General features: G+C 35.4%; 3 protein-coding genes across 3 annotated transcripts; all 3 read right to left on the bottom strand.

Annotated features, from left to right (window-relative positions):
* Positions 1 to 2,947: 2,947 nt before the first annotated feature.
* Positions 2,948 to 19,941, bottom strand: LOC132704299 (uncharacterized). The gene is made up of 11 exons (XM_060674199.1): positions 19,773 to 19,941; positions 19,597 to 19,715; positions 19,465 to 19,543; positions 17,533 to 17,690; positions 15,565 to 15,668; positions 12,342 to 12,376; positions 10,505 to 10,623; positions 10,376 to 10,454; positions 10,157 to 10,326; positions 6,160 to 6,263; positions 2,948 to 6,107 (listed from the first exon to the last, which is right to left on the bottom strand). The coding sequence occupies exons 1-11, from the start codon at positions 19,849 to 19,851 to the stop codon at positions 6,044 to 6,046; spliced, it is 1,110 nt and encodes a 369-aa protein (XP_060530182.1). The 5' UTR covers positions 19,852 to 19,941; the 3' UTR covers positions 2,948 to 6,043.
* A 5,778-nt stretch (positions 19,942 to 25,719) lies between these two features.
* Positions 25,720 to 30,220, bottom strand: LOC132704300 (scoloptoxin SSD552-like). Its single transcript, XM_060674200.1, has 5 exons — positions 30,061 to 30,220; positions 28,335 to 28,453; positions 28,040 to 28,276; positions 26,014 to 26,117; positions 25,720 to 25,923 (listed from the first exon to the last, which is right to left on the bottom strand). Exons 1-5 carry the CDS (start codon positions 30,128 to 30,130, stop codon positions 25,860 to 25,862), a joined length of 594 nt encoding a protein of 197 aa, XP_060530183.1. The 5' UTR covers positions 30,131 to 30,220; the 3' UTR covers positions 25,720 to 25,859.
* Positions 30,221 to 42,403: 12,183 nt separating this feature from the next.
* LOC132704343 (prostaglandin-E(2) 9-reductase-like) lies at positions 42,404 to 45,944 on the bottom strand. The gene is made up of 5 exons (XM_060674285.1): positions 45,879 to 45,944; positions 43,071 to 43,136; positions 42,873 to 43,007; positions 42,569 to 42,817; positions 42,404 to 42,517 (listed from the first exon to the last, which is right to left on the bottom strand). Exons 1-5 carry the CDS (start codon positions 45,942 to 45,944, stop codon positions 42,422 to 42,424), a joined length of 612 nt encoding a protein of 203 aa, XP_060530268.1. The 3' UTR covers positions 42,404 to 42,421.
* Positions 45,945 to 64,941: the final 18,997 nt, after the last annotated feature.

The following is a 64,941-nucleotide window of genomic DNA, read 5'->3' on the forward strand; positions in this document are numbered from 1 at the left end:
GTCTCGTCCTGCACTCTCTGCTGCGGCTGTTGTTTACTGATTGCCTTGCTGATGGTGCGCCTTTGGTATCCGTTTTGTTGAAGACAGGTACTAATTTTCTTCAGTTCTTTATCTCTGTTCCTCTCGTTTGTGAGCCTGAAGGACCGAGCAATTAATGTATTTGCCACTGCCTGTGTCTGTGATGGGTGGTGATGAGATTTAGCGTTCAGATATCTATTAGTGTGTGTTGGTTTTCTATAGACAGTGTGTTCCAAGTGTCCATCTTCGGTCCTTGTGATGTGCACATCTAAAAAGGGCAGACTGTTATCCTCTTCAAGTTCTAATGTAAATTGAATCCTTGGGTGAATGGAATTCAGATGATCTAGGAATTTCAAAAGCTCCTCCTTGCCAAAAGGCCATACAACAAATACGTCATCAACGTATCTTGTCCATAGTTTTGGCTTCAGATTTGCCTTCTCTATTGCTTTCTTTTCGAAGTAAATCATGAAGAGGTTGGCAATCACAGGTGAGAGAGATGATCCCATTGCTGCTCCATCTATTTGTCTGTAAATTTTCCCGTTGTGCATAAAGTAAGCGTTTTTCAGGCAATGTCTTGACAGATCCATTATGTATGGCGGAAGATCTTCGTTTTCTTCTATAAGCAAGAGTGCCTCTTCTACTGGAATACTCGGGTAGAGGGATTTGACATCGAAACTTGCCATAATGTCGTCCTTGTCCATCCTGAGAGAACGTAAAATCTGAGTGAAATGTTCTGAGTTTTTAACATAGGAATCTGCCTTTTCCACTATAAGCTGAAGTGCACTGGCCAGATGTTTTTCCAGCTTGCATAATGGTGAGTTAAAGGCGCTTACGATTGGACGCAGGGGAACCCCGTCCTTATGGATCTTTGGGAGCCCGTAGAATTTTGGGCAACGACTCGATTTTTCCCTCGGAATAAGTTTCTTCTTTGTATCCTCGTTTATTGATGAATCGAGAATTTTGGACTTAGTTGTTTTTTCCAAATATGTCGTGGGATCTCTGGTGACTAGTTTGTATATTGGGTCGTTCAAAATATCCTCCAATTTTGTGGCATTTCCTTTGTCTGCTGGCATTATTAGAATGTTTTCGTTTTTGTTTAGATTCCTTAAGGCTTGCATTTCTTCTCTGCTTAAGTTTGGCTGCGGTGGTTTTGAAGTGTTTTCGAACACTGTTCGAAGTGTTTTCGAACACTGTTCGAAGTGTTTTCGAACACTGTTCGAAGTGTTTTCGGAGCGCGACCATTGAAGATGCCAAGTGAGATTTTGGCGAAACGTCTGCAGGATTCCAGTCGGATGCAGGATTTGCAGGATTCCAGTCGGAGTTCAACGAGCGAACGGATGATATCCCGGAGTATAGTGTCATCACATTTTTCCATCCGTGAATCAATACGTGAGAATATATATATATATATATATATATATATATATATATATATATATATATATATATATATATATATATATATATATATATATATATATATATATATATATATATATATATATATATATATATATATATATATATATATATATATATAATTTGAAGTACTTGAAGGTATAATTTAACTGGAAAAATAAAAAAAAATTACTTTCGAAAAAAATATGTGAGTTTCACTTGAAACCAGATGCCCCGTGTATAAATTTGTAACATTTAATGGGGGTGTCATTTTTTTAATTCGCTTCTTTGCTTTGCAATATTTCGTGGATACAGATGGAGAAATTAGTTTCATTTTTGCAAAGAGGGTGTGTATTTGACATCAATCTCATAAAAACCAGAACAAAAAAAATTAGAATCGTATTTAAACAAATTGTCAAATATTTGATATAAATATTGTTCGGACTAAAAAAACATTGAAAAAATTGTGTATATATTGCTATTGAGTGGTAGCTGTGACATCTGCGAATCATCCCAAGAATCCAGTAAAATTTGTTAAACTTAGTTTCGTGAAATATGTAGGAAATTAATTTATCACTGAACAAATCCATCGTGAAAAATATATTTACAAAAACCGGGGATAGGTGGCCCCACTATACATTAAACATCAAAAATGATAAACAACGTAGTAGCAAACTATTTTTTATTAAATTTTTTCGAGTAAAGGGACGAAAAAGTGAATTTCAAATGGGGTAACTGCGAATCACATTAATTTTTCCAATAATGACTAAAGACAGATTTGATTATAGCGTCATCTCTCGAGCGGTGCTGTAATTGCAAAATATGTTTGAGATGAATAATCGATAGCAATAGTTCCAGCACATATAACTTGCTGAATTTGTGAACTGTGAAACTCTAAAAGTATTACACTTTGATAATTAAGCGAGGATAATATCTTACAAAATACAGCAAGGTTTTGATTGCTAGGTATTTAGTTATTTAATCTAGTTTATCTAATTAAACAATCTATACGGTGAAATATAGTCAAAAAAATTAACGGAAAATAGAAAATTTGAGCAGTAAACCGTTAAGGAAAGTGGAAAAACCTGGAAATTTTTGTTGATAAGATATTCATTCAATTCATTTATGATATTTTAGCAGGTGTTTTGACAGAACTAAAATGCAAGATACCCTTAGCAGGTTTATTTTACTGCCTGATAACTCCAACAAGAACATAAATTCCAAATTTCAGCTTCAGTTATACTCCGTACAAAAATAACTATCTCAACTTCTAATGTACCGATAAAAAATTGTGAACATATTTCTTCTGGTGTTAATGCACACTTAATTATACCAGCACAACACAAAAACTTTTCTACTGTAAGTAAGTGTAGGTTAGGTTGTTACAGGCTAGATTTACCTCAAATCAGAAAGTTTCTTTTAGTTAAATATCTAAGTTTAATCCAGCAGTATTAATTAACATAATTTTAACAGGTACAAATAATAGGCATATATACAAATATGATAGGGATAGTAATTAGTTTCATCTCCTCTATATTCCAGCTCACGCCTCATCTTCTCGTCCTTCTAAGCACAAATGGTGCATCCGCCAGTAAAATACTAAAAAAATAAAAGAATAGAAAGCATGTTTATAAATCAGTTTTGGGCATACTATCGGTACTCAACTAGTGTACAATTTTTGCACCTTGCACTTACTTCAAATTCAATCATTTGTTCATAATAATTGGTTGTGTTAAATTTCACCGGCGACATCGAGGTTTCCAATCGAAATTGCTGACATATTTAACATTAACTACGCTTGGAAGCAAATTTAAATTACCACTTGCGTTACCTTGTCTCGGTATCACTGGTCCTACTTTCAAAATGGGGTAACGATCGGAATCCCAATTTAATTATTACTTATCTTAGCTACAATGTAAACAAACGCAATTAAGGTTAGAACTTTCAAAGTCTCTCGCGTAAGGTAATGGAAAGGAACTTATTTTTGGCATTTTTCCCCAATAAAAAATCATCTTTGATTCACGAAAATGTTTTAATCGATCGCAAGTCAAATGCCAGTCAATAACGTTCAATTCGCCCGAAATTGAAAAGTTGCAACCGTCTGTCACCGCCAGGGATATCGAATCGGTTGGATGCTTTTTCTCGACCAATGAAATCTTTTTGTGTGTTTTTTATTATTTTCAATATTTTTGATTTAGAACGCTAACGCGGATATAACCCATCGGAGTTTCGCACCCATATTTTAAGGTTGATTTGCATGATATCACGTTTTGTGGATTTGAATATATTGGGTAAAGCGAATTTAAACAACTCCGATAACTAGCGAGGAAGGTCACTAACAACCTGGTAAGCTCGTTATACCAGTTAATATCTTGAAATTTCACTTTTTGTTCCCTATCACATGGTCTCTTCTGGCGCGGCATGATGTAACTGGGTACTTAGGGTGGTTTTGCTTTCTTTTAGGCCTTTTATTTCCAGGCATTAAATAACAAGCACAAGTTTGTTCGGACAACCAGCGACAGGCATTTTCTTTTATCAATACTTCCAAGAAGGTCGTTCAAGGGAAAAGGTGAAGTTCGTGTCTCGACGACCTTTGAAACTGAGGTCCGTCCATTCCAGAATGTTCTAGACAGTCATGCTGATTAACATCCACTAGAGGAAAATAGAGCAACAGCATTAAAAATTGGTATTTGTGTGTAATTTATACCGTTCTAAAGTGGATTGATTCATTGATTTTGAGCTTTTGTGTATTACATGACTGTTATGCGGCCGGCTTATGTAAGGATTGAGCGCTCAAGAACGTAAAGCTGAACCGATTATTTATAACTTTGGAAGCTTATGCTTTATATAACACCACACTCGTAATTTTGCTTTTTCCCTTTTTTTTTTTGGAGACTTGGTTTAATAACAATAGACATTTGCTATTAACTTAAGGCCTAGACTTTTTTTTTGTAGCCAACACTCCTCCTTTCCCGTTTTGTGATAATCAGTTTTTCACTATTCGACGAGCTACGTCCGGTGAAAAACGGGTGGAGCCAAAATCTCTCTAATTTTGCTTACGTTTTGCCCACCCCCTCACCAACTGGGTGGCCAGGACAGAAGTAGGATGTAATGCTCAATTTTAAACAACTTTCGAGTAGTGAATCACCGAGTACAATTATAGTCTGACCACCCTTAATTTAATACTTCAATAAGAGTCTACCTCCCTGTTATCTTTTACCTTTTTTTTTTTTCAAGTTTTTTTGTTAGCCAGTGGAAGTGCTAATAAGGTTAAGTTAGGTTAGGTGAGATCGGAGGTTAAGGTGTATGCGGCGGAAATTAATGGAGCCCCTGGTCAGAAGCTCTTAGTTGGTAGCTGTTTTCGTGAGTGAAGGACCGGACGAATAGCAGCGAGACAGCCGCCAGGTTAACTACGACTGACTCTCTCGGGGGTTGTATATTACTCGCTAAAGTGTACGGGCGTTCTAAGTGCCCCACTTGGGTTGGGGGCGCATGGAGCTCTACGTCACGCTGCCCTTTCCTCCTGCTATGACTGGCTGCTCGGAGGAACGCGCTAGTCTCGCGGCGGGCGGGTAGACCTTTGACAAGGTTTAAGGCTCTTCCAGGTGATTGTCCGTTGCTAGAGAACTAGGACCACTGAGGCCGGACACTGCAGGACCATGTGCGGTAGACCGTTTATCACCAAGTCCGGACTGTCGTGTGCACCGATGACGGGCACATTACGAGGATACAAACGAGAAGCTGAAAGTGCCCAGTCGCAAAATTTCAATGGCAGCGCGAGGAACTCCAGATCATGGTGGTCATGAAGGCTGAGGCAACTTCGTTCTTAAGCGCAGCCGTTTCTATCGTTGCCATAATTGAGATGATATCAGTTTCGGGTTTCCCGAGTTTCTCTTCGTCCGCCTTTTTGTATTCGGCGGGGTTGTCTTTCTTTCGTGTAAGCGGACTGTCGTGAAGGTCTTGAAAATCAGCCCGCAATACAGGCAGGCGGTTCGGTGACCAACATTACACCCTCTCTTATTTTTGTTATGTTTGTTTCAACCACTTCAACTTCCTGTCGCACTTAGAGCTAGAGTAGGGTCCCGTGGCGGCGGGGAGGAGTAATCAGAAGACCTATAGAACTACACCTCTCTTCAATAGTTAGGCTGGAGGCCCCTCCCTGGCCTGTCTTCGGGCTAGAGGGGAATACCTGCAATACAACCTGCTCAGAAGTAACTCACTCTCGTCCCATATGCGGGTCAGTAGGGGGGGACCAGAGAGCACGCCAGGAGGTCCAATGCTAAGCTGGATGCGTGGTACCGGAAACTGCTGCCCATGTCATTCAGCAAGGCTATCGAACGCACGGAGGCCAGATCCTTCGTCGCGATGTGGTTTGCCGTGCCTTCGCGTATGAACTCCGGAACAAAGACTGGCATGTGGAACGGGAGCGGATCTCATCGCGGGAATGGAGACATCATCACTAGCAAGGCTGGCCTAGGTGAGTCGAGAATGGTAGGAAGCTAGAGAGAGAAAGAGAGAGAGGACATTGTATACCACCAATATAAGAACTTTATTGGAATAGGTAGATACATTCTATTTCAATATGTAATCTCTTTGTTTGTGCTCCTCGAAAATTCTCACATATCGATTAACATAAATTTTCGCATCCCGATTCTCCAGTCTCGTACGGTAACTCGTCCAAGATATTGCCTCTAAAAGTAAACCGTGTATAAATAGATAAATCACTTAAACTACGTTCGTCACCCTGGTCCATAATGACAGGTAATGTATTTATAGTCCGCCATCATTTCTTCGTCAGAGTAAGATGTATATCCGCACCCCAGATATTCGGTGTTGGCCCACACGAGCTGAAAAAGCATGTGTAGACATAAACAGTTTTCGAATGAACACGTTTAGTTGGTCAGATTTTTAGCATGTTTTAAATTACTTAAAAATAATATCGCTACAGTTTTATCATTGATGAACAATGGGGGGAAATAAATTCTATGTTCATTCCATCCTTGGACTGTAAATGTAATATTCTTATTTAGTGTATGGTTAGGTTCGCTATGTTTCCTGTGTTGAGAAAATGAAAGTGCCTCATACTGCGCGCATAATTGGCTCAACATAACTCGGTAATCCTACATGACGGAAAGAATCGATTCGGATACCGCGAAGAGAATGATAAAATGGGAAACAATGGGGGAGGAGTCCCTCAGCGACCATAATATTATCCTCGCTCAAATTAGCTCAGCTAACAGAGCAAAAGTAAGAAGCGAGAAAAGTGGACGCATGCTATATTGGTGCACATCGGAAATCTCGTCGAAAAGCAAAATAACTTTAGCAGCAAAGAGCAAACTAACTAGGATCAGAGGAAAAATAGGTATGGACCAAGAAATTTCAGAGAAACTACAAAGTGCGGACGGAAGGGCTCACCAAGGAAATTAAAAAAATTTAAAGCAAGTGCTAGGAGAAACTGGTGCTTGAGTTGAACAACAATACATGGGGAAACGGGCACCAAATGTAACACCACCGAAAGTAGAATGAGACCTAACCAGGGAGAAACAGATCATGCAAGAACTTTTCTGAAAATAGCTAAACGACCGACAATAGTGTAGAGAGGAAATAATAATATTATCTAACAACTCAGTATAGTTACAGACAATATAATATCACAACAAAAAAACAAGATATCAAACAAATCTTTCATATAAAAAAAATACATAACATTACCACTGAGAATGTGATAAGAAATGTTGAGAGGAAGACATAAAAAGTAAAATAAGCAAGGAAAATTACTAGTGATATAAAAGGAATGGACATCAACAGAGTATGATTTAATGCTATAGGGAACAGAGTTGAAACATGGCCGTTCTGTGACTAGGAACAGTCAGAAAATCGCAATACAACAAATAAAGTTTTAAAAGGCGACTTTCGGTCTTCTGTTACAGACAAAATGGAATGAGACTGAATTCGTTTGATTTTACCGGGGATTAAAAAATGACATAAAAAATATTGCAGCTAAGAAGTAAAAAATATTTTTAAAAAAGGCGGCTCAAAATTGCAAACGTTATTGACGCAATCAAGGATATGGCTCTTTTTGGCATTATTGATTTCTAATTTCTCCAGAAGATCAAGTTTTTTACTTTTTGTAGCGAAAGCATATTTGGCCTTTGTCACCTCAGTTTCCTCGTATTATTTTCACCAAACTGAGATGCCCATGAACCCTGACGGAGATCTTCCTGAAAGACTGTCCAACATAAAGTGCATTACAATCCTCACAGTTCAAAGAATCTAGGAAAATAATATCGTGGACCCTTAACTTTCATTATAAATTGTTTTAATGTATTGTTTATTTTAAACACTATAGATAAATTCCTGCCCTCGAACAATTTACGAAATATTACCGAAATATGTTAGGCATTTTGCAACTTACGTTCTGGATGTTTTGACTTCATTACATGATACGAAAACTGGTGTATTATTTGTATAATCATCGTCAATTCCTTATTAATTTCTTCCTTTGAAAGTGTAATGTTAAAAATCCTGTAGAATAAAGAATTAAAAGAGGTAAATTTATGAGTATATTGAGAATTGGACCAAAATTGTATCACATTGTTAGTACATGTGGTTTTTCTAAAAATCTCGAATTCAATTCATTTACGTTTTTACTTTACTTTTCTTTTTCCAGATCCAGATACGGTAGGGAACCCTCTAACCAAAATGTAAAATAAATTTTCTCCTATAAGGAATTGTTAGCCGTTAGGAACTCCGTAAACTATCAAATATGTTAAAATTGTTCGTCAAAATTTCACTTAAAAAAGGTGACAAGCAAAAACCCATTAATAGTCCTGGAATTGTCTAAAAATTTATTATCGAACTTAAAGATATTTTGTTCTAAGGCAGTGGCCAAAAGAAGAACTAGGCCAGCGATGATGACTTTTGGTGTCATTCAATAAAGAGCGCACTCAGATGGGGGAACGCTTGGGAATAAGGTTTTGACATCAACCACTGTCTTGAAGTAACTGGTCAACTCCACTGAATTTTTAGTAGAATAAATGGTGTGAAAGCCAGTTGTATTTTTGTGAACTATATTAAGACATGAAGCTAGGTTGTAATCTGGTGAAAATCATCCATTGCCGAAAAGTCCATAGCCATACTGACGTATGTCTTCCTCTCCATTATAATCAGACAAGAGCTCCTGTCAGATTTGGTGATCACAGGGTCTTCATTTTTAATTTTACTCAATAACGATTTCAAGTCGAACCTTTTGAAGCAACTGATGCTAAAATTAAGATATAAACATATTTTTGGTGGACTGTATGATATTCTCAGTCAGCATGGCTAGTTTCTTTCTTTCTTTTGCTATGATTATTGTTTAAAAAATTGTATTTAAGATTTAAGTTTTTTGTCAACCAAAGTAATTTTTGTTAAATTGCGAGATCGTTTATGGAAATTTGCGTCAAAACTATTTGATGGCGAATCTCTTTGGAGAAAATACTCAGAATTAGACGAATTACCCAATTTAAGATCGTAAATTATCTTACGTAACCGTCGGTATGTAGTCACTCGAAAAGATTCGACCTCATCAGTTAAACTGCGGTTTAAAACTGTAGCTTTTCTCGATGAATTTGGCTGAGATCTGCATTTCAAATTCACGAATTTGGGTGTTAACTTGAAATATAAACATTGCTGGATGAATCAAAATTTCAGCCGTAGATTCTTTCATACAATTAAATTGTTTTTACACAAACAATACATTAAGCAATGTAGAATAAAAGTTAGATAAGGATCCAATAGATTATTTTTCTAGATCAGGAGCATTGCAATGCAATTTATATCAGACATCCTGGCTCCGCTAGCGTCTACGAACATCTCAGTTTGCTGAAAAAGTACAAGCACACTGAGGTGTCAGAGACCAATTCTGCCTCACTGCTCATCCTTGGACCACAGGGCATAACTTTTGTCCAAATAAAAAACTCATTGTTTTGCATGACTACCTAAAAAGTAAAAAACTTCATCTTCTGGAAAAATTAGAAATCACCAAACAGGTGATTTTTGAGTCACGTATGCGTAAGGTGGCGTAAGATAACGTCAAGGATAGTGGGAGCATTCGAATTTAATAGAAAAATACGTGCACAAACAGTGGGCCTTATATTGTTGTCCGGAGCACCGTGTTGGGCAAGCGACTAGCGAGACAATAGAGGAAACTTGCCATCGCAGGGTATGTAGTGCTTACCGACCCGTTTTTTCTTGGGCAGCCCTAATTATACCAATGACATTACCAATACACTTTGTTGTAGCGGAGAGATCGCAACTTCACTATCGGAAATCGAAAATGAATTTAAGGTGGAAGGGCAGCGGAGAACAAAAAAACATTGAATAGCTGGCAGGGAGAATGAGGGAATAGCAAAAAAGTAGACTGGACCATTAAGCTAATACTTGATGCGAAAGAGTGAATGGAAAAAACGATGGAACCACCAAACTACTCGATGACACAATTTTCAATGAGGCATGACTCCCCAAACACAACCTTTAACTGCAAAAGATGGGCAGACCAAAGAGCAAAACTCGAGCTAGATCTGAGTGAGACAATTGCAGTTTCATGACGGGGTCGAAAGGAACAGTGCCAGGAAGAGTTCCAACGGCAGGGCAGATTGCTCAATACACACTGCAGTCCCCGGACCACGAAGCGATACGTTAGCTATAACTGTAGTGTATAGTTTTCGTGAGAAAACGGAAAAGTGCGTACGGTAAATACCTGTGTGTAGTGTCCAATTTTTTTAAAATATGGTACGTCTCGTATCGTCGAATAATTATAAAATTTATGTTCTTCAAACCACGCCTGTACAGCCCGACCCAGGTTTTTTCGACTACTTTTCTCGGAACACCGCTCCAGATAAAGGTTTTGTCCTACACCAGGAAACCTATCTGTAAGTTACAACTTACAAACGATATATCGAAAATATTGCTTATTTACTGTCTTTTACTTCCATATGACTGAACACGCAAGTATCCGTAATCCGCTGGGCTTCCTTAGCAATACTGGCGTCGTATTTCTGTAAAATTATATAGAATTTTATGGAATTACGTAAAATGTTTTCATTACCAATCTTTTTAAATTAATTCCTCTTGGTTGTCCGGGAACTTTGCCATTGGCAATCAATTTTCTTACTTTGTTGTGCTTAGCTAATATATACTTTTCCTGTTCTTTATTTAGTCCTTGATCTGAAACGCAATAGACCAGTTGAAGAATTCACTCGCAGCAGTGACAAAAAATTACCTAAAATATTCGTACAGACAGATTCTGTGCAGGAACATGACGCAAATAAGAGAACAAAAATGCTAATGAGATTCATTCCGGAAGAAGTAATCAAGTGACTCACTAAAATCGCAATTCTCAATTGTGCGTCCAACAACTTAAAAATACAAAGGACAATAAAAAATCTGTATTTATTATTTTTTAAATTTAACGACATCGTCAAAAATTGTATTATATTACATAACGATTATTGCCGCAACTTATTTGCGTATAATTTATAATGTTTTTCTACTTCCTCCGGTAAAATGCCAAATTATACACCGACCTAGCACGCGGGCAGTGTCATTTTACCGCGTCAGATTCATTTCCCAAGACCCCCGATCCATTTCGGACATTTCCGGGATATTTTGATGGTCACGTTGTTTCGCAAAAATGTACAGAAAAACTAAGTCATAGAAAACGCATAGTAAGCTATAAATTATGTGATACAATATGCTGATGATTACAAGAAATGCTAACTTCAACATGCTTAGTATCTTCGACGCGAGGTTCGCCTAGAAATATCATAAATATGTGTAAAATGTGCTTTGCAATTAATTCTGCTTGTAATGGCGTAATGAAAAGCTCGTAGTTCTGTTTGTGAAACAAAGTTGTTTCTATAAACGAAACCCGTCATTCGAAAAACTTAACTAATACGTTTAGTAAACTTTTTAAGTCACTGATTTCGTGATTCAAATGCCGTTTTCCACACTTGTTGCAAAACATACCATTTTATTTTAATTGACCAAAACAAATTTTAGATACAACCAACATCGAGATTTTAGCTATTTCATCGTGCATAAAGATTATGAAAAATAAAATTCATTGCTACTGCAAAGGACAATAAAAAAATACAATTATTAATTTTTAAATTTAACAATTGCTTCAAAAATTTTATGATATTTCCTGATATTTATTGGTGGAAATGGAATTAATGCATGTACAGGGTATTTGCAAATAAGTTTCACAGTGCTATTTTATATTCCACAAAATTTCATGTAAACAATTGTCTGAGCTTAGTTTAATCAAGTTTGGGGAAACGCTAATTTTAGATGTAAAACCAGAATATAAATGATAAAAAAAGAAAAATATTCTGTAAAAAATGTAAAATCCATATTAAAATTATTATAAAAAAATGTATTTTCTTAAAGCACTCTGTATCTTGGAAACAAAGTACTGTTTTCTTATATCGAAGATCTTATTAAAAATTATTTGTTATGATGTAAGAATATTTTATTCATTTAAATTGGCAGTAGGATAACTTTATCAATTAAAAACATTTTTTTATACAGGTGGTCAAATTAGGAACTAGTCGATCTAAAAACTAAAACTAGCGACGATATGAATATTATTTGTTTGTATTTGCTAATTTGCGACATTTAGAAAATGATATGTAATTTAAATTACCTTATTATACACAGCAATTTTGAATTCTAAATAAAATATATAGAAAGGGACTTTCTTCAATTTGACTGTAATTTTTTTTATATTGTTATCATAATTGTCCATGTTCTCACGCATTAAAATGCAAATAAACAACAGGATAAAGAAAAAAAGACGGTTCTTGCATATTTCAGTTTATTTAATGTATTCAAAAAAACAAATCATTAATAGGGTTAGCACAAATTTTCACAGCCAGACTCACCCGTCTTGTAAGGCAACTCGCCAATATAATTCCCTCTAAAAATGAAACATATTTTATATCAGCAAACAAATGAAACAAATGATATATACCGAGCGTCCCAGTAAATGCAACGAGATACGGTATTTTGTTATTTATCTTTACAGTACCTGTGGTTCGCAGTATATTGATATAACAACGTAAATTATGAATATGCTAATTCCTATTGGATTATGATATTAAGATAAGGCACATAAATAGACGTTCACTTTCAATAAATTTTAATGAATTCAAAACTTCTGATTGAAGAATTTGATATTGTAGCTTTGACAAAGACTTGGCTTTCTAGATCTATAGAGTCCTGGGGATATTCTCTGATACGTAGAGATAGGGATGGTAGGAGAGGTGGTGTTGCACCAGTAAAAAACGCATATAAATTGAAAGAGATAAATCTAGATACCCTAGCTTTCCAGAGTACTGAATATCTTTTAATTGCGCTTAAATTGGGAGTTCAACTAAACTTATTTGTACTTTTTATCCTCAGCCTAGGTCTAAAATTATGTAATGAATTACTTAGATGAGAGTGTCACCTATGGCAAATGAGATATTGTGTCTTGGTGAATGTGAACTTTTTTTTGTAGTGAAAGTGGTCTAATTTCGTGTCTTGAATCGTACAGCTTCACCCAATTTTTTGCTAGCCAACTAGAAATTCGAAGACCATGCTGATTGATCCAATACTTTTTATTGCGGGGCTGAGGGTGTCTACAGTAGGGGCTCTGTCTGTAGAGGGCACTTCTGATCAGATGTTGGTGTTAGTCGAGCTAAAGTTAAAGTCAAGGAAAATGTCACCTACATTGTATCTTATAGGAACTATATACGGTTTAATCCAAAAGAGTTCTCTTATGTGACTTACAAAATGTACCGTGGCATAATTTTATATATAATATTTTATAATGTATTTAATTCGTTTATTTTAGACTCTATTGAAAAGAATGGGTACCAAACCACCCGCAACTTGGTTAATTGACAATCTAAAGCTTGTTTGCAGAAATTTAGTACTACATGTTTAATTCATGAGTGGAATTCGTATAAAAAAATTCGTAACTACAATGTCATAATCGTTCCAAATGAGAAGAAGGGATATTTACACTCAATTAACCATGAAAACAACTCAACAAAATCTTGGCAAGCTCTGAAAAATCTTAATATTTCTTTATCAAACTTCAATACCTCTTCCCCATCTCGCTTTCCGATCCTAAAGCAATCAATCGGATTTTTGCAACCTTTTTTGGAGGTGTTGAGCTAATAAAATAGATAAAGTCTTAAACTCAATTAAAACTAATTTGTACGGTTGTGTAATTGTAGGGTTGATGACATTACTCAAAAAATTTTAGGCTATTGTAGACCCTTTGTTGAAAATATATACTCCATCTTATAAATACATAGATAGAAAAGCAATATTTCCCTTATTTATGGTGACTTTTTTTGACTTTTTTTCTGACTTACGAGTCATTAGAGTTTTATCTCTTCTGTCTAAAATTTTCTAAAAAATTTGGTGCAAACAGATTATCCAATATATTAATTTATTAATCATCGGAAGTGCAATCTGACATTACAAAATATATAATGCCACGATTGCATTGGCAACAGTTCTGAGTGATATAATAGAGAGATATGATACAGGATTGGCTAGTATGCTTGTGTTACTCGATTATTCCAAGCATTTGACACGATTAATATATTAGCTATTATTTGCAAAATTAAAATATTTTGGATTTGATGACTTGGCGCTGGACTTAATAACTTCTCATTTAAGCGAATGAGGTCAGAGGATATTTGTTCAAAAAGTTTTCTCTTCAAGTGTTGATATTTTGGCTGGAGTGCCTCAGGGTTCAATTTTGGGTCCTCAGTAATGAGTTCATATCAATGACGACTTTGAAATAATTAAACAGCTTTCTAAATCCAAACAAGTGAAAGCATTTATGTTTTCGTGACAAAAACAAGAAAGTGTTTCTCAAACTTAACTAATATTTACTAATTTTGAGAAAAAATTAAACTAACCAACCGGAAAATTTTGGATAAAAAAATTAGTTAAACTATTGCACCTTTCTGTATCTTATTTAGACTTGCACTACCGTAGCATAAGACTTCTTTGTTCTTGAGATGCTTTGTTTTTCAGACGATTACCATGTACAACAAAATTTTAAAATTTCATATATTTCATATATTTAAATACAAATTAAAAGACTTTCTATTGAATTGAATATTGCCAATGGATTTTTATCAAAATGCTGCTTGAGTGTTTTCTAGCAAGCTTTCTGATAAACTGGCTGTTAAATTATTAAAAAAAAAATTTTTTGTAATCATGATTAATAAATCTGTGATGAAATGCAGAATTTAAATTTTGAGCTATTTAGGTTCGCACAGATTGAGCGCTAGACTTCGCTTTTATGGATAGCAACAGTTCAAAGTAAGTTTATTTTACCAAAAATTGTACGCTACAAATATGTAATTCTTTTTTTTTCTTTCTCTTTCTCCACAATAAAAGCCACTATTTATTTATTTATTTAATACTAGATATAGTCAACTAGTCAAAACTAGTCAATTGTAGAAAACTAACCAATTTAATTAACTATTGCATTATTTAAGTAGTAAGATGTGTATTAAATAAATCAGTATTGTTCTTCGTTCCTAAAGCGTAGACGCTGAACTAGGGTAATTATGTAATTAGACATAAACAACAACCGGTAAAGTATAAATATTTTTCGATATCTGAAACAAAATCCTCTTTGAACATAAAGTTATTCTATTCATATTTTAGGTTCGAATAAAGATATTGAGATATGCTTTTCGCTTGTTGGGACGTTATTTGACCATGTTTAAATCCAAAAAACAAATGCATTAAGTGTTTTTGGAGATATGGACGTTTGTGTTCGATCACCCCCACCACTGCCCTTGCTGAGATAAAGCAGACGGTATCATAGAAAAAGTATTTGAATTTGTTTTTACCTTTATCTGGTCTCTGGTGGCGATTTCAGAAATTTATTTTTAAAAAAAATCTTTCAAATTTCTAGGACCATTCTTTTTGTTAAAACCTCGTTGCCCTTGTTAGGACCCCCGGTATGTTTGTGACCGGAAAATTGTGACAAAAAAATTATTGTTCTTATATTAGACCTCTTGAATCAAATCAGTATTTAAACGAATGTTTGAGCTATATAAAACTAACTGGGATACTGTATATACTTACGCTGGTCCGTAATTGCAAACATACAGCTTTTGATACCAAAATGACGAATTTTTGCCAGAAAATGTATATCCACAACCGACGTATTCCGTATTAGCCCAGACAACCTAAAAAAAAAATCTCCGTCGATTTGGGGACATTTTTGTTTACACTTGGTTATTTAAAATTATAAGTGTCGACAGATTTGCAGGCTTAACAAGTGTAATAAACGGTATTTGAGTAACGAGTTTATTTGAGTTACAATGCGTGTTGCATACTATTTTCTTTACAACCACTAGTTTTTGTGAGTTTTCCAGTAAACATGCTTTTTCAAAAAATCATTTCGTAAGTAAAATTTAATATTTACACATGTTATTAGTAGCTAAAACGGCCATTCTTTTGGGTTAGAAAATATAACATCTACCTATCTACCATATTTTATTAGACATTGTAGAGCGGATTTTTAATATGTTAATTATTTTTTCTACTCCCGTCTGTAAAATACCTAATTACCTACGGATCTAACGTGCGGGAAGCGTCACTTTACCACGTCCGTTTTATTTCCCACGGATCCGACCCACTTCGAACATTTCCGGGGTTTTACCGCACGAGTTTGGGAGCAATCGGATGATTTCGGAGATATTCCCCACGCTTTCAATTTGATATAATAACTAATAGAAATATCCGAATTTGAAGCACACATATTCGAGTCCATTTTAGATACTGCAGTAACAATTTCTCTAGACGATAAAAGAAATATGACAGTAATCCTTATTAACAAAAAAAAAACAGATTCTAAGGAAAAAGGAGGATATTTGCTTGCTGTATTGACTTAAAGTGTATTTGAAAAGTGATTTTTTCTTATACTTTTTACAAAACTTCTGGATTCCTCCTGAGTCGGTTTTTGCTGAGTCGAAATTGCTGACGTTTCGCCAGCCATCCTGTTGGCTTCTTCAGAGCTTGACTGAAACTACCTCGCATTTTACTCTGTACCTGCTTATATATTGTTTGAGGGAGGCGGAGCTAAATGAGGGGCATAAACTCTCGGATTTTTCGTTGGTAGAAGAACTGATTACATGCAAGAATTTTAGTTTTGTCGAATAAAATTTTATGTCCTGTTTCATGAGTGTGTTCGGCAAGAGCTGATGAGTTCATTTGTCTTTGTCTTAAGGCTCTTTCATGTTCTTTGAGCCCAGTTGATATTTTTCGTCCGGTCTCTCCAATGTATTCTTTGCCGCATATGCATGGAATGCTGTAAACTCCTGGCATCTCAAATGGAATTTTGTCTTTGACGGACCAAATCTGGCAAATCTGGTTTTGACGTTATACTTCTTTAGAACTTTTGATATGTGTTCAGTGATGTTTTGAATGTAAGGAAGGCCTCATTGCTATTGGAAGATTGTGGGGAAGTATATTTTTTGATGGAACGCTTAATATCTTAAATGTGGAAATTATTAGAGAAATCAGCAGAGGTAAGGTGTTTTAATTCTGTTTTCAGTGACTCGACCTGAGATAGTTTTATGGCTCTGCAAACAAGAGAGTTGATAACCGATGATTTTTGGGCCGAATGGTGATGTGACCATGCATTAAGTATGTGCGTAGGTTTTCCGTAAACACAATGAGCCAATGTTAGGTCTGATTTTCTATTGATAAGAATATCTAAGAATTGAAGGTTATTATTAGTTTCCAACTCATTGGTAAAACGTATGTTAGGGTATATAGAAATTTTCTCTTAAACTGAAACAGCGGTTCTTTTTTGTTTTAAGAACATTCACTATTTGTTTGAAACAAATTGCATTTAAACCAGTAGTAATCACCAATAGAATGTTTTAATAAGACTTTTTTAACGTATCCATTGCACTTATTTCACTATAAGCTTCCGTATCGTGTAGGTCCAACACTTCCTTATGTAAAATTATAAGTCTACTTAGATGTAGGCAACCTTATTTAACAGCAGTGTGTATAACCACCTCAAAGTTTGAAAATAAGTACCTGAGTATAATGCCCCGTGCCCATAGAAAATATAGATCTATAAGAGTACATCTTGTGCTCGTCAAACCACTCTTGCACGGATCTATCCCAATCTTTCTTGAAATCTTTCCCCGTTGACATGTGCAAAAAAAGATTTTGCCCTACTGCATGCCATCTACCTAAAATTGCGACACAAGGGTGCTGGTTTCCAGATATGATCAGCTTTTCTAAATCAGGTCATATAGGTTACTTTGTTACATAAACGTTGGGTCAAAAGCAAGGCAGTATTATTTGAATTTTAAAAACGAGCATACACAAAAACAATAATATTATAGGCAAATATTATTATGGATTTATTTATGATCTCGATGAAAGACTACTATGGTATTTAGCTAATTCTGCCCAAATGTAAGCTGCTAATCTTTCTTCTAGCCCTTTTGCAAGAGAGGTTAGTTCCTACCCTTATATTCCTTAACAATACCGCATTCACGTCCCCATCCAAACCTTGATGTAAGGCAGCAGTTGCAAGAAAACCAAGCAATGGTACTATTTATTATTAAGGATTACTTCGAAGCCCCGTAGTATTCAAAAACGGAAAGCCCAGCTGCAACAGCGTTCATGGTTTCCGTACTGCTGTGAGGAAGGCAAACGGCATCTTACTATTTATTCCCAAAAGATCACAGAAAAATACTGCCGGACTCCACTCCTTACGTGGGTGCTAAGAATCATACATTACTCTCACTACTACAGTGAGAAAAGTAATAAAAAAGAATAATCCTTTGCTGGCGGAGGAAATACATAATTGAGAAAAGGAAACAATACAAAACAAGAATACAAACAAATACTTACTGTAATAAAAAAGAAAATAAAAGAAGGAAAAGAATTGTGAATCATTGAAATGTGCTTGAAGGGACGCATGGCACATTTAACTGGTAGTGTCACCCTGTATTATTAGTAAGGCGATAAATACCGAATAAATACAGTAGAATTTGATAGACCATGGACAATTACTATCTGAGAGAGAGACCAACAGCTTGTTAGAAGGTAGCTATATGTGCCATCCTGTGAAGGCTCGGGCCCTATGCTGTTTAAACAGTGTAAATGTACAGTACAGTACATAAGGAGTGTTCCTTTTGATACCATCCATTGTTGTACTTAAAAGGGTCCAAAAACGGCACATAGAACGTTATTATAAACCAATACAAAAAGAAAAAGCAGTATTGAAAGCAATACGTCGGAAACTAGAACAGACAAACATGGACACGCCATCCGGAAATTAGACAACGCAAGGTGGAGAGAATAAGAATACCATTGAAGAATTATGTCAAAAAGAACATACAAGAAATAACAAAAGAAGAGGGAAACTACTAGAGGGAAACGGTGTAGAAACACAAAGTGGTTTAATAATATATATCAAACTAGAACTATGCAAGACGAACGCACGGTGTCAGTGTATATTCCAATCTCAAAAAAAAAGCATGTGCATAAAATGTGATGATCGTCAGTTTGATAAGTCATGTTTTCAAAGTGTTTCTCTGTATCATTCATGAACGGAAATATGAGGCAAAGTTTGAATTTAGAAATGGCCTCGGTACTAGAGAGGTTCTGTTAATCTCGATGTCCATTGTTGTTTTTTGGACTTTGAAAAGGCGTTTGAAAGAGTTAAATGCATAAAACTTATTGATATTCTTAAAACAACCGGAATACGCAATCAAAACCTTAGGGTAATAGCAAATGTTTACGCTAGCCGAATGGGTATTGTCATTCAACGACAACTGCCACCAATCATCTATCTAATATATATACAAAATATATATGTAAAAATATAAATATTATTTTCCGCCACTTTTGTAGCACGATATCTCCCTATTGACCCAACGTTTTTATAACATACTACCCTTTATTTTAGTTTTTGCATTTCTTTTGAAACACCCTGTATATAATGCAACGTACCATCGGATACCGTTTTATGAGCGAATACGCAAGTATTTGCAATTTCTTGGGCTGCTGCCGCCAAACGGTGATCATATTTCTGCGGAAATAAAATAAAAAGTGACGACCGTATGACTAAACCAATTACCTTACCAATCTTTTAAGATTAACACCCCGTGGTTGGCCCGGGACCAGTCCATTGGCTATAAGTTTTCTCAACTGGTTGTGTTTGTTAACTATCTGCTTTTCATCATCTGCTGTCACTTTATTGTCTTAAGAAAACGTAGACAGGTTTCCAGTAGATCGTATACACGATTGAAGCGACTTACCAAAAACTTTTCCACATTCTGCGAATGCGCAAGCCAATACAACGCACAACCATAGGCCAACACACACAAGCGAATTCATTTTCGCTGCTTACCTCAAAGTCTGCCGTGGATATTCTACGGGTTTGTCGTGCGTAACTAGAATTTCAAGTAAGTACTTTTTCTAATACCCGCCTAAACGATAATAATTTTACAAGCTTGTCCATGTTATTGTCGATTGTTTTCTCGTTTTCTCGGAACCCGAACTTCACCTTACACGCAGTAACAATCAGACAGGTATATTGTGTTAGAACAATTTACAAATAGAGCAATATTCTAAGGCATTTTTAATTTTTAATGATTCACTGTTGATTAGGTTTAGGGAGATTATTGAGAAAACTGATTATTGGTAATTAGAATCAAGCCTCACGGCACATCTACGATTTAAATAAAAGTTGGCGAAACTAGATGGATAAGAATGAAGGGACGTGGTTGAAAATACTCTACCGGGTGGCGCACAGTCGTTGACATATTAGAATCATCTCAGATTAAACGAAAACGCGGTTTTATGTATTATTAAGACTTTCCTATCTAATGGAACGTTTTTGTTATTTTTCGAAAGGTGACATCTATTTTTTTTTTGAAAAATTGACGTTTATATACTTTTCGATTGTAAAAGGGTAAACACATCGTTTACTGAAGAAAGCACCCACACTGCGTAACCGGGTTTGCTACTGTAAAGCGATTTAACTTCCGCTTACTGCAGAAAGGAGACATATCTGAGATATGTCACCTTTCTTCAATAAAGAATTGACGTTGAAATATAATTGAACAGCCTGATAACGTCTTTGCAATCGACCACTTCGTAGGTCACTATCAAAGTGAAATTGTTAGGTACTGTTACACAAAAGCGCAATCGCAACAAACAAATTTACCATAAAAATAACTACACCGAACGGTTATAAAACATGATTTTAAGCATCTAAGGTTGCAAAACTTATGTTTTTATACGTGTTTTAAGATGTAACTAATTTATAATGCGTAGGAATCTTTATTAGTAGCTTTGTTGCCACATGTGTAAATACCTGATGTGTTTATCTAGCATTATTGTGTTGTTCTCGTTTAAAGAGAATATTTGTGTTATTTTTCGTTTGTATACAGTGAAGGCGGTTGATATTTTTCAACTTTGGTTGGTTTTGGTTAGTTCCGTCATCGCCTTGGTGATGCCAAACGCTTCATAATAACACTAGCTATTTAAACACGTGCGTCACCCTGGCAAAAAACAATCAGTAACGAAATTATTTCGATTACTACGCATTATAAAATACTTAAAACACGTGTAAAAGCAAAAGTTTTACAACTATCGACACTTTAAATAGATTGGAAATTTGTTTGTTGCGATTGCGCTAATGTGATCCGGACCCAAGTTGTTAAAATACTACATTTTAATAGGTAAGTGTAATTCGTTTCAATGTACTCAAAATAAAATAACACGTGATTGGTTTAGTCTCATTTCTATTGCGTTATTGTAAAGAAAGAGGTTAAAATGGATTCAAGTTCAAAAAGTGAACTAGAAATACCGAAATCTAATTCTAAATCTAATTGAGCAGCCTGATAACATCATTACAATCACCCACTTCGTAGGTCACTATAAAAGTGAAGATGTTATAATACTACATTTTAATGTGTAATTATAATTCGTTTCAATGTACTCAAAATAAAATACCACGTGAATGGTTTAGCATCATTTCTATTGCGTTATTGTAAAGAAAGAGGTTAAATTGAGTTCGAGTCCAGAAAGTGAATCAGAAATACTGAGAAAAAAAGATTTTGTAAATAATGACAATTATATGAGAAATGTTATTACTAAAAATGATTCCATCAAAAGTGGTTGCTGGTGATGAATGTAAAATTTGAATGAATTTTGTGGTCGCCAGTCCTTTCAGCTGCTATAAGAAACGTTTAAGTTGTTTGAGTGCAGATGAAAAAGAAAGCATATTTCAATCATTTTATAATTTTGAAACTAAGGACTAACAATGCGTCGTATCACTGCGGACATACTGAGCCAATACCTAATCAAAGTGGGATCAAGCCGTTTCTCGCTTACTAGCTGCAAAAAAAGAAATATTCCATTACAACCGAATTTAATAAAAGAAAACGATGAATGGATACTAGTGGAGCGACACTTGCCAGAAAAACTGCATAGCTAGTTCCGAAGTATTCTTCTTTGAATATGAAATTATTTCAAAATATGTTTTTTTAAGAATAGACAAGTTAGCATTTGAAAGTGAACATCGCGTTTTGCGGCTTTTGCCTTATGCGATAGATATGTAAAGAGAATTATGATGCCCAAATAGGTTCCGGTAATCTCGTAACATCTGATGATGTATTGCGTTTATCCACATGAAGCAATATTATTATAATAATTTATCATAATACTTCTGATGGAGTATTCATAACATTATATAACCACCTGATAACTGAGGCTTGGGAAACAGAAAAGTTGATCGATGCATCTAATGTTCTCCCAGTTGCTATCGCCATGCATGCATCAGACTCGGAGGAAGATATTTTTTCCGTTGATGATTAGTTTTTTTTTTAAGAAACTTCCACAGCCTACTGTAATACTTTTTACAAAATTTTTGGATTCCTCCTGCGTCGGTTTTTGCTGAGTCGAAATTGCTGACGTTTCGCCAATCATCCTGTTGGCTTCTTCAGAACTTGACTGAAACTGGCTCGTATTTTACTCTGTACCTGCTTATATATTGTTTGAGGGGGGCGCTAATGAGGGGCATAAACACCGTCCGGGATGACTGATTCCCAAATTGGTAACAGGTAGAGACCTGAGTCGCGGTTAAGATTGTTAGGTTGTTTATAGATTTCTCTAGACTCTCGGATTTTTCATTGGTAGAAGAGTTGATTACATGCAAGAATTTTAGTTTTATCGAATAAAATTTTATGGCTGGTTTCATGAGTGTGTTCGGCAACGGCTGATGGGTTTATTTGTCTTAGTTGTAAGGCTCTTTCTTGTTCTTTGAGTCTAGTTGATATTTTTCGTCCGGTCTCTCCAATGTATTCTTTGCCGCATATGCGTGGAATGCTGTAAACTCCTGGTAACTCAAACGGAATTTTGGCTTTGACGGATCGAAGATGATGAGACATTTTTGAAGTAAATGTGGTTTTGACTTCTTCACAGCTTTTTTTTTAAATATCCCATCACCTCACAACCTCATCCGCTTATAAAATTCTTCGAAAATCTAGTTTCGCTTTACTTCGAAAAAGAATTCATCATACCCGTAAATCAATAAGGCTCTTCTGTCTCTACACCTTGAAATTTCTTCTATTTTGTCCCCATCCGAGTTCGATACCCTTTAAATCTTCATTTATCTACTACCCAAAATCACACACGGGCACACGGATCATTTTTGAATGCTCACTGTATGTCACGTAACTGCACAACTGCTTGGACTGGAGTATATTAATAAAGCGAATTCACTAACTGTCATATGCATTTTTTCCAAAACCATTTGCTCTATTGGAAAAATTCATTTACCACGAGAAATGGGCGATCCAGGGCTATTACCTCGAACATTGTTTGAATTATACATCGTTTATGGGCAAAAAATCTAAAATATGCTAAAAATCTCCTTAATATTTACCAAACTTTGCCGTATCTTTGAAGTTCGGCGAGACTTAAAAGTCCGCAGGAGCACGATATAAAAACAATGCGTTCCTTTAGGAAAAAAAGCATATTATGGCGCAGACGATTCGCACTGGATAAAATCAAAACTTTGGAAAGTATACGCGCTTGGCAACGAAACTCATATCTCGGCAACCGTTGGTCCTAGGGGACCCCCATTGGTACAGAAAAGACCAGCGTCGAAAAAAAAAACTTTTTTTTTGTCTCTTTGTCCATTCTCCGTTTTCTGTAGACGCTTCACAAGAACGCGAATAACTTCGGAACCGTCGAAGCCATGATGCAGAATTTTTTCTCCTTTTAAACTGGCCACGAGGTACATAAGCCCATAGGAAGTGGCCGCGATTGGAAATTGGCATCTGTCTTTTTTTGCGATTTTCGTCTGTTTTTGTACATCGTTATGTAATACGATAAGTGTCCGAGATTTGCAGCTATCGATTTTAAAATTGCTACAAATATAAAGTTTAGTTATAAATTTAAAAACCGCATTTACAGGATATCGAGAAAAAAATCATTTCTCAAAAATGGTATACGCGATCGAAAAAATTCTCAAAATCATTTATTTTTGATAATATTCGTGAACACTACCCTAGAAAAATATCGCACTGAAAAAGTCGAAAAATTCGTTTTTCGGTTTGAAAATTATTTGCAAAAAGAATGTTTGAAATGTTTCAACAAAAATATCCTGATAATAAAATTTCTTACACATTTTGCGAATGCGAAAATTAAAAGTGAGAACGAAAATGCTAAGAGGGTTGGAGTCGCTGAACTTATGGCATACAAGAGACGTAGCAAGAAATTTTATTGGAAAAAAAATGTGTGAAGAGGAAGATGAGGCATTAGGAGTTTGGGTTGATTATATGAACAATGTTTCTCCACTCGAGATTCCGGTACAGTGTCTATATTATTTTCGGTAGCTGACCGTTTGTACCTTTGGAATTCACAATTTCACAAAATCCAAAAATATGACTTGCAACGTATACTATGAAGGAGAGGTTGGTAAAGGAGTAGATGACGTTTGTTCCCTTCTTAAACATCAGATTAGAAAAAGATAAGAATAAGAAGTGTCGTTTCTAATAATTATTGTGGGCAAAATAAAAACAAAACAATGATTTGCTAATTAATGAGTTTGGATGAGCTGAAAAGGTTCAAAGAAATGCAAATACACTTTCCCGTGAAAATTCTTATATGCTGTGCGATCGTGACTGTGGGTTAATCAAACATCAGCTTAATAAAACAGAACGATTTTAAACTATTCAGCAATATATCGAAACAATTGCAAAGCCATCTAAAAATAATAAGAAATTCTCAGTTATTTCGGTTTCTAATGATTTAGTTCGTGGTTTTAGAAAAATAAAAAACGACCATAGTAATGAATTTTACGGATTTAGAAGAAGTCCTTTTCTATCGCCTCTTTCCACCATTTCACGATGTCTTTCTTCTGAAATAGTTTGCAGGAAATTTATAAACTCTCCAACAGTCGACGCTATATTTTATCTACATTGGAGTACATTGTCGAAGGTCTTTACAGAATATTAAAAGCTGCTATAAAATATAGAGCAGCTGAGAATATAGAATCTGCAATCAAACAAAATCTAGTTTTGATGGTCTGTCATAGCCTCTCTCATTTTAATTGCTCCTATCCTGTACTTGCAATATTTGCACTCTAGAGGAAATCTATTTATGTGTCGCGTACACAGCTGATGTCAAAAAATTGTCTGTAAGACTGATTATACTAACTTCACCATCTGTTTATAGCATGCATATCATCATACACGATACAAAAATAACACCAACATAAAATTTTTAAGATCGAAGAAATCTTGTATTAGCATTAACCATTATGGTCCAGCATTTTATAACAAAGTAACTGATGTTATTAGAAATATTGTTACTGTTCTACACAAGAGTTTTAGATAACGATAATAGCCTGCTTAAATAAGACACTGGAATCTTAATGGGGTAAATTGTTTATAACCTCGAATTTAAGTCATATATGTTTAAATTTGTGTCGATTGTACCCAAGTATACTTCAGGCACATGAATAAAGTGAAGTAAAGTAAAGTAAACTATCAGTATTGCTCAACCGAAATTCAAAATTTTTGTCTGTAGCAAAACCATATCTAATATTCAACTGCTTCCAAACGTCACTTTCGATACATACACATAGTTTTGGTTTGGTCAAATTACGTTTTGTTCACAACAAGCGTTTTTGGTATTGCAATCAACGGTCAACATGTGGATTTGTTAAGGCTGGCTAAAAAATATCTCGAATGAAGATGAAATGTCTATTTTACTTTGCTCACAGTTAAATAAATAAATAATTAGGTACTATTGCTATGTTTCTCATCTACTGGCAAGCGGTACACTAGGAATTGTCTCTTTGGCAATTTGACGTAGTGTGAGCTGGATACTTAACACAAGTTTTCACAGCCAGAGTCGCCGGTTTGATAGGGATACTGGCCTATATAGTTGCCCCTGCAGAAATAGGTTGAAATAGTTTTTAAAAACGAGACCGGAGGATTATAAATTTCACATAACAACAAATAATAGATTGTGAATACTTACGCAGGTCCGTAGTTGCAAACGTAAAGCTTCTGATAAGGATAAGCCTCGTTCGTTTCATAAGCTGCGTATCCACAACCTACGTATTCTGTGTCGGCCCACACGAGCTAAGTGAACAATAAAAACTTGTTATATTTAAATCTTTTTTTTCAAAATATTTTTATAATCACGAATCACGAACGAAATCATCTTTGCTTTGCCAAATTTGATGTAGCCACGTAGAAATAATAAGAGCGATATTATTGGCGCTCTAGTTCACAACTTTTTGAGAGAGTATAAGATTCTTTTCAAATATGCGCATTTAACGCATGCGCACAAACACCCACGGTCTTTAGTTTTAGCACCTGTATCTCGATGTTGTACTTCTTACGGTGAATGTGATTAATATGGGACAAATTCATTTAAAAATCAGGTATTTAAGAAAAATCCCCGCACACGTCCATCATATTTTTAATTGCTTATTCTTGCACTGAATAAAAAATATACAAGGTGGGTCAAGAAAATAACTGCCCATATATAGTTCCACTTTTTTTCAATACAATTTTGACATTTCAATGAATTCGACTTATTTCGTATCTAATTCTAAATTTTAAATTATCTAAATTTTGTCTAGTAAAATGAAGAGGAACACCATACTCTTGAAACCAAATCTTTAGGAAAGAAACTGCGGGAGTACGAATTAAATCATTACGAAGAAAAAATAAATAAGAACTAAAAGTTCAGATTTTCACGAAATTATATATTTTGACATGCCAATTGGTTCGACAAGACCGTGTCTTTATCAAATGTAATATTTACAAACTACTTGCTACTATATATGCTACTTCTATATACATACATACATACATACAAGAAAATTAAATTTATTGGAAGCCAGGAAGATGAACAAAATGAGACATTCAAATGTATTGCTTAACGATCAATTAGATTTCAATACCTCTCCTTTAATGAACTTAAATTCTCTCAACATTAATTACGGTTTTATGGTCATTTTTCGGTATATATAGTAGCAGGTAGTGTGTAAATATTACATTTGATAAAGACACGGTGTTGTCGAAACAATTGTCATGTCAAAATATATAATTTCGTGAAAATCTGAACTTTTAGTTCTTATTTATTTTGATAAATGGATTTTCATCAAGTAAAAGCCACCTCAGTTCAACATTACGAAGAAGTTGTAAATATCGGGCTTCAGTAAGATTTTCTTATTTTTTGTGGATGTTGTGTATAATGTTATTTATATTCCAATACCTACAATAATGTTTATTTTCCGCACCATTTAAATAAAATTATGAATTTAAGTTGCACTATAGTAATGTAATCTTGAATTGATGCTACTTTTCTCCTTTTAATGCGCTCAACCTTACTTTCCAGAAGACAATATTTTAAGTGCCCTGTTTCTTTGAATTATTTCTGATTTTTGCTGACTGCGCCTATGGTAATGGTCTTTTTTGGATATTTTGCGGTAAATAAATTACACCCTACTGTTTCAATTTTCTTTTTGTCTCCATATCCAACAAAAATTAAAATTTCAATTCTCTGGGGTTCATTTAGATGCGCCATATTTACTTGCTTTAGTGACATATAATTGTAACAATTTTCCTGCTCATTTCAAGATTAAATTTCTGAATTATATTCTTTTCCCCATCAAGAGTAAGAGGTATAAAGTATGCTTTATGAATTATGGATTAATAAAAAATGGTGTTGCTTGGTCACGAGATTTACTTTTTGACCCACCCTGTATATTTTATGGCTACTGCAAAGCTCGTGTGCCAGCATTTTTATTAAAATCCAATACCCGATTTTTTAATCAGATTAAGGAATCTATAAAAGAGGGAATTTTAACGCTTTATTGTTGAACTATCGCGTTTCTGCCTAATTAGTTGGCAAATTGATATTATGGTACTAAAAATATTGCCGAAGCTGTTGCTATCTCTTTCAATGGTTCTTAAGTTTTTCAGTTTTCTGGCGATATAAACACATTAGCTTTTATTTAGTGAGGTCAATAAAAAGGACGTTTGTAAAGTACCTGGGTATAGTGTCCGGTGGCACTATCGAAACCGTTATTGAAGGTGTAAAATTGATGCTCGTTGAACCAGTCCTGGATAGCGGAATCCCAGTCGGATGCTGTATCGTATGCGGTCGACATATATATGTAGAGGTTTTGTCCCACGGCTTGCCACCTACTATCAGTGACGGTTTGATGGGCAAACACGCAGCTGTTGGCAATCTGCTGAGCTGCTCCGGCAAGAGCATCGTCGTATTTCTTAAAATTAAAGAATACGAAATACCGATTTCCCGTTTGGGTAACAAAAAATGTATACCAATGCTTTCAGGTTTACTCCCCTTGGTTGTCCTTCGACGGCGCCGTTTGCTATAAGCCTCCGAAGCTCGTTGTGTTTATCGACAATAAAGCTTTTTTCGCCGTCGTTGACTTCGCTTACTGAAAAAATAGTAATCACCGTGACTCACACGCTGCCGGAACAATTGCAATTGGAAGCAATTTTGCTGTTAAAAGAAACAATAAAAACTACAAACCAATTACATTATCGTCAATTAAAAGCACGCAGAAAATGAGAAATGGTCGGAAAACTTCAATTATCAATATAAATGCATATGCATTGGTGACTTTCGTTATTAGTTCATGCAGCGGCATTGTAGTCGTTTGTGGTGGTGTTTGTGATAATTTTTTTTTTCTTCGACATGCAATTTTTTAAAACTTTTTGTGTTATTTATTATCAAACATATAACAAACATATAAAATTTAAAAGCTTTCGAATGGTGTTCCCTGCTTATTTTTATAGAAATCACAAACTTCATGGCATGATAAAAAAAGGACCAAAATCCTTTCCACGTCATAAATGACACGAGTTAGTAGTCCTGGAAGTCTTAAATATCTCCAAACTGCTAAATCTGGAACGATAAACTTTAATACCTGTGGGTTTTAGAACACGCAGAATTCACAAATACCAACAATAATATCAAATTTATCACTTTTACATTACATACCATAAATTTGTTATTTTTAATGGAATGCCTTATTTATTTTTATTGCAATTCACAGTTAGAATTTGGGAAGCTCTCATAATTTCAAAATTTTGTTTCCATTAATTTTTGACCTAGGTGTGAAAACTACCGGAACCCTAAATATTTCCAAAACGGCCAAAGCTGAAACGGTTTTTAATATTCAGAATTCAAAAATCTCAGAATTTTTGGGGTATTTAAACAAAGGAAACTTTGGAAGTGTCTCTGCCAAAAAACCGAAATTACAAATATAATCGTGAAATGTCACGAGTTGTGAGTTCCGCATGTTCAGAAACACCCAAGTACTAAATTTTATCCCCCAGCTTTGGCAGTCTTGGAGATATTTAATCGTTGCGTTACTTTTTACTAAAAAATCGATGTTGTCGTAGCTCAATAATTAATATAAATAAAATTTTGAAATTATGAAACCTTCAATCCCATTTAAAATTACAAATCTATGACATGTGACGCGAAAATGGTAAATCTGACAACATTGCTGTTAATATTTTTGTATTCTTCATGTAAAAAAAACTTTAACAACTTTGGAGATATTTAAGCGTTTCGGTATTTTTTTTCAAAAAACGATTTTAGCTAATTTTGACATTAAACCTTCTCAAGACAATTTTCTATAATTAGTGTGTCATATTCTAAAAGCAATATACACGTTTAGTAGAAAAACCATCTGATTTTGCTATTCGAATAAAAACCAAATGTAGCAAAGAAAAAACAAAGGTTGGAGTGATTGAGTTTTAAACGTAGTGGCAGTGGCAAAACACAAATTTAGCAATGTCTTTTACACCACCGGCAGCAAATTTTTAAAATGAATGCGTCACACGGTTTAAGGTTTTACTTCCAAGTTGAAAAATTGTTAAATTGAAACTGATTTGTTTTTTATAAACAGACTTAACACTAAGACAAAAATAAGAAAAATCTGGTTGAAAATAATTCAATTCGCAAAACAAAGTTATTTTATTCAGATTACAAAATTGTGGACCAATTAAAAAAAGTGAAAATTGATCTACTTACCAAAAATGCTGCAGGCACTGGAAGAAGCCAATCCGGCCAACACAAAAACGATTGTGTTAAAGCAAGCCATTGCTTCAATTCCCGGAAATCGCTACAACAAAATTAGAAAATTGGAGATCTTTGTGCTTGTGAATACTGCGGCAAATTGATTTCCGTCAACAAAGCTTCCGATTTATATATTTAAAAATCGTCGACTAATAAATTTTCCCCGGTGACAATCATATTTTGATAACAGTATTTATATAAATTGTTGATATATAATTGAGCGGAAATCTTCGGGTTTTGTACACCGACGTTCATTTGCATTTTTGTCACTCATTACAGAAAAAAGGGTGGGTTCGATTCAAGCGGCTCCTTTAATATCGGTTTATCCGTAGTTAATTACGGTCAACTATAATGAAGATAATAAGCCGCTACCGGAATAAAATTTACTAGTTCAGTGGAAATTATTAATAATAAATATGACATTTGTAAATGTATACCGAACATGTGTCATTTTTCCAAAAGTTATATATAAAACAGCAGAGTTATAGAAACGACCATTCCTTCAGGTAAAATTAAAATTATAGGGTCTTAACTTGACTTTAGTCTTTAATATTTCAAATCTACTTGGCGATATTTTAATTACTTATATCGGAAACACTTTATTAAAAATATCCTGTTTTTGATTATCAAAGGGAAAAATTGTGACAACTATGCGACTTGCACAAAATCCTGAAAAAAGTGATGCTGTATATTATGAACGAATTTTTTTGACACATCATCATCCAATCCAGCTGACTGCAAACGACCATTGTTTTGCTTAATATTTAATTGTTTTCAATTAACAGCTAACGAAATACGGAATTTTACATTAAAATTTGAATAATTGTTGTAATCGCCTATTCTTTCCTAACACCTACGTATTTCAAAAACGTTGTGAATAAGCAATATATATTATTTCATTACACACTAATATGTGATCTATAGGGAATAGAGCCAAAAGTCAATTAAGATATTACAAACCTTTAATTTATTTTAATTTTGTATATTGGCGAATATAAACCTTCTCATTTTAAATGGAACACCTTGCATATTACTTCATTTTTTAATTCTGTAAAAAATTGCAGACATATTCTGTGTATAATGCCTTACACTAACTGAACTTATATGGCAACAGCATATTATTTGTGATTGAAAAATGTTTAAAAGGAAATATGTCAAAAAGTAAAAATATTACATATACAACCTTATAAAAAATTGCCTTCATTTTTAATGCTAAATATGACAAGATTATAAAAATCGGTAGTTTCCATTAAAAAAAAAGTTTTTTGGCAGTTTTTTATTTTTATTTATATTAGTTATTGGAGTCCATTGTCTACAACAGAACTTACTCAATTAAAACAATAAATGCTTCTGAATATTGAAATGGGCAGATATTTTATGTCTTGCAAACGTCATTTTTCACATAAAAAATTAAAAATGTCAAAAACGGTTCGACTTGGGTATAGCAAGTGATACACAAAATATGCCTAGAATTTTGTATAGAATTAAAAAATTAAGTAATATACCAAGTGTTCCATTTAAAATTAAAAAAATGATACTTGCTCACGAAAAATTAAACATCCTGTATATACAACATTCAAACAAATTGAAGATTTGTAATTACCCAATTAACTTTTGTATGTATACCAATTCCACACTTTTAGTAAGGTATCTCATAATAACTCCTTGTTTAAGGGGAAATGATGCGATCAGAGATACATGGCGTTTTTTAAAATTCTGTATATTAAAGCATCTTTTATATCTCCTTTATTTTATAACTTAAAGAAAACGTAAACTTGTATAGCTTTTTGCGCAGATCCAATGAAAAAGACAAAGCTTTTTGAATATCTACAGATATTTTCTATAATACTGACTGAACTCATGAACAGAAAACCACTATAATCTCCAAAATAGAAATAATAAAGAGGAACTATTAAAAACTGCACATATATGAATTCTGGAATTCCCAGGTACTAAATTTGATCCTCAAGTTTTAGCAGCACTGGAGATATTTCAGCGTTCCGGCACGTTTTAGTAACCCGGTATGTATCTAACAAAATTTTTGTCTTTGCAACGCAAGAACATCTTTATTCAGATCAAAAATCATTAGAGTTATAAATATTCGAACTGTATTATTTGAAAATAGATTTATCTGGTTGGTTATATACCTAAGCGGTAAGCACATGATCAGCAAATGTCGACAACACATTAGTAACAAGATTGCTTTCGAAAAATCGTCGCAGGACTGGGCAAGTTCATCGCAAGTAGCGCGAATCAGCTTTTTATTTAAAAAGAAGGCGCTTCGCTTATTTCTATCCTAGAGGGACTCATTGTTTTTCTATCGTGCTCCTGCGGACCGCTAGGGAACTTTCGCAAAATCGATGTCATCTTATTGTGAATACATCCTGATAAAGCGTCCTTCACATCTCGTCGAACTTCAAAGTTGCGCCAAACTTCAGTAAATATTATAATTTGTACTGGTAATTGAAATTTAAAATTATGTTTTTTTCAAATTTCTCGCGCACCCTGTATTATAAACGCAACCTTAAACTCTCTCTCGACACAGTTTACGATACTATTCATGTCAAATTATCATATCTTTAAAAGTTTTTTATTTATCGACAAGAATTCACCCACAAAACCGGAAATTTCTAGAATCTATTAGAATTTTTTGCCCGCATACGCTGTATCCAGTAAATAATTCCAACAATGTTCCTGGTGTTTCCTGGTATAGGAATTTTTCCAATGGATTAAATAGTTTTCACGAAACTACTTGTTTTCTGCAACCATGCAGTACGTGGTAATAGTAAATGACGTCATCGCATCTAGATTGATGGCGAGAATTGCTGTTACTCATTCGGACTTTTTCAAATATCTGCGTATGGGATACACGAAAACCGTAAATACAAAAATTGTAGCCCTTAAACGGTACGAATTTTGATTTACGGTTAATAATTTAATCTGTAAAAGAATAATATTAAGGGTCTTTTAGATTTTTGTCCATAACTAAAACACCTTGTATATAATCGAAAAAATGCGTGAAACAATAGTTATAGCGCCGGGTCTCCCACGTATTACGGATGAATGGTTTTGGAGGAAAAGATGTTTTTCTGGATGATAAAATAACCAAAAAAATGATTCAAAAATAAAAAAAAATACTTCGCGTTATTTTATTGCTCCCAATTTAAAGAGTCTAAATGCTGGTCCAGACTTCTACTTCTCTCCCAAGTTTTTTAATATTGCACGGAATATTGCGAAAACCTTAAACACAAAAGTTTTAGCTGTCAATATGGGCTATATTGCCATGTAAAAGAAACTGACATCTAAAACACAAGTTTTAAATTATTGCCAATTTTCAATAATAGGGGGCTAAATTTGAAGTTGATATTTACAAATTTAGGACACTTTACACGTTTCTTATTTGGCATAGAATATCAGGAACACCTTGTACAATAGGTGAAAACCTTAAATACAAAAGTTTTTGCTGCCCATACGGGTTATATCGCAATATAAGAGAAAGCGAGATCTGATTCACAGTCTTTAAGTTACAACCAATTTTCAATAATAGGGGGGCCCATTTTTCGGTTTTTTTGAATTTGCGGCGCACCCTGTATATTTTTGAAAAATTGTCGATAATAAAAGTTTATGAAGCCGTATCCTCTGCTTTTCCTGGTTTAAGAATTTTTTCGGTCTTGTAAACGGTTTTTGAAAAATGGTCTTTTTATTTTTTTTTAATAACTTCCCGACCCCCCAGCCCCCGCATTTTCAATAGGTTCCGTCACAGGGCAAAATGTGTGCCAAATATGAAGTCGATTGCTTCAAATTTCGGACACATCGTGTTTCAATGTTCAAAAAACAGTGGAAAATCGCGAAAAAAAGATGGATGCCAGCGTCGGGCCGAGGTCATTTCTTACAAGTTAATGTATCTCGTGGAGGGTTAAAAAGGAGGCAAATTTCAATTGTGTAGCTCTAATGGTTCGAAAGTTATTCAGGAAAAACCAACATACCAGAACGAAGAACGGACAGACAAAAAAACATTTTTTTTCGACGGTGATCATTTCTGTACCAACGGCGATCCAATAGGACCTACCGTTACCTACCGTTACCGAGATATAAAATTTTTATAGATACTTTCGAAAAATTCGATTTCATCGACTTTCGAAAGTAACAAATACATTACTCTCACATGATCAGTATTACAGTATTACCTACAGCAAAAAGGACTCAAATTTTGTCTTAATTTTAATAGTCAAATATTTTAGTCTTAAGTATTTTGTAAAATCAAAAGGATTGACAAGCATTTGGATTTTTGTATGTTTCGGGTGCCTTTTTGGATTTTTCCTTTGGGTTTTTGTGTTTTTTTTGAGTAACATCAATTTTTTTATAACAATAATTAATTAACATCAATTAACTTTAACCAAAAAGACCATTATAATTACGGTTATTAAGCTCATTTAATGCACTTCGAAACATACTTGAAGTGTTAGTGTTTGTAAGTGTAAGGCGAAAGTCAGCGAGATACTTTTGGAGATCTCAGCACACAGCACTTAGAAGTGTTTCACCAAAATATCTAGCTTTAATGAGTAATCATCAGGCCAATTAGAGTTGTTTGTGTTTTTTTATGTTGTAAATATACATTCTTCTGTGTTATTATTACTTCTGTGTCTATTTACTCATTCGATTGATTTTGTTTGTTTTTAATATTATTTATACAAATTTTTGTTATTAACTATAATAACTTTAATCAAGGTAGAATTTTATAATTTTAATATTTTACTATTAATATTATTATTATTATTATTATTTATTTATTTATTTATTTATTCACGGTGAAACTCATTTTACAGAGTTGAAGTCATCATATTATAAAATAGTTATTAATAGCTACCCCTACCTATCTAAACAGATTACAAATTAACTAAATTAACAAAGCTCACATACTATGTAAACATAATGAAATATAGTCTTGAAACAATAATGAATATATTTTTCAAAGATTTTCCATCCATTATTTTTATGCAATCCTCAAAATCGAATTTAAACGCACCTTTAAGTCGCAATTCTTCGTTTAAACGCCAGGGTAGTGTTCAACGATTGACGTCATACGCAGCCTGAACGCAAAATCGTTCACAGGTGTATCTGGCCCTGTACTTGCCTCTGTTATATTGATAATCATCGTCAAATCCAAATGTTTACATTTTTTTGTAAAACAAATGAAATTCATCATCATCTATGATTTACATACTTGATTTTAAAATAATTAATATCTCAATTCTTTTCCACATTGCTTTCGCTCCCTAACATCTACTTTATGCAAATTAGAGGGATCCTAATTTAGGAAAGATTTGAGGTGTGTTGGTCTTAAAAACTGAAATATTAAAATTTTAAAAATTATCTTGCAAGTTTTCTGAACTTTACGAAATAAGCTTTAAGTTGTCCACCCTGTTCAATGTTCCATGTCAATACAAATTTGCAGCTTATTACTCTCTCGCATTAAGAAACTTACGCACAGTATTTTATTATTTTTTCATTATTCTCTGAAAATGTTCCCAGCGCGCACAATAAATAACATCCACATTAATATAACCGTTTCATACGAGGTTGGAATTTATTTTCCTACTTTGTTGACATGCAACAATCGTTAATTTTTACTTTCGCAATGACAATTGTTTTCGAACGCGCGTACATCGAAATCGATTTTTATTCTCTACTTATACTTACTTACCACACACGAGATGATCAAGTCTACGTCCTGTAGCACTGTCGAGATGCTAATCGCAACATATCGCGAAAAAAATGATTTTTGAAATGTTTAAACTTTATAGACGCCTTAAGTTGTCAAGATTACGAGGCCTGCTTTGTTTTCAACATTTTCGTCTCAGTCGCTATGAAAATAATTTACTTGCTCGACAGCGTTGTCAAATCAAATAATTCAATTTTTTTCCCTTAAAGCCGATTTTGTAATGATTAAAAAGATTCCTCCTGCGTCGGTTATTCTTGAATCGAACTTGCCAACGCTTCGCCAATCATTCGGTTAGCTTCTTCAGAGGTTAACCGAAACTGAATTGAACAGTTTCAGTTAAGCTCTGAAGAAGCCAACAGAATATGAGTAGGCGAAACATTAGCAAAGAGAAATCCAGAAGTTTTGTAAATAGTACAGTAGCGTGTGGAAGTATCTTAAAAAAAAAACATGTTTTGATCGATCCGCTCTGCATATACAATTTATCCGCTATTTAGAAACATACATCGAATTGAGAAGATAAATCTGTAAGGTACATTGAGATTCAAGGATGTGTAAAAAGATGGACATATTCATTTAGTATTTATTTATTCATATGTATATATACATGCAACTTTCGAGTTCACTACATGTAGGTATGTATAACACGAAAGTTGCATCAAAATTGGTTCGCTCTATCCGAAGTTTATTATAAGCAATAAATGCACTTTTGTACACACCTGATGTTTACTAGCATTTTTATAGATATGTATTTGTATTACGTAATGTTGGAAAAGTGAAAATTAAATATCATTCTGTACAAAACAGGTAAGTGAACAAGAACAAGTAATACAAAAAAAATACATGTATCCACCTACTCTTGGGTAAACAAGTCCGATATGTTTGTTTGTACGAGTCTGTTGAAAAACTTAATATTACTTCTAATAATTGTGTTTTTGATAACTTCCTGCCAAGCACCACTGAAAACTCTTGTCCATCATCAATTGCTTCTATCATCTTTATCTGGGAATCAGGGAATGGATTATGCCTCGATCCATGGGATGCAGTTTTAAACTAGTATTGACTGGCATAAAAACCAATTTGATTGGTTTCATTGGGATGTGCTGTACAATTATCTACTAGAAGAATAATTTTTCTGTTCATCTTCTTTAATTACGTATCCCACTAAAGCAGCTCTTAACATTCATATCAACTGATGCGGACTCACCAACAATTTTTCCTCCAGGGATACAATTTCTCTTCTTAAAACGTTCAATCCTACTTCTGGAAATCACAAAATCTCTTGGTTCTATTCTACTTCCCATCTTACATGATTTTTGCTGAAGAACTGGACCGCTTATGGGAACATATGCTTTACTTTTTTGGGAAAACCATTGTCCCTTATGAGCTGATTTTCTGAACCTTTTACAACTTGCATTCACTTGACTATAGGACGAGAGAATCCTACCTTTTTTGTCCAGGTAATGTAGACAGTTGCTTTAGGCAAATTCATTTGACGACAAATATAAATTTGTTTCATACACTTTTAATTTTTTGTAAAACATCGTATTTTTCTTGCAAAGTTAATGTTTTTCGTTTTTGCTGCTCCATTTGAAGGTCTCTCATCAATATCCTACACAAAATCTAAATCATAACAACTAACCAAAACAATAACAAAACAAATGTATTTTACACTTTTTCCGGGAACCTCCGAAGAAGTTAATTTAAACGGAAAATGTATCCTAATATGGAAATATTGTAATTGAACTCCCAAAAACCATAGCAAATGTTGCTATACAGAAAATAACCCTTTTCCCTTCGCATAAACCCCAAAAAATTAATTAATTTAATTACTATTTCGCAATCTCGAAAAAATGTAACGTTGTCAAAGAGATTCAACCAGACCATTGAAAGCCACCTTGAAACAGCCGGGATTTTATTAAACAACCCCCAAAAGCTCGATATATTTATTTCGCAATCGCAAAAAAATCTTTGTCCCAGAGTTTCAACCAGATCATTTAGAAGAGCTTCAAAATTATGTATTACTCAACCACCTTGAAACCATCGGGAATATATAAAATTACCCCTAATTATGAAATACCCAAAAGTTTAATATATTTTTTACACTAGTTAATATGGATGTGTAATTAAAAATAGTCAAAAGTGTTAATTTAAAGTGTGTGCCCTTTTGCAATTAAATCAAGTGTCCACGCGATGTTTTAGTATGTTTAGAAGCATGTTACGTAGTAGTTGTTCTTTCCTAAACACAAATAAAAATCTCGAAGATATTAAAGATCTGTTACTTTTGTTTATAAACTCCCTCAACCCTATTTTCGTTTTCCTTGTTCGTGTTTTTTAGTTAAGAACAATAAATTGAATAGCAAATTTGGTCAAAAGTGGTCAACTATGGTATTCCATTATTAACTGAAAATTGTTTAAGAAAAATAATTACTAAGCCTATGTGGCTTTCTTATTGCACGTGCTTTACTTTTGGTCAAAACACTTCTTATGCCAAGAGTTCAGACTAGGTCCGGTAACATTGAATGAATGCCATTACCGTACATAAAGTGAAGTGTGATAGGCTAATTTTGAGTATCAAACTCTATCGACCGAGTCGGTAATTGGCGAATGCCCTTAGCCAATTTGCTCACGTTACGACAAAAACGAAGAAAAAGGAGAAATGTTTAGGACTTCGAATTGGATTCTGTGGTGGAGCATTGCACGCGGCGGTTTAACCTCCGTTCGCTCCCGACAGAATCCCTTGTATTCGTCCTCAAAAGTTTGATATCGGTTTCCACTGTGTGGACTTAGTGTTTTTAGTGTTCAGTGGATGTTTTAAAGTGATAATCGTCGTCGGCCCCGTCGTTTTTCCCTGTTCACGCCGGTATGGAGGCCGGATGGGCCCGGATGGTCCGCGGTGGAAGCGATTTTTTTGGTATCGGTCAGAATCGTTTTTTGCTAGCTGAGCAAATTATTGGTTATTCTTCTTCTTTGTACGTGGTGGTCATTGACCAGAAGCGAAAATCCTGGACGGAAGTCGGCAATGGGCGAATGATCCTAGCAGTCGAGCCCAACATTTTTTTGTGAAACGCATAATTGAATTGAATTGAATTGACTTCGAATTAACTATGGTCACAAAACTGATCATATTTGATCTAAGCGCCCTCTGGAGCAAAGTACAAAACCTAAATCTGCGTATCTGGGTCACATAACTACGATTAACTAAATTCCGTAATTTTGGTAGTCTCACTGGGATGTAAGATATTTTATTTAAAAATATTTAAATAATATAATATAACTGAGCTCTGAAATTCCACACTAACTTATACATACAGATACATCCCCCAATAATTTTTGTAGTTCTGGTTGAGCCTTAAGACTTTCAAATAATGTGCAGACTTCCAAGACATTGTTAGCCGTTGATACGGAGGAGTTATTAAAAACCGCCAAAAGGCGTAATTTTCCAATGAAATCAACGCGAAAACCACGCGATGTTTTAGAAGCTTCAAATGAAAAAAAACGACGTCAAATAAAGTATGCCGCATTACAAATATTCGAAAACTTGGTACCTCAAGTTTCTTGGTTCTTATATTGATAGCGCCTTGAGATGGGACCGGGACCTTGACAATGTCTGCAATAAAATAAATAAAACCTTTTCGCAATATTAACAATTAGAGATTCATTTCTTGAGAAGGCACTAATAGCTTTTTACTACGCGTCAGCTTACTCTTCCATTTCACACAATATTGTCAACTGGGGACAAGCGAATGATGCTGAGAGAGTGTTTATACAGCAAAAAAGAATACTTAGGCTGATTTTTAAACTTCCTCCGAGGCAATCATGCAAAGAGACATTTCAACAGCTCAAAATATTAACAATGCTTTGTATATACCTATTTAAAATACTTTTGATCACACATAAAAATAAATATTCACAAAGGAAGCATACTGATATCCACAGTTACAATACTCGCAATAGAGAACATCTGCTGAAGCCAAAACTCAACCATATGTTTTATAAAAAATCATTAAGTTACGCGGGACCATATTATTATAATTTGCTGTCTCCAAGCTTAAGCTTATCTATAAGTCAATTTAAAAAACACATCAAGAGGCTCCTGTCGGCCAATGCTTTCTACAGCCTAAAAGAATTTGAAGCGTACCTGAGAGCATCGTAAATAACGTCAAAAGTTTACCGAGATTTTTCTAATGTATACTCTCTTTTATTTTAAATTACATTAACTTGTTTGTCATGTTTGTTAAATAAATACATACTCGTATTCGTTCTATACATTACTTAAGATTATCATATACATTGTTTTTACAATGAAACTTGTAATTTATTATTTGTATTTATTGACGAAACATCTATTGTATCAGCTGGTTTTGTGAATAAAAAATCTATCTATCTATCTATCAAAACATGGGACAATATCTTTAAATGTGCCCGTTTAACGAAAGCACGCCTGTATTGCAGTTTGTCACTTTTTGAATTAGTCCCGAACAGATTCAGGAGTTTCTTGGACGCACCAGTATGGCAAAAAACAGTTAGTGAATTTTCGGTGAAAGATTTCATATGATTTTTTTGCCGTGTAGACCTACCAAGGTTCATTGGAACCTCTCGATTTTTGTCATCAAGTTCTTAGAGTGCTCTCGACGCCATCTACCCGCCTGCCAAATTTCAACCGTCTCCGACCAATTTAATATTTTCCCATTTTCCACCCATTTCCTGTCTTTCCCTTACGTGTTAGAGAAAAGTTTACTGGACACAAAATGATCGTCTCGACGAGATCCACCTGCCTGCCAAATTTCAACCGCTCATGAACACTTTGAATTTTCCCAATTTCCACCCATTTCCTGGCATTCCCTTACTAGTTAAGAGATTAGTTTATTGGGCACAAAATGATGATCTAGACGCGATCTACCCGCCTGCCAAATTTTCAGGAGATTCTTTTAAATTTTTGGAGAATGCGCCAGAATAGTGAAATAGATAAAATAGTTAAAATTTAAGTTACGTAGTAATTTTAAATTACTAAACACAAATAAAAATCTCGAAAATATTAAAGATCTGTTACTTTTGTTTATAACTTTGCTCAATCCTCATTTTCGTTTTCCTTGTTCGTGTTTATTAGTTAAAGACATTAAATTGAATAGCACATGTTTGAAAAGTGGTCAACTATGGTATTCCATTATTAAATGAAAATTTTTTAAGAAAAATAATTGCTAAACCTATATGTGGCTTTCTAATTGCACGTGCTTTACTTTTGGTAAACATACTTCTTATGCTAAAAGTTTAGACTGGGCTCGGTAACATTGAACCAATGCTGTTCATGGAGTGTAGTGTGATGTGTTATTTTGAGTACGCTTGGAAATTTAACAAAACCTCTCGACTTAAGTCGGTAACGGGCAAATGCCCTTAGCCAATTTGCCCACGTTACGAGAAAAAAGAAGATGTTCAGGGCTTCGAATTAACTATGATCACAAAACTAACCATATTTGATCTAAGCGCCCTCTGGAGCAAAGTACAAAAACTAAATTAGCATAATCTGGGTTACATAACTACGGTTAACTAAATTCCGTGATTATGGTAGTCTGCCACAACGATGTAAGAAATCTTATTTATAAATATTTAAATAATATAATATAACTGAGCTTTAAAATTCCATACTAGGTTTGGTACCTCCCTCAGTTATTTTTATAGTTCTGGTTGAGCCTTAAGACTTCCATATAATGTGCAGACTTCCTTGTCATTAGCTGTTGATATGGACGAGTTATTAAAGACCGTCGAACTGCCCTATGGAGAAAAGTACAAAAACTAAATCCGCGGAATGTGGGTTACCTAACTACGGTTAACTAAATTCTATTATTTTGGTGTCAGTTACTGGGATTGTAATAAATATTATTTAAAAAATTTGATATAACAGCTCTAGAATTATTTACTAGCTTTGATACCTCCCTCAGTTATTTTTGTAGATCTGGTTGAGCCTTAAAACTTTCACATAATGTACAGACTACCAAGACATTGTTAGCTATTCATAGGGACATTTTATTATTTAGGCTGTATTGCCTTATAGAATGAGTCCCTGGTTTATTTAACACGGATTCAGATTGTTTTTTTCTAAAGAAAACATTGCATGTAAATATGATGGCAAATGTCTTAAAACTTTGGCCCTTTGACCGGCAGTATTAGAAGTCAGAAGTCTTTATTTTTAGAAGAAAAATTTAATTCAATTGGGTTGCCGGTTATAGTTCAAATTATCTGTGTTTTAATTTTGAATTAAATGTCTTAGTTTGGGAATAAAATGTTAATTTTTGCAACTTTGCATCATGAATAAACAATTTTCGTATCAGGATTTCTACTTATTACTGTAAACATGGGTAGCTTGGAAATTTGTTTAAACGCTGTACCGATTGATGATGGCAGTGGAAATTAAAGCACTTAGAGCATATATAATTAGAACTGGTTGTTAATTGCTTTTATTCCAACGATTTTATTAAAGAAAAAGTATTACAGAATGATGGAAAAACTGCAAGTAGTATTTAGCAAGACCATATGATTGCAAACAATTTTTTTTAGTGAAGTGGAACGAAACAATTCTTGTGCGAAAGTCGTAAAAGATTATACATTTATATATTTTTTATTTGGCATATTACACAAATAAAGCCATTTTAGTCGTCTCGTACAGGGTGAGGATATTCCGGATGATCTTGCAGCCTAAAAACATTATAAGTGATTTAACGGATGTCCAATACGCAATATACGTACTGTTTGAGGTAAGCCAATCTTGTCTCGTCGTTCTATCGGTCTAGAGCTTCCTAAAGAATGAAACGAAACTACAACGATTCCATTCGCTTGTAGGAATTCCATTAATTGCGTTTGAGGTACATTTAATTCGATTTGGTTGCAGACTGGTTTAATTTCTGCCTCTTTAAGAAGTCTCTCTACTTGTCTTTGATTGAAATTAGAGACGCCAATCGTTTTGGCGCGACCCGCCTTCACCTGTTTCTCCATTTCCTGCAAAATAATCCCTTCAATATTAGTTTCGTGCAAGTTTTTAGACAGGACTCACGCGCCAAACGCCTACATGATGCATAGACAATCCGTCTACGCCCCCAAACCTGCCTCTCATTCGAATCGGGGAATGGACTAAATATAGGTCAACATAATTCATTTGTGGGGCCGCCAGGGACTCCTTAAGAAATTTCTCCACATTATGAAAAACAGAAGTTATAGCTCCTGCCATAATATTACCTTATTAGAATATTACCCTTCGGGATAGTTGCCGTGAAATGGCAATTTCGTAGTTATGAAAACATCGTCTCTCTTGAGTTTTCTAGATGAAAACCACTTGTTGAAGACCTTGCCGATGATATGTTCGTTGCCGTATACATATGCAGTGTCGAAATGTCTGTAACCTACTTCCAAAGCAGTCTCCAGTGTTTTTTTGTCAGTTACCTAAAAATTACACCGACCTATACGATAGAGTACTTAGTTATGAATATTAAACTGTACCAAAAAATCAATGGGTCGTTTAACACAATAATAGATTTTTTGATTTAAGCTTTTTCGTTTTTTAATTATACAAGTAATGAACAACTCAATGAACAAAAAAAGGCGTCTCAGTTATGTACCCGGACCACAGACGAAGCCCAGAGTGAAAATAACCCCTTGCTGACTCCCCGCTAAAAGAGAGATATATTCGCTTCTTATATTGTAAAAGTGCTTTTAATTATTCCAGCCTCTGTACCGGTTTTGTTTCGGTTTCTGTGCTAATAAATCTTTTTAAAAACTCTCTCCCGAATTCGGACCATTTAAGTTCTCCTAATATTCTTCTGTAAAGATATTTTTTAAAATGCAATGAAATCCTTGTTTTTCCGTTGTTCACATACCTTTTTCCACTCAATGGATCAATTATGTTGTACGATTGAAAATTATTTCTTTATATTTTAGTATAATATTATATTTGTTAAAATAGACAAACTCGTATCTAATTAAAATTTTCCTCTCTTGCCCTTTCTAACTAGAATGCGTATCAACGTAAGGGCTTTGTTCTTAGCGTAGGTGATCGATTTTAAAGTTGGGATTGAAACGAAAATTTTAAAGGTAATTTTTAGTCCTTCGGCGATCGCAATTGGCATTAGGTTAGATAAGCTGAAGAAAAGCGAAGGAAACAGAGGAACAAAGGAAAAAAGTTGATACGAATTGATATATATTAACAAAAATTGTACAGGCTGTATTCTAATTGAATGTTTCCATTTCAAAAAGAAAATTTAATATGAGAAACACTGCAGAAATTTTTTTTTTTATTTTTTTCAATCTGATGTACGGTTTTCGCTTAAAAAACCTCTTATCTGCATGTTCATAACAATATCGTTAATATGACAGCGTTCAGAGAAACCAGTTTGTGTTTTTAAGTGATTCTCATTTAAAAAAAAACACTACCTGCTGTTAATAATTTTTATACTTAATCGTCCATTATTAAATTCATAACAAGCTTTTTGAAACTAAGTTATAAGATAAAAACTAAATAAGTTGTTGATAGTGTACACCACCTTGAAGGGTAAGTGTTTCAGCGCTTGTCCTCATATTGCAGGGCACTCTTGAAGTATACCTCCAGTGTTTCTGTTGTAGGAAATGGTCAATTCGGGATATTCAAACAAGTCCGAAACTCAACAATATTTTGACACTACAAAACGCAACATGAAAAAAGATGAATCCAAAAGTACAAAGTAACCACGCGTCTCTTATTCTGACATAACCTTCTTCTTAACTAGACCCTAGTCTACATTCGTTCCTCGGACCATAGATGTAGGATATATTTTATTGGTTCGTTTTACGATTACCAACACGCCCCTCAATAAAATAATTACTTTCAAGGTTATGGTCCTTAACAAATAACACTTATTTTAGCTTTTCTATTCTAAACCTAAACCTAAACGTAACGTTTTAAATTTTACGTATGTTAATGGTTTTGTAAACAAATCTGCCAGTTGATTTTCACTCTTAACATATGTTACAGTTACAATACCATCATCGATCTTTTCTTTGATAGAGTAAAACTTAACATCAATATGTTTTACTCGTTTATTGTTTTCAGGAATTTGAGCTATACAAATTGCTGATCGATTGTCTTCATATATTGTTGTGGGGCTATCAACATGAATAAAAAATCATACATTATTTTTCTCAGCCAACATGCTTCAGTTACTGCTAGACTCAACGCTATGTATTCTGACTCTGTTGATGATATGGCTACTGTTTGCTGCTTCTTGCTGGCCCTGGCGATAGTACAATTAAACATCTTAAATATAAAACCTGTGGTGGATTTGCGATCAATCGTATCTCCACCCCAATCGGAATCAACATATCCTATTAACAAATTTTTGTCATCTGGCTTAAACATTAGTTTTAAATCTAGTGTGCCCCGCACATAACGCAAAACCCTTTTTAAAGCTTTGTATAAGTTTTTGTTTGCTTTGTCTTGAAATCGACTTAACAAATTAATGCTCTCACATAAATCAGGTCTAGACCCCATTGCGGCGTACATTAAACTTCCCACAATACGTCTGCATAATTTTTGCAATGCCAGGTCAACTTTTTCACATTTAAAGATTTTCAAATCTATATTACTGCCTAAAGGAGTGTTTATGGATTTACAATCCTGCATACCAAAACGAGTTAACACATTTTTTAGATATTCTTTTTGTCCTAATTCAGTAAGTCCTTCATTTAGTCTCTGTTTAACTTCTATACCTAAGTAATTTGAAATAACTCCTAAATCTTTCAAATGAAAATTTTCATTTAAAACTAGCTTAAACCTATCTAATTCGCTGTCATCTGTACATAATATTAAAAGATCATCAACATATAACAATACAAATGATTTGCCGTTTTTATTCAATTTAAAGTATAAACAATAATCATTCTGTGATCGATCAAAACCTTTATTTCGCATGAAAGAGTCAAATTTTTTTTTCCAACAATATGGAGATTTTTTTAGACCATACAGCGACTTATTTAGCCTACATACTGTATTACTATTACTTTTATTTTTACCTGCTAACACCATGAATACCTGTTCTTCTATATCTCCATACAAAAAGGCGCTTCTCACATCCATTTGGTGTATTGGTCTACCCATCTTGCTGCTTACTACCAGTAAGATGCGGAAAGTTTGCTACAGGAGCATATATGTCATACAACTCAGGATCACTTCTTTCTTGAAAACCGCGCGCAACAAGTCTTGCTTTATATTCTCGGTCACCTTTTTTTTTAAACACCCACTTACTATCTATGACGTTTTTATTCACGGGCTAAGGCACTTCAGTCCACGTATTGTTTTTACGAAACACTGCCAATTCTTTTTCCATCGCATTCTTCCATTTTTCACTATCTGTACTGGTTATGGCTTCTTCGAAGGTCATAGGTTCTTCTATTTCGGTGTAGAAGGTCACATCATAGTCTCTCATCCAATCTGGTCTTCTAACTCTTCTCTTTTCCAACTGTTCATTCTCTTTTCTTTCTTCTGCATTCTCCATGTCTATTTCAAATTCTGATTCTTGTATTGGTTTATCTTCACTGTTTATGTCTGTGTCCAAATCTAACAAAACTACGTTAACTTCATTTTTCTTCTCTTTTCGGTCAGCCTCCTCACTATCTGGTATAAACACTACATCTCTGTGGATTTCTACTTCCCCTCTTTGTGGAAATAAAATTCGATACCCTTTAGTTGTCTGTCCATATCCTACCAAAATTCCAAGTTTGCTCTTTGAATCCAATTTCTTTCTTTTGTTTTTAATTATGTGCACCGCTACTTTGGAACCAAATTCATAAGGTATTTTGTTCGGAATGGAACTACATCCAATTCTATTTAACACAAAAACTGAAGTGTTAATAGCTTCTGCCCACAGATTTTTGTTCAAACGTTTGCTTTTGCATTTTTTTCATCGCTTTCTGCATTACCACCTTCTTCCTTTTTCTTCTTATTTTTGTTAAACCAAAAGTCTGTAATTAAGTGTCCCTCTTTTCTGCAGCAGTGACATATTTTCTTGGTCTTTTCTGGACAATTCCTCTTTATATTACACTTTTTATTGCACTGAAAACATACTATATCTTTCCGTTGTTGTTGAAACTTGTTTGACCTAAATGTTTTTGTGACTAAAGCTGTCCCTGAACTACTAGGTTTGTTTCTTTCTTCTTCTACTAACAATCTTGACATCAGTTCTACAAAGTTTGTTTGTCTTCTGGCATGGATTCGCACGCTGAAACAAAGTACTTTAAACTTTCGGGTAGAGACATAAGTATCTTTGTGATTGCCATTTTATCGCTTATTTCATCTTCTTGTAGTTTCAGATTTCCTTGAATTTCTTCAATTTTCGATATCAACCCAGCTATGCCAACTTCGCCGTACTCCAAGCCAAAAAACTTCTGCTGCAATAAATGTGCACTTATCTGAGATCTATTTTCATAGATTGTCACCAATTTTTGCCACATTTCCGCTGCTGTGGTACATGCCAATACATGGATAAGGGCTTTTCTTCCAGTCTACACACAATTATTTCTTGAGCCTTTGCATCTTTCATAATCCATTCTGTAACTTTCTTACCCGTTTCGTCGCCAGGCGGTTTTACAGCAGCCTTGTTAACAACTTCAAACAGTCCCTTGGATTTTAAACACACCAATGTTTGAAATTTCCAAAGTGTCCAATTTTCTCCATTCAACTTCACGACTTGCAATCCTTCTGCCATCACTATTATTTGTGGCGTTCGTTTTTATGCCAAACTCTTTAACGTTCCCAAATAACTTGGTATTGCTTTTTTTTCTCTTTCGACTACGTTTTATAAACGTATATTTTAACTTTTACGACTCCCGAATTCTTATTCACACAGCATGTCTGGGCCCATAACCTGTTGTAGGAAATGGTCAATTTGGGATATTCAAACAAGTCCGAAACTCAACAATATATTGACACTACAAAACGCAACATGAAAAAAGATGAATCCAAAAGTACAAAGTAACCACGCGTCTCATTCTGACATAGCCTCCTTCTTAACTAGACCCTAGTCTACATTCGTTCCTCGGACCATAGATGTAGGATATATTTTATTGTTTTTTTTTTTTAATTACGCTTTATTTGGCCACTACTGCTAAGGCAATTCGGCCAGCTTCTCGGTAGTGGTGTGCAATAAACTATTTCCATGAAGGATGCCTCCGTAAAGAGGGTCTGGGTGATACCATCATCCTACTGGACGGCTATACAGGAAAAAAAAATGGACGAAAGAATTAGAATATGTGAAAACAATATTCAAAGTTTTAATCCACATGCATCAATTCTAGCAGCAAAATCCAACTGCAAATTGAAATTGGTTTTCTTTTAATTAATTGCTGCGGTTATATTCTCCGCGTATTTTGGTGACAATCTCACTGGGTATACGGCCAGAAAAACTCATATGTCGCTTGGGTGTCGTACTCCGCTGTGATCAGGACTAGTACGACTCAGGCAGAGACCAACGTGAGAGCATTTTTCCGCGTGCCAGAATTAATATCTCGAGTGCCGTCAAGTATTGCGAAATTGTGCCGGTCAACAGCCAGAGCTATATCAAGGTAGGCCAAGAAGAAAAGAGATTGTCATTTTTCAATCAATATATTATTTTTTGAATCGCCCCGTTATTTCTAGCTTCAATTAAACAAAAAATTACAGTCCATTGCTCTTTCTCGTCCATTTTTTTGGTCCAATCGATCACGGATATTTAATTAATCGCGAAAATAACGTGGCCAAATTTCAGTTTGCTCTTTTCAAAAGGAACAGAATTTAAAAATTTGAAATTTTTTGTGGTTCCATTCGGACAGGTACCGAACTCGCACCGATTTAACCTAGACGTCGCCGTCGCATCCAACGATCGATCGCGCTATTTTCGGCACTGCGTACTCGCAAAAAATATATTGGTATTTTCAAATTTTTTTTGTCGCATAAGGAAGATTATTATTTCGGCGTTGTATATTTTTTGTTTAGCATTTAATTGTCGCATTTTTTTAAATATTCTCTCAAATACTCTAATTTAAATATTAGCTCGTTAATCAAAAAATTTACACTCCACTCTACTCTCGCTCTCTCCCCCCGCCCCCCGTCTCACCGATGTTTGCAAGCGTTTATATAGGAGTGCCTATTGTCCACTACTAACTAAAATATTTTAAATTTATTTATTTATTGATTATTATTATTGTGATCATTATAGGAAATTGTAGAGTTCAGCTTGTTGTATTTTGGCTCAGTTAGCTGACCGTAATTGATATAATCTATCTATATAATCTAATATAATCTTCTAGTCGTTTGAGCGAAATGTTCGCAGTGGCTACTACAATTCACATGGAGTTCAAGGTTCGTTATATGCATTTACCAGCTATTCTTACGGACTTTGAAACCCAACATGCAGCTATTTTAAATATTTTGGCAACGGTTGACGATAGTGACCTGGACGAACAGAGACATATTAGGAAAGTTTTTGAAGACACATATTACAAGATTGCCGCTACTTATTCCCAATTGTTTGATGGTACTAAAATTAACCCCAGTACTCCAAGTCACATCAAGCTGCCTAAATTAGAATTGAAAAAATTTGATGGTTCATTGCGCAATTGGAAGACATTCATCGACCTTTTTAATTCTATGATTCACAATAACTTAACTCTTTCAAATGTTGAAAAGTTTACATACCTCATAAATTCCTTAGAAGGGCCCCCATTGAGCATTGTACAGTGCAATCCTTTAACTGAAGGTAACTATATCATTGCTTATAAGACATTGACTGAGCGCTATGAGAACTCTCGCTTAATTTCTGTCAGTCATTGGCGTGAAATAGAAAAAATAAAACCCCTCCAGAGTGAAACGGACGTGAAGGCCCTGCAGTCATTATTAGATAAATTTTCCGAACATTTATCAGCCCTCGACTACTTAGGTCATCCTACTAAACAGTGGGACTTTGTTCTCTTTTATTATTATTTATATTAACTACAAAAACAAACATTTTGAAGTTTGCTCTAGAGACTGTCTCCCACTCTTCTGATTCCAAGATAACGGAAAAGGAAAAACCCTCTAAATCGCAGAAAAGAACCTTTCTTTTAAATTCTGAGTCCTGCAATTGTCCAGTTTGTCATAAACGAGGCCATTTAATTTATAGTTGCCCAGAGTTCTTAGAAAAGCATTCTGCTAACAGGTATAAGTTGGTAAAGATAAAAAACTGGTGCACTATTTGCCTAAGTTTAAAACATACAGCATTCAAATGCTCATCTCGTGTACGTTGTGGAAAATGCTCAAAGCCACATCATACTTTATTACATCATGATAAACAGCTCAGCCCTGGTCATAATCCTTCCACCAGTTCAAATAATTTTATTAACAAATGTGATGCAGGAACACAGTCAGTTGCTTTAACGAAAATTGATTCTAGCCCTGGTGGTAGAGATTCTTCAGTTCTTCTAGCTACCGCTCAAATCAAAGTTTTAGACTCGCTTGGTTACTACAGACCTGTTCGAGCTTTACTTGATAGTGACAGTCAAGTGAACTTTATAACATCTAAATGTTCTAATAGGCTTGGACTTACTCGGAAGCCTCTCTCACTTTTTGTAAAAGGCTTAGGAAATACCACCTCGAACGTTTCTCAAGAGGTTACTTGCACGTTTATCCCTCGAATGTCCAGTGAATCCCGAATAACCCTTGATTTCGCAGTTATACCCCAAATTTGTGATAACATCCCCAGGTCTGATTTACCGGATGTTAGCTTTAGTAAATTTTCCCACTTAGACCTTGCCGATGATAAATTTAATATTTCAAGTTCCATTGACATGCTTCTTGGTTGCGATGCATTTGGATTTCTCTTTAAGGAAGGCTCTATTTCTCACTCTATCAATGAACCTGTGGCTATTAATACACATCTGGGTTGGATTATTACAGGTCGAGTACCAACATCACCACCAACTCTCTCAAACAATACAATTTGTTGCACCTCTACACTTTCACTCGAAGAGGTTGTTAATAAATTCTGGCATCTCGAACGGATTCCTCAAATAAACGCCCACTCCCTTGAAGATCTGGCTGCAGAAAAAATCTTCGTTGAAACTTACTCTCGAGATATACTGGTCGATACATTCTTCATCTCCCGTTTAAATTCTCTTCTCTACCGGTATTCGATCATTCAAGAGACATTGCCTTACGTAGGTTTTATTCACTTGAACGACGACTCTTGCATAATCCAGAACTCCGCAAAGAATATAACCTATTCATGCAAGATTATTTGTATTCCGGTAATATGGAACTTGTTAAACCTTTGCCACATACTAATCATCAATACTATATACCTCACCATTGTATACTTAGACCTGAAAGTGTAACTACTAAACTTCGCGTTGTCTTTGACGCTTCGGCAAAGGCGGCTAATAACTTATCTCTTAACGACTGTTTGCTAGTTGAACCCAAACTTCAACAATTTCGCACTCACTCTGTCGTTATTACCGCCGATATAAAGCAGATGTTTAGGCAGATACTGATGTCGGAACCTCACAGAGATTATCAGCGGATTGTCTTCAGATTCTCCAAAGACGATCCTATTCAAGATTATAGGCTTAATACCGTCACTTACGGAATCTCTTCCTCCCCCTTTCATGCCATTAGAACTTTAATCCAATTGGCTCAGGACCACGAAGATCAATTTCCTCGAGCTTCAAAGGTTATAAAAACCAACGTTTATGTTGATAACATATTGTCAGGTGCTGATTCTTTCGAAGCAGCTTTGAGCCTTCAAAAGGAATTGATCGATCTCCTTGCCTTAGGGGGTTTTCAACTCCGGAAATGGGGTAGTAATAATCCCCTTCTTATTTCCAATTTAGATAAATCGCTCTCCCAAGTTCCGGTTTCGCTAGACAAAGAAAGTGATCAAACTATTAAAATTTTGGGTCTGCAATGGTGTCCCACCTCAGATACATTCACTTATAAAATTGATCCCAGACAGCATGCATGTACTAAACGTAACTTACTGTCCGATTTGGCACGAATATTCGATCCTCTCGGGTTCTTAGCTTCCGTTACTGTCTTTATCAAATTATTAATTCCAAAAACCAAAACTATGGTCTTCTGGAATAGAATGGGACGAACTGGCTCCAGAGTCGGTGTCGTCCGCTTGGGCCTTATACAAGGAGAATCTGCCACTCTTGTCCTCTTTATCTATTCCTCGAAAGGTTACCTTCGATGACAAGAAATTCTGCGAATTACATGGATTCTGTGATAGTTCTGAAAGTGCCTACGCCGCTGTAATTTATGTACGAGCGGTGCTAGGTAACCAAGCAAAAACTTTCTTCTTGTGTGCCAAATCAAGAATAGCCCCACTCTAGAAAATTTCAATTCCTCGTTTAGAGCTATGCTCGGCTGTACTCTTAGCAGATTTGATCGAAATTGTGATGCAGTCGTATCGAAATATGTTACCCATCAGCTCAGTCTTCGCATGGTCTGATTCAACTGTTACGTTTTCGTGGATTCAATCTTCACCCCATAAGTGGGCAATATTTGTTAGCAACAGGGTTACCCACATTCAAGAAAAGGTATCTCCTAGTCAATGGTCTCATGTGTCTACACAAGAAAATCCTGCTGACTGTGCTACCCGCGGCATTGTACCCTGCGAATTACTCCACTTAGAAAAATGGTGGGCGGGGCCGTCATTCCTAACTTCCCATTGTGACCTTTGGTCAAACGAGTCTCTAAAGATCAACGAAGTGACATTAGAAAGACGAAAGACGACTCTTACTATTTCGACTACAGAGAGATGTTGCTGGGATAACCTAATAGACCTGTTCTCATCTTTATCAAAATTGAATCACATTTTCGCTTACATAATGCGCTTCATCTCAAAGACTAATAATCCAACGCTGTTGCTAAATGAATGTTTTTCTCTATCTGAACTCGACCAAGCCCTCTTAATTTTAATCAAGCAAATTCAAAGATTTTATTATAACAAGGAAATAACTGCACTCTCTAAAAAAGACTCGTATAATTTGAAGTTCTTCCCGAAATATTTTCGCAAGCTCACTCCCTTTCTTGACCAAGATGGTATTCTCAGGGTGGGCGGACGTTTACATCACTCTTCTATTCCATATAGTAATAAACACCAGTGTTTATTTCCAAGTGATCATAGGCTGACTCGTCTGATTGTGGAGCATACACATGTTAAGTACTTACACGTTGAGCTACAAACTACCCAATACTTACTTAGCCAAAGATATTGGATCCCGTCCTCTAAAAGAGTGATACGAAAGGTCATCTCTTCTTGCGTTCGTTGTTTTAAAGGTAACCCCTGTTCTTCTCCTCCGGTAATGGGTAACTTACCTGCAGTGCGAGTAAATGAGATAAAATGCTTCACCAAATGTGGGGTTGATTTCGGTGGTCCATTCCAAGTAACGATGGGCAAAATGCGAAGCTCGAAAAGTTATAAGGCTTATATTTGTCTTTTCGTATGCTTGGCCACCAAGGCTCTGCATTTAGAACTCGCTACTGAATTGTCTACGGATGCATTCCTTGCGGCGTTAAGACGGTTTATTTCTCGGCGTGGTCTTGTCACGGACATCTACAGTGATTGTGGCACTAATTTTATTGGAGCCGCCAAACAACTCGCTCAAAAGATGCATAATGCTTCCACACGAGAAGGCATAAGGTGGCACTTTAACCCTCCTTCGGCGCCAACTTTTGGTGGAATTTGGGAGAGTAACATCAAGTCAGTGAAAACCCATATTGTTCGGGTAGTAGGAACCCATATTTTAACCTACGAAGAGTTCATTACAGTTCTGACCGCAATTGAAGCGATTCTAAATTCTAGGCCATTGTGCCCTGTTAGTTCCGACCCTAACGATCTAAGCGTTCTAACTCCTAGTCATTTTCTAAATCTTCAACCTCTTAACACATTCATTGAATCAGATTTAACCGAAGTTAAATTGGCAAGACTCTCGCGTTGGCAGTTATTACAGCGCATGCATCAGGAATTTTGGAAAAGGTGGCATCGTGAGTATCTTCACACCCTTAACCAAAAATCCAAGTGGTATGATCCCTCCACTGATATTAAAATTGACACCCTGGTGTTAATTAAATAAAATCTCTCTCCTCCATTGGCTTGGCATTTGGGGCGCGTAACAGAAGTCCATCCGGGTACGGACGGAGTGGTGAGAGTAGTCTCTGTTAAAACGGCAAAGGGTATTCTCAAACGCCCAGTTTTAAAGGTTTGTCCTTTGCCAATATATTAGTTATTAATGTTTTCCAATATATTAATTTTTAATTTTAAGCTTAGAATTCGCGTGGGTATCGGAATTGTTATTACGGTTTCTGATAATTATTTTCTTTTTTTTTGGATTCATTAATAAAATGTTGCCATTTTAGGTGGGCGGTATGTTCCGTCCAGTCGGAATTGTTTTGTTTTATTTTTCCTCTTTAATTTTTGTAATTGGGGAAGTTTTATATCGAGCAAATTGAAATTGGTTTTCTTTTAATTAATTGCTGCGGTTATATTCTCCGCGTATTTTGGTGACAATCTCACTGGGTATAGGGCCAGAAAAACTCGTATGTCGCTTGGGTGTCGTACTCCGCTGTGATCGGGACTAGTACGACTCAGGCAGAGACCAACGTGAGAGCATTTTCCGTGTGCCAGAATTAATACCTCGAGTGCCGTCAAGTATTGCGAAATTGTGCCGGTCAACAGTCAGAGCTACATCAAGGTAGGCCAAGAAGAAAAGAGATTGTCATTTTTCGTCTCGTTACATCAATATATTATTTTTTGAATCGCCTCGTTATTTCTAGCTTCAATTAAACAAAAAATTACAGTCCATTGCTCTTTCTCGTCCAAGAAGTATGTTTACCAAAAGTAAAGCACGTGCAATTAGAAAGCCACATATAGGTTTAGCAATTATTTTTCTTAAAAAATTTTCATTTAATAATGGAATACCATAGTTGACCACTTTTCAAACATGTGCTATTCAATTTAATGTTCTTAACTAATAAACACGAACAAGGAAAACGAAAATGAGGATTGAGCAAAGTTATAAACAAAAGTAACAGATCTTTAATATTTTCGAGATTTTTATTTGTGTTTACTAATTTAAAATTACTACGTAACTTAAATTTTAACTATTTTTATCTATTTCACTATTCTGGCGCATTCTCCAAAAATTTAAAAGAATCTCCTGAAAATTTGGCAGGCGGGTAGATCGCGTCTAGATCATCATTTTGTGCCCAATAAACTAATCTCTCAACTAGTAAGGGAAAGCCAGGAAATGGGTGGAAATTGGGAAAATTCAAAGTGTTCATGAGCGGTTCAGGCAGGTGGATCTCGTCGAGACGATCATTTTGTGTCCAGTAAACTTTTCTCTAACACGTAAGGGAAAGACAGGAAATGGGTGGAAAATGGGAAAATATTAAATTGGTCGGAGACGGTTGAAATTTGGCAGGCGGGTAGATGGCGTCGAGAGCACTCTAAGAACTTGATGACAAAAATGGAGAGGTTCCAATGAACCTCGGTAGGTCTACACGGCAAAAAAATCATATGAAATCTTTCACCGAAAATTCACTAACTGTTTTTTGCCATACTGGTGCGTCCAAGAAACTCCTGAATCTGTTCGGGACTAATTCAAAAAGTGACAAACTGCAATACAGGCGTGCTTTCGTTAAACGGGCACATTTAAAGATATTGTCCCATGTTTTGAGGTACCAAGTTTTCGAATATTTGCAATGCGGCATACTTTATTTGACGTCGTTTTTTTCATTTGAAGCTTCTAAAACATCGCGTGGATTTCGCGTTGATTTCATTGGAAAATTACGCCTTTTGGCGGTTTTTAATAGCATTACATTATTACATTATTTGAAAGTCTTAAGGCTCAACCAGAACTACAAAAATTATTGGGGGATGTATCTGTATGTATAAGTTAGTGTGGAATTTTAGAGCTCAGTTATATTATATTATTTAAATATTTTTAAATAAAATATCTTACATCCCAGTGAGACTACCAAAATTACGGAATTTAGTTAATCGTAGTTATGTGACCCAAATACGCAGATTTAGTTTTTGTACTTTGCTCCAGAGGGCGCTTAGATCAAATATGATCAGTTTTGTGACCATAGTTAATTCGAAGTCCTAAACATTTCTCCTTTTTCTTCGTTTTCGTCGTAACGTGAGCAAATTGGCTAAGGGCATTCGCCAATTACCGACTCGGTCGATAGGTTTTGATAAATTTCCTAATGGTGACATCTTAAAAGTCTAGTTTATCGCAACCCAGTTAACACTGTAGTATAGCTGAAGGATCGTATAAGAAACTGTTGGTAATCGTAAAACGAACCAATAAAATATATCCTACATCTATGGTCCGAGGAACGAATGTAGACTAGGGTCTAGTTAAGAAGAAGGTTATGTCAGAATAAGAGACGCTTTTTTTTTTCGGTCAACCAGGTGAAGTGGTGTGCACAATTTTACCTCGATCCGAGAAAATTTTCATTTTTTTGAAGTAATTCTAGTCTTCAACTGAATTTTTCGGTCTGGGTGAGTTTTATATTTAGTCAGCAGTAAATATTTGCTTTGGTTTGGTGTCGCAGTTCGCAATAGATTAGCGCTTTTCATATCATGACATGTGCTTCGGGGGGTAAAGACCCCCCTGATAGAAACGATCGTATCGTAGTTAATAATCCGATAGTGTACGCAAATGATTTTGATTCCTTTCAAGCTCAACTAAACTTGTCCCAAGCTTCTACCTTCTCTAGCAGTGGTTATTCATCAGCCTTGACGCTTTCGCCTTTAGCTAAGAAAGCAGCACATGCTATCGCTCAGTACAAGGTATAACAAAAATCAATAGAAAAGGGGCTAATAAAATTTTAATTGAATTCAGAACATCATAGTATGCTAATCAGTTTTTGTCAAATGAAAGTTTCAGTTCTGCTAGACGCTATAATAGGTACATTCCACAACGGCTTGTCACTTGTAGAGGACTAATCAAGGATGTAGGGGACCAAATTACGGAAGAGGATTTTTACTCAGAAGCGATAGCTTATAGAGGAGAAGGATCCCGGGCCAGGTCGATTAAGATATTAAATGTAAAAAGAGTCTTAAGAAGGAAGAAAATACTTGCTATTTCTGGTGAAACAGTAATGAAAACCATCCCCACAAACGATTATATTGTAACATTTGAAGGAAAATCATTACCCCAAACTGTAAATATTTTTAATAATGAAAGAGAAGTGGAAAAATATGTTAACCCGGTTATAATATGCGTCAATTGTTACAGATTTGGACATGTCAAAAATAATTGTAGAGGCAAGCCTCGTTGCGGTTTTTGTACAGAAGATCATCTTATGTTTGGTTGTGAAAAAAGAGATCAAGCAATGTGGACGAGAAAGAGCAATGGACTGTAATTTTTTGTTTAATTGAAGCTAGAAATAACGGGGCGATTTAAAAAATAATATATTGATGTAACGAGACGAAAAATGACAATCTCTTTTCTTCTTGGCCTACCTTGATGTAGCTCTGGCTGTTGACCGGCACAATTTCGCAATACTTGACGGCACTCGAGATATTAATTCTGGCACGCGGAAAAATGCTCTCACGTTGGTCTCTGCCTGAGTCGTACTAGTCCCGATCACAGCGGAGTACGACACCCAAGCGACATACGAGTTTTTCTGGCCGTATACACAGTGAGATTGTCACCAAAATACGCGGAGAATATAACCGCACCAATTAATTAAAAGAAAACCAATTTCAATTTGCTCGATATAAAAATTCCCCAATTACAAAAATTAAAGAGGAAAAATAAAACAAAACAATTCCGACTGGACGGAACATACCGCCCACCTAAAATGGCAACATTTTATTAATGAATCCAAAAAAAAAGAAAATAATTAACAAAAACCGTAATAACAATTCCGATACCCACGCGAATTCTAAGCTTAAAATTAAAAATTAATATATTGGAAAACATTAATAACTAATATATTGGCAAAGGACAAACCTTTAAAACTGGGCGTTTGAGAATACCCTTTGCCGTTTTAATAGAGGCAATTCAGTAGCGAGTTCTAAATGCAGAGCCTTGGTGGCCAAGCATACGAAAAGACAAATATAAGCCTTATAACTTTTCGAGCTTCGCATTTTGCCCATCGTTACTTGGAATGGACCACCGAAATCAACCCCACATTTGGTGAAGCATTTTATTTCATTTACTCGCACTGCAGGTAAGTTACCCATTACCGGAGGAGAAGAACAGGGGTTACTTTTAAAACAACGAACGCAAGAAGAGATGACCTTTCGTATCACTCTTTTAGAGGACGGGATCCAATATCTTTGGCTAAGTAAATATTGGGTAGTTTGTAGCCCAACGTGTAAGTACTTAACATGTGTATGCTCCACAACCAGACGAGTCAGTCTATGATCACTTGGAAGTAAACACTGGTGTTTATTACTATATGGAATAGAAGAGTGATGTAAACGTCCGCCCACCCTGAGAATACCATCTTGGTCAAGAAAGGGAGTGAGCTTGCGAAAATATTTCGGGAAGGACTTCAAATTATACGAGTCTTTTTTAGAGAGTGCAGTTATTTCTTAATTATAATAAAATCTTTGAATTTGCTTGATTAAAATTAAGAGGGCTTGGTCGAGTTCAGATAGAGAAAAACATTCATTTAGCAACAGCGTTGGATTTTTAGTCTTTGAGATGAAGCGCATTATGTAAGCGCAAATGCGATTCAATTTTGATAAAGATGAGAACCGGTCTATTAGGTTATCCCAGCAACATCTCTCTGTAGTCGAAATAGTAAGAGTCGTCTTTCGTCTTTCTAATGTCACTTCGTTGATCTTTAGAGACTCGTTTGACCAAGGGTCACAATGGGAAGTTAGGAATGATGGCCCCGCCCACCATTTTTCTAAGTGGAGTAATTCGCAGGGTACAATGCCGCGGGTAGCACAGTCAGCAGGATTTTCTTGTGTAGACACATGAGACCATTGACTAGGAGATACTTTTTCCTGAATATGGGTAACCCTGTTGCTCACAAATGTTGCCCACTTATGGGGTGAAGATTGAATCCACGAAAGCGTAACAGTTGAATCAGACCATGCGAAGACTGAGGTGATGGGTAACATATTTCGATACGACTGCATCACAATTTCGATCAAATCTGCTAAGGGTACAGCCGAGCATAGCTCTAAACGAGGAATTGAAATTTTCTTGAGTGGGGCTATTCTTGATTTGGCACACAAGAAGAAAGTTTTTGCTTGGTTACCTAGCACCGCTCGTACATAATTACAGCGGCGTAGGCACTTTCAGAACTATCACAGAATCCATGTAATTCGCAAAATTTCATGTCATCGAAGGTAACCTTTCGAGGAATAGATAAAGAGGACAAGAGTGGCAGATTCTCCTTGTATAAGGCCCAAGCGGACGACACCGACTCTGGAGCCAGTTCGTCCCATTCTATTCCAGAAGACCATAGTTTTTGAATTAGTAATTTGATAAAGACAGTAACGGGAGCTAAGAACCCGAGAGGATCGAATATTCGTGCCAAATCGGACAGTAAGTTACGTTTAGTACATGCATGCTGTCTGGGATCAATTTTATAAGTGAATGTATCTGAGGTGGGACACCATTGCAGACCCAAAATTTTTATAATTTGATCACTTTCTTTGTCTAGCTAAACCGGAACTTGGGAGAGCGATTTATCTAAATTGGAAATAAGAAGGGGATTATTACTACCCCATTTCCGGAGTTGAAAACCCCCTAAGGCAAGGAAATCGATCAATTCCTTTTGAAGGCTCAAAGCTGCTTCGACAGAATCAGCACCTGACAATATGTTATCAACATAAACGTTGGTTTTTATAACCTTTGAAGCTCGAGGAAATTGATCTTTGTGGTCCTGAGCCAATTGGATTAAAGTTCTAATGGCATAAAAGGGGGAGGAAGAGATTCCGTGAGTGACAGTATTAAGCCTATAATCTTGAATAGGATCGTCTTTGGAGAATCTGAAGACAATCCGCTGATAATCTCTGTGAGGTTCCGGCATCAGTATCTGCCTAAACATCTGCTTTATATCGGCCGTAATAACGACAGAGTGAGTGCGAAATTGGAGGAGTAGAGAGAATATATCTTGTTGAAGTTTGGGTCCAACTAGCAAACAGTCGTTAAGAGATAAGTTATTAGCCGCCTTTGCCGAAGCGTCAAAGAAAACGCGAAGTTTAGTAGTTACACTTTCAGGTCTAAGTATACAATGGTGAGGTATATAGTATTGATGATTAGTATGTGGCAAAGGTTTAACAAGTTCCATATAACCGGAATACAAATAATCTTGCATGAATAGGTTATATTCTTTGCGGAGTTCTGGATTATGCAAGAGTCGTCGTTCAAGTGAATAAAACCTACGTAAGGCAATGTCTCTTGAATGATCGAATACCGGTAGAGAAGAGAATTTAAACGGGAGATGAAGAATGTATCGACCAGTATTATTTCGAGAGTAAGTTTCAACGAAGATTTTTTCTGCAGCCAGATCTTCAAGGGAGTGGGCGTTTATTTGAGGAATCTGTTCGAGATGCCAGAATTTATTAACAACCTCTTCGAGTGAAAATGTAGAGGTGCAACAAATTGTATTGTTTGAGAGAGTTGGTGGTGATGTTGGTACTCGACCTGTAATAATCCAACCCAGATGTGTATTAATAGCCACAGGTTCATTGATAGAGTGAGAAATAGAGCCTTCCTTAAAGAGAAATCCAAATGCATCGCAACCAAGAAGCATGTCAATGGGACTTGAATTATTAAATTTATCATTGGCAAGGTCTAAGTGGGAAAATTTACTAAAGCTAACATCCGGTAAATCAGAGCTGGGCATGTTATCACAAATTTGGGGTATAACTGCGAAATCAAGGGTTATTCGGGGTTCACTGGACATTCGAGGGATAAACGTGCAAGTAACCTCTTGAGAAACGTTCGAGGTGGTATTTCCTAAGCCTTTTACAAAAAGTGAGAGAGGCTTCCGAGTAAGTCCAAGCCTATTAGAACATTTAGATGTTATAAAGTTCACTTGACTGCCACTATCAAGTAAAACTCGAACAGGTCTGTAGTAACCAAGCGAGTCTAAAACTTTGATTTGAGCGGTAGCTAGAAGAACTGAAGAATCTCTACCATCAGGGCTAGAATCAATGTTCGTTAAAGCAACTGACTGTGTTCCTGCATCACATTTGTTAATAAAATTATTTGAACTGGTGGAAGGATTATGACCAGGGCTGAGCTGTTTATCATGATGTAATAAAGTATGATGTGGCTTTGAGCATTTTCCACAACGTACACGAGATGAGCATTTGAATGCTGTATGTTTTAAAGCTAGGCAATTAGTGCACCAGTTTTTGATGTTTACCAACTTATATCTGTTAGCAGAATCCTTTTCTAAAAACTCTGGGCAACTATAAATTAAATGGCCTCATTTATGACAAACTGGACAATTGCAGGAGTCAGAATTTAAAAGAAAGGTTCTTTTCTGCGATTTAGAGGGTTTTCCTTTTCCGTTATCTTGGAATCAGAAGAGTGGGAGACAGTATCTAGAGCAACGCATTGTTTTTTGAGAAAGTTTAACAAAACATCAAAATGTTTGTTTTTGTAGTTAATATAAATAATAATAAAAGAGAACAAAGTCCCACTGTTTAGTAGGATGACCTAAGTAGTCGAGGGCTGATAAATGTTCGGAAAATTTATCTAATAATGACTGCAGGGCCTTCACGTCCGTTTCACTCTGGAGGGGTTTTATTTTTTCTATTTCACGCCAATGACTGACAGAAATCAAGCGAGAGTTCTCATAGCGCTCAGTCAATGTCTTATAAGCAATGATATAGTTATCTTCAGTTAAAGGATTGCACTGTACAATGCTCAATGGGGGCCCTTCTAAGGAATTTATGAGGTATGTAAACTTTTCAACATTTGAAAGAGTTAAGTTATTGTGAATCATAGAATTAAAAAGGTCGATGAATGTCTTCCAATTGCGCAATGAACCATCAAATTTTTTCAATTCTAATTTAGACAGCTTGATGTGACTTGGAGTACTGGGGTTAATTTTAGTACCATCAAACAATTGGGAATAAGTAGCGGCAATCTTGTAATATGTGTCTTCAAAAACTTTCCTAATATGTCTCTGTTCGTCCAGGTCACTATCGTCAACCGTTGCCAAAATATTTAAAATAGCTGCATGTTGGGTTTCAAAGTCCGTAAGAATAGCTTGTAAATGCATATAACGAACCTTGAACTCCATGTGAATTGCATTATCTGTTAAAGCTCGAGTAGCCACTGCGAACATTTCGCTCAAACGACTAGAAGATTATAATAGATTATATAGATAGATTATATCAGATTATATAGATAGATTATATCAATTACGGTCAGCTAACTGAGCCAAAATACAACAAGCTGAACTCTACAATTTCCTATAATGATCACAATAATAATAATCAATAAATAAATAAATTTAAAATATTTTAGTTAGTAGTGGACAATAGGCACTCCTATATAAACGCTTGCAAACATCGGGGAGACGGGGGGCGGGGGGAGAGAGCGAGAGTAGAGTGGCGTGCAAATTTTTTGATTAACGAGCTAATATTTAAATTAGAGTATTTGAGAGAATATTTAAAAGAATGCGACAAATAAATGCTAAACAAAAAATATACAACGCCGAAATAATAATCTTCCTTATGCGACAAAAAAATTTTGAAAATACTAATATATTTTTTGCGAGTACGCAGTGCCGAAAATAGCGCGATCGATCGTTGGATGCGACGGCGACGTCTAGGTTAAATCGGTGCGAGTTCGGTACCTGTCCGAATGGAACCACAAAAAATTTCAAATTTTTAAATTCAGTTCCTTTTGAAAAGAGCAAACTGAAATTTGGCTACGTTATTTTCGCTATTAATTAAATATCCGTGATCGATTGGATCAAAAAAATGGACGAGAAAGAGCAATGGACTGTAATTTTTTGTTTAATTGAAGCTAGAAATAACGGGGCGATTCAAAAAATAATATATTGATTGAAAAATGACAATCTCTTTTCTTCTTGGCCTACCTTGATGTAGCTCTGGCTGTTGACCGGCACAATTTCGCAATACTTGACGGCACTCGAGATATTAATTCTGGCACGCGGAAAAATGCTCTCACGTTGGTCTCTGCCTGAGTCGTACTAGTCCCGATCACAGCGGAGTACGACACCCAAGCGACATATGAGTTTTTCTGGCCGTATACCCAGTAAGATTGTCACCAAAATACGCGGAGAATATAACCGCAGCAATTAATTAAAAGAAAACCAATTTCAATTTGCTCGATATAAAAATTCCCCAATTACAAAAATTAAAGAGGAAAAATTAAACAAAACAATTGCGACTGGACGGAACACAATGAAAAAAATGAAATGCCCTGCAGATCATCTTAACAATCTGACTAAAACGTGTAAAATTCCAAATGGTGAAGTAAATCCAAAACCAAGCTGCGTAAATTGCAAGGGACACCACACTGCTACTGACTGGGGATGTCCCGAATACAAACGGCAAAAACAAATTAACGAAACCATGAGCCTACATGATCTACAACCTTTCTTTTTATGAAGCAGCTAAACTGCATCCACGGCTAATTAATGCAAACCAAGGCTTTACCCGAAAACCAGAAGATTTTCCTAGTTTAAATAAAAAAACTCAGAATAAAACTCCTCATCCAACAAGTCCTCAGGGCTGTTCATCATATACATCAGTACTTAAAAGAAAACGGCCTGACACCCAATTTATCAAAGGGTATGATAAAGTAGCCCATGAACTAACTTTGTTACCCTCAAGTGTAAGAAGAAAAGTCTCATCTATACAAGTAGGTGAAAACTCGACATCAGAGTCGGAAATGGAAGTAACTCCTGTAGGAAATGGCTGGGAAGAAGTATGCAACAAGTTTGAAGCTTTCAAAAAAGACGTTATGTCAATAAAGGGTATGGATGAAAATTGTGTCAACAATATCAAACAATATTTTGGTTCATTTGACCTACGGAGGGGGGGCGGCTGCGATGGCAGCGGTTGACCTACAGGGGTTAGAAAAAGAAAAGGTAATCTTATCACTAGTTTTAATCTAACAGTAGTTTTTACGTAACAAAACTAAGTTTAAGTTTTAGTCAAAAGCGTTTTATAGTTGAGCTATAATGAATATCGTTCATTGGAACATTTGCGGGGCTGAAAAAAATAAAGATGCTATCATTAGAGTTATAAGTGATTTTAAGCTAAAGATCTTATTGCTCAATGAAACCTTGCTCAAACCCAACACTAACTTTAAAATATCAGGTTTCTCTTCTGTAAGAGCTGATAAACCTAATGGTGCAGATGGTATAGCAATTTTCTTGAAAAACAAAATAAAATATAATATCATCGACTTAAGCAAAATTAATATACCAGAGAGGTGTCAGGTTATTCTTGCAGAGCTTGTCGATTTTTTTATTTGTTGTGTTTACAAACCTCCAGATATTTGTTTGGTCAGGGCAAGCCTCGATTCAATTTTCGATCTAACCCGTAATAAACCAGTCCTCTTTATGGGAGACTTTAATGCCCATAATCCAATATGGGGTTCCCAGGTCAGTTACTCACGGGGAATTAGAAGTGGGAACATTCTTTATGATTTCAATAAGGATCACGATTTGTGGGTACTAAATGATGGATCAGCTACTCGGCTCACACGCCCAGGCGTACACAGCGCTCCAGATGTAACTTTTTGCTCCCAGAGACTGTCTGGACTTACTGACTGCAGGGTTCTCCAGGATAGAGTGAATAGCGATCATTTTCCTATTTTGTGTATCATCGGAAATAACCGTTGCAACTCAGGTTCGACAAGAAACTACACTAACAAATATGATTTCAACAAGGCAGACTGGGAGAAATTTTCCGATTTAATCTCCACGAAATTTAGAACTTCACCTCCTATAAATTATGAGGATTTTATGAATATAATTTTCCTATCTATTGCAGAATCTGTTCCAATGCATAAACACTTATTAAACTACGGGTTACCTTGGTGGGATAATGAGTGCACCAACGCTATTAAAAGGAAAAGACAAGCATTCAGAGGTTATAAAAACAACCCCT

The sequence above is a fragment of the Cylas formicarius genome, unplaced genomic scaffold (genome assembly GCF_029955315.1).
Source record: "Cylas formicarius isolate icCylForm1 unplaced genomic scaffold, icCylForm1.1 PGA_scaffold_7__23_contigs__length_41026272, whole genome shotgun sequence".
NCBI classification, from domain to species: Eukaryota; Metazoa; Arthropoda; class Insecta; order Coleoptera; family Brentidae; genus Cylas; species Cylas formicarius.

Coding starts and splice junctions, on each gene's coding strand:
- LOC132704300 (XM_060674200.1), bottom strand. CDS start 30,130: ATGGCTTGCTTTAACACAATCGTTTTTGTGTTGGCCGGATTGGCTTCT. Junction 28,277..28,334: donor GAGTAAACCTGAAAGCATTG/GTATACATTTTT, acceptor TTTAATTTTAAG/AAATACGACGATGCTCTTGC. Junction 25,924..26,013: donor GTTTGCAACTACGGACCTGC/GTAAGTATTCAC, acceptor CTATTTCTGCAG/GGGCAACTATATAGGCCAGT.
- LOC132704299 (XM_060674199.1), bottom strand. CDS start 19,851: ATGAATTCGCTTGTGTGTGTTGGCCTATGGTTGTGCGTTGTATTGGCT. Junction 12,377..15,564: donor GTTTGCAATTACGGACCAGC/GTAAGTATATAC, acceptor TTTCATTTTTAG/AGGGAATTATATTGGCGAGT. Junction 10,624..12,341: donor CGAGTTGCCTTACAAGACGG/GTGAGTCTGGCT, acceptor ATTGCGTTTCAG/ATCAAGGACTAAATAAAGAA.
- LOC132704343 (XM_060674285.1), bottom strand. CDS start 45,944: ATGGGTAGACCAATACACCAAATGGATGTGAGAAGCGCCTTTTTGTAT. Junction 43,008..43,070: donor CACGGCAACTATCCCGAAGG/GTAATATTCTAA, acceptor CATAATGTGGAG/AAATTTCTTAAGGAGTCCCT. Junction 42,818..42,872: donor ATCATGTAGGCGTTTGGCGC/GTGAGTCCTGTC, acceptor ATTATTTTGCAG/GAAATGGAGAAACAGGTGAA.